The sequence below is a fragment of the Hemicordylus capensis genome, chromosome 1 (genome assembly GCF_027244095.1).
Source record: "Hemicordylus capensis ecotype Gifberg chromosome 1, rHemCap1.1.pri, whole genome shotgun sequence".
Taxonomy (NCBI): Eukaryota; Metazoa; Chordata; class Lepidosauria; order Squamata; family Cordylidae; genus Hemicordylus; species Hemicordylus capensis.
The window spans coordinates 156,199,253-156,271,341 of record NC_069657.1 but is presented as its reverse complement, the minus strand read 5'-3'; the positions used below and the strand labels follow the sequence as shown (position 1 = coordinate 156,271,341).

Genomic DNA, 72,089 nt, shown 5'->3' with positions numbered 1-72,089 from the left:
GGAGTTTTAGTTTGACTTTCAATGCAGTTGTGAAGATCATGAATTTTTCATTGTTTCTAATTCAGATGCATTACTGCATGGCTGAACTGCATGTGTGGTCAATTGTATGTTGTCCATGGGATAAATAGTGGAAAGGCAAATGCAACTCCTTTGATGTACAGTATCCTGAACTACTGAGGCAAAAGAGTCTTATTTTCTGGATTCAAAAGGCCCTGTGAGTAGTTGCACTTGAGATAAAATACAAGCATCTACCATGTTGGCAGAGGCATTAATTACCATTAATTGTGGCTGGAAGGCAGTTGCTGGCTGTGTATGTGTAGCCACACCATGCTTATTTTGGCAATTGTTTTTCTTCACTAATGGAGGAAGTGTTTAATCATTCTGTTTAATTTAAGTTACAGCTGCTCTGGGGATTTACATGCCAAGATATATCCATGTAAATATTGTCGTCCTCTTTTCAAATCTGTTTTAAATTAACATCCTAAAACTGAGAGCAAAGCAACACTTGTCATAAAGAGGAACGGAAGGAGGATTAAAATTTACTAATGGCTAGAGCTGAGCTCCTGCTATTCTGTTATTCTACAGACTTCATTCCCCACAGAGTCTGAGCCTTGTCTGACAGCACATTAAAAGCAACATAACTAACATCTGTCAGGTGTATTTCATTTTCTCCCAACTTCTCATAGCAAAATTTAAAAAGTGATCACCTTCAGTTGGATAATTGAGCTGCACTTTCAGAACTGAAAACATGCCGCTAAATTTGGAGATGGAGGTATGAAGGTGTGATAGAGTTTGAAGTTAGTTATGATTGGAGGTGAAATTAATGGAATCTCCCCACCATGAACTGTTAAGTCATCAGGGGAAATTGTTATACAGTTCACAGAAATGACCATTAAAGAATCCAAAACAGTAATGACTAAGACCTAACATATAGTAAAAAATACCACCCCAGGTATATAGGGATCTGCTTGCCATAGGGCTTTGATGGGGGGGGGGGAGACTGAGAAGTCTCTGAATATTTAATTTAAAACAGATTGAAAGATTTCTGGCTTTAAATTTCTGGCTTCTTACTATCTAAAAAGGCCTATAAGTGGCTTGTTTCATCGCAGAAAATTACAAAAACTTCTGGAACAAACAATATTATATTCATTCATTTATAAATGCACTTATGTTCAAGTTGTTTTGCAGCCCAGAAGGTCTGAGTGAGAACTGTGAAGCATGTGTTGTGCTTTTATTTTATTTTATTTTTCTTGTGTGTGAACTGCTCTCCAATAACTCACAGGGACTTGAGGGTAAATCTGGCCAACATGTGATGCAGCACCTCCATTCCAGAGGAGGGGTGTGTTAAAGGACTTTAAAAGCCTTGTGTAACCTCCTGCAATCAAACTTTGTTCAGAATTCTGAGAAAACAAACATAGGCTCACTCTGCATGGTTGAAAGTCTCCTTTGCTAATCTGCAGCGAGGGGGCCATTTTAATAATTAGCGCTGCTAGTGTGTTCTAGGCATTAAAAGTAGCACAAAATACTCAATGTATATCACTGTATATTGTGAAGTGTGCGTGTGTGTATTCAGTGAAATGTATTTCCAGGCAGCATACTTATTTTGAAATATCAGGCTTAAATCCTTGGGGCCTGGGGTGTGTGGAGGCCCTGGACTTTGAGGGGCTGGGGGCCCATTTTAAAATCTCATCTCTGGGCCCATTCCAACCTTGCTATGCCCCTGGCAGTCACTACACATGGGTTTCTGCACAACACCTGCACAGAAGAAACTTCCATGTAGAAAATGTGTCTCTTGTAAATTGACCCTGAATTTTACATCCATGACTGGTATATCTGAGAGTTAGAGTCAATAATAAAAGAACAGCACACTGCTTGTGACAGGAAAGGGCAAATTACAATGATTTCTTAGTCTGGCAGGGGCTGGTTTTGGCCCTGGCAGAACTTGGCTGTCTGCTCCTGTTGCAAATGCCTCTGTCTAGTGTGGCAAACTAATGTATCCTCCTCCCTCCTGGTGCCAAAGTAAGCACTAGTGTGGTGAATGCACATATACCCCATCATGAGCCAACAGTTATCACAAGACAAAGGCTGGCAGGAATCATTCACTGGTTTATAGGCTCCCCCCGCCCCGTCACCTTCTTCTTCCCCTATTTTGCTAGTGGCTATTTGGGCAGGTGATCCTCTAGGACAAAGTCATGTTTTTTAAAAAGCATGAGATGAGACAGAGAAAATGACACTTGGAATCCTCACATAACTCCTGACTGTTGTTCTAAGTCTTTAACAGAGATGGCTCATGTTTTCAAGTTTTGATCAACAACCATGTCTAGATGGTACAGTGCTCCTTTTAAGAGGGATTTCCAGATATTGTTGACTACAAGTCCCATCATTCCTGTTTTGACAGGGGCGCAATTTCAGTGCTTGCGCTAGGCGCTGTTTTCCCTAGATACATCTCTGGCAGTGGCTTCTCCAAGGTTACAAGCAGGATTTTCATCCAGCCCTATCCAGAGATGCCAGGGAGAAAACTTGAAACCATCTGCATGCAAACATGCAGGTGCTCTTCCCAGAGCTTTCCCACCCTCTAAGGGGAATATTTTACAGCACTCACATGTAGTCTCCCATTCAAATATAAACCAGGGTGGACCCTACTTAGCAAAGGGTACCATTCATGTTCACCACCACAAGACCAGCTCTTTGTGAGGAAAGGGAGCAAATGGGATCCAGGGACTGTCAGTAAGACCTCTCCACTCCCCTCACCCTCCTCCCATGGGCAAGGGAGGCAATTGCAATGGGACTTACTCCCAAGTAAGTGGATATAGAATTGCAGCCTTTGCCTCACCCACTTGGAAAAGGTCCTGCAAGCACCCATATTTTCAAGTGTCCAAACTGTGGTGAAAGGTTTGCAATTGATCTTGCAGCTTCCACGCCCCCCAAATCTCAACGAGATCCTTGACTTCCTGAAACTTCCAACACTGCAATCACCACTTCCCCTTCACCACTGCTCTTCCCTCCATTGGCTTCCATTGCAGCGGGACCTGGGTGGGTGCTGAAGCGCTTCAAAAAGAAAGACCAAGCAACTCTTATGTTGAGTGAACATTTGCGGCAGTGCTGTGGTTGGGTGCTGAGGCGCTCTCTAGAGCAAGGGGGAGGGAGCTAGGGACATGTTTCTTGATCTAGGCCTGGAAGAGTAATGACCTAAGAGGGAAGTGTGTGTGCAAAGGTGAAATTAACTCCTCCCCTCTCCCTTTCTCCTCTCTCCTCCCTTGTCACTGCCGACCAGAGCACATGCTCCCCATGGAAACTCATTGACATAATCTACACGCTACAATTTAAGGAACGCAAAATGCCCTTTGACTTTCAATACTACAATGGTCAACAAAAAGCCCCAGAATTTTCATGGATTTGGGGGCTATTTGTGGTAGAAAAGTGCAGAATGACACATACGTCATTTATATAGGCAGTAACATTCACCGTGAAAGTCAACATTGATGCTGGTACAATTTACCCTCTAAAAAGCCTCAAATCATTTATTTTGTATCATTTATTTTAACTAATGTTTTAATTTTTCTGTTTGTTTGCTTTGCTGTAAACCGCCCACAGATGTGAGTTTTGGGTGGTATAAAAATATGATAAATAAATAAAATAAAAAAATGTATTTATTTATCACTGCAATGCAGAAATCAGATTAGTCCTTAAATCCTAACAGAATTAGAATTCCTCCATAGATTTGTCTAAGCCCCCTATAAAGCCATCCAGGCTGGTGGCTGTCACCACATCTTTGTGGCAGAGAATTCCATAGAATAATTATGCGCTGTGTAAAAAAGTACTTCCTCTTGTCAGTCCTAAATTTCCCGACCTTCAGTTTCATGGGATGACCCCTGGTTCTAGTGTTGTGAGAGAGGGAGAAAATTTAGTTAGCTGCTTTTTCTGTGAAGACTATCTTCACAGTCTGCTTTTCTTGAACAACCTGTCATTTCTCCACCTCTTCAGTCTTCTCATCCATTGACTTCCATGGATCCCTTCTTTCCTGATTGTTCAAACCTCTTCTGTTGTCTTCAGTAGGTTTTACTCTTTATTATCCTGCATAGGGCTTCTGCAAGTCCAAGCATGACTTGGCTCAAAAATAATTAATTTGTCTTTAGGCAAACTGAGCTTTAATTCTGAATTTAAAACATTGCTATCATTCTCACCATCCCTCTTTAATTCACCTCAGTCTAATTGTCATTGAAAGTATAGATATAGACAGATGACTAGATTTTCAATGAATACAAATAAAGGTAGCTTCATTTGTAGCCAGTTTACATCAAGGAACTAAAAAGCTTATCATCTTCCTGACCTTACTCAGAAATTACAGTCACTTCTTTAAGTCCCAGTCTACTGAGAATTGCAATCCAACTGCATTTACAGCTAGTGATTAAAGCAGACTCCAGGGGATTATGGTGTATTTTATGTGATGACAGTAGTAAAATAATCATCTGGTTAGCCATAAGGCAATTTTGCTATAGTATACTACAAATATATAGAATCTCAATCCCATGGGACTCTCTACTGGTGTAGAGACATTTGGGCTGTGCCAATATGTATTAACTGGCAGAGGTGCAGACCCTCCTCCCCCTGAACAAGCATTTAAGGAGTTCTTTCTCAGATTGTACTCAACTTCCCCCGCCAAACCTAATAACCCATATGTTCAGTCCCCCAAACATATTTTCTCCCCCCAAAAAGTGTCTTTCCTCTCTGCTCCCCTAAAAAAAAATTAAGTGAAGAATTGCTCGTCAGGCTTTGTTGCACCCCTGTGGTCCAGAAATAAAATGTTCATATTTAGAATATTTCTCAACTCTTTAGTATACTTTTTATTGCTGTTTAAATTTTTAATTGTGATAATCTTAGAATACTTTGAATTTAATTGTTTAATAATTGGTTTTGTTCTGTTTTTATTGTGTTTTTTGCAGACTGCCTAGAGCCTTTGGAATCGGGTAGTATATAAATTAAATAAATAAATAAAAACTCATCAGGTGAGAGTGACTTACCCACACCCACCCCTCAGCTAAGCTAGTTACTTTTTAAAAGTCACTTGTCTTGAAGAAGCCCATAAATATGATCCGCATTTTTAGTAATACCTTTAATAGTAGGGACCAACCAAAAATGATACAAAACTAGCAAGCATAATTTTAATTTTAAGCTTAAGCAAGTTTCAAAATTTATTTGAGCTCTTCCTCAGGCTGGGTATGAAGCACTTTCAAAAACGGAGGGAAGAAGAGGTTGAACATGGTCTAATAGCCCTACAATGCTGTTGTTTTAATAGTCATAAGATGAAGTTGAAAAGGAGTTATGAACACTACTGTTGATTAGCAGAGGGATTTTAAAAATGGAGACAATGAGCCGGGTCTCACAATCAGTGAGAACCGGTTTGTAAGAGTGAGCGGGGAGAGCGGGCTAAGCCCGCTCTCCCCGCTCATGATCAGAGTGGGAGCCCTGGGCAGCTGGATTGGCTGCCCACATGATTGCCGGCTCTGTGATGGAGCCGGTGGTGGCTGGGGAGCTTGGGGGCTGCGTGGCCCCTGGAAGCTACAGTATGCCCTGCGCGAGCGGAGGCCAGCCCGATTCCGCCCCATCATGTGAATAGTCTCAATGATTTACTACCACCTGAAGATGGGACTTTACTTTTGAGGGTTAAATGCTCTCCTTGCTTAAGATTTTGTTTCATATTGGTTAGTCCTAATAAAGATATTACTACTACTAATAATAATAATAATTTGATTTCTATACCACCCTTCCAAAAATGGCTCAGGGCGGTTTGTACAGAGAAATAACAAACAAATAAGATGTCTCCCTGTCCCCAAAGGGCTCACATTCTAAAAAGAAACATAAGATAGACCCCAGCTACAGTCACTGGAAGTACTGTGCTGGGGGTGGATAGGGCCAGTTACTCTCCCCCTGCTAAATAAAGAGAATCACCACAGTAAAAGGTGCCTCTTTGCCCAGTTAGGGGTACTAGAATTATAGCTTTTGGATTTTTTCCTAATGAACCACCATAGCTATCTATGGTTGTGTTATATTCCTAAGCATGATGTGATTTATTTATTTATTCATCACAGAGGAACTGAAACTAAAATATTTTGCCAAACCTGAAGATTTGCTAAGCCTAATGCACAGGCAGAATAAAACTTCCAGAAGACCAACTGACTCCCTCCTGAGGCCTATCTTGTATCTTTCATCTAACTCAAGGCAGCGATAGCTAACTTTGGTATTCTCGTTAGATTCTTTAAGCACTAGTCTGGAGGCCAGAACAATCCAATTTCCTTCACAAATGCTCAGGGTCTATATTTGGCATCAGCTACTAGTAAAGGTAGTAACGCATATCTATTAGAAATGTGCAAAACAATTCAAACTCAAAACAATTCAAGCTTGAAATGGCCATTCCAAGTGTTTTGAGCTCAAAATGAAACACCTATATATTTAACTCTCCTAAACGTACCCGTCGCTAATTCCATGTGTGGCAGCTCTCGTAAGAGTTCACAAGCAGCTGCCCGGATAGTGATGGGGAAGGAAACAATAATGGCGGCCAGGTGGGTGGTGGGCAGTCTGGCCACCGGGAGGAAGCGTGGCAGTGGGCTGGAGGAGGAGGTGGGCTGCCAGCTGGCCACCGGGAGGAAATGTGGTGGTGGGCTGGAGGAGGCAGTGGGTGGGCTGGCCATCGGGAGGAACTGTGGTGGCGAGCTGGAGGAAGCAGCGTGCCAGCTGGCCAGCTGGCGAGAGGTGCCGGGCTGGACGGTGGGTAGGAGGAGGGAGGCCGAAGTGAGAGGGCAGGTGGCTGGCTGGCTGACTGGCCAGCAGAAAATAAGCGCCAGCTGTGGATGGGGATGGGGTGGGGAGAGAGAATGTCCGAGGCAAACTAGAGATGCAGATACTCTGTGCCTGGCCCAACTAGTCCTAAAATAAAGAGCTTGTTTTGAGCTTGAAACAAAACAACCCTGTTCTAAGCTTGAATATCTTTGAGTATTTTGAGCACATTCAGAGGGCTGATTTTCTGGGGAGACTAGTGTACTGATTGGGGTCTTGGGTAGACCAGTCCTATGGGAGCCAACATGGAGTGGAGGCCTGGCCTACCTGCCTCATGCAGCAGGTAGACTAGGCCTCCACTCCAGACTAAATGCATTGGCCCACCTCAGAGGACTGGTCTACCCACCACATGAGGCAGGTAGATCAGTCTTTTGCCCCGGACTTAGCACTTCAGCCCATCTGGGGCAATGTATTGACTGGAACAAAGGCCTGGTCTACCTGCCTCATGTGGCAGGTAGACCAGTCCTCTGAGGCCAGCCGATGCACTAAGCCTGGGTCAGAGGCCTGGTCTACCTGCTTTACATGGTGGGTAAACCAGACCTCTGAGGCAGGCCATCACACTGTTTGGAATAGAGGCCAGGTCTACTTGCTTGAGGCAGGTAGACTAGGCCTCCACTCCAAATTTAGCGCATTGGTCTGCTTTGGAGGACAGTCTACCTGCTGACCCTAATCGATAGATCAGCTTTCCCTGGAAAAACAGCCCTCCAAAATGGCACTTGAAACACTTAAAACATTTTGAGCATTTTGAGCATTTTGAGTTTCATTTCAAGGTTGAAATGAAACGCTAAATACGTTTCCTGCAGACCCCTAATATATATTCAGCTGATATGCACATTCAACATTTTTACTGTTGGAATCTTCTCATCAGCCTTCACCCTCTCTGCTCGAGTCCTTCCAGACTGTTCTTGCTTCCCACCCCACAAACTATTATTTTTATAACCCATCCTTGGGTAATTTTATAAAAATTACATTGCTTGCAGTTCCACTTTAGAGTTGCCATGCCCCTTGAAATTCCGGGTTTCACCTGGCTTTTAAGCATCTCACCCAGATTGCTTAGCCCACCTAGATTCGCCCGGATTTCAGCTTTCATTTTTTAAAAAAGCTAAGCTCTAGCCCTTGTAGAAGCAGAGTTATGGAGCAAAATGTGCAGTCACTATTCTGTTCAAAAATTATTTTCAAGCCAATTTTCCTAATATGCAAATTAGGCACCCAGTTTTGGAAAGTCAGAATAGGCAACCATATTCCACCTATATGCCATTGACAAGTTATATTGCAGGACTTTTTGTCCTCTGTCCAGCCAGATATTTACACCTGTCCATTTGATATTTCCATTTGAAATATCTCATCACTATATAAGCAAGTTCAACATGTCCACGGTTAAACTACTTATCTTATCCCTCAAGCCTTCATTTCCTCTCTTTCCATGTCTGCCGATAACATCACCATTTATCAGTCATGCAGCCTTGGATTTATCTTCAGTTTCTCCCTTTCATTGGTTCTCCACATTCAATTGCCAAGTTGCTTTTCCTTGTGAACACTGGGGGAAAAAACATTCCTCTGTGTTCCTTTTGGGAGAAGGAATAGAGTTCTTGGTTCTTGTTCTGGTCATCTTCCTTGACTGCCACAAATACAAATAATATCCTGACTACTGCAAATACAAATATGGCCTTGAGGACTGCAAATATTAAAAAAGCACCCCCCTCACAAAACTATAAGCAATAAAAACCAGCAAGATGTCTCAAAATAGTAAATAAAACCCTGAAAAATGCAGATCGCCAAATGAAGTAGTGGTCAGTCCAAGTTAAAAAAAGAAATCTGTTTAACCAAGGTCTTCCAGAGAGAAGCTTTAGCCTTGTGCCTAAAGATGTAGGCTGGGGACCATGTGCCTAAGGATGGGGGGGGCATTTAAAGAGTTGACACTACAGAAAAGCCCTTAATGGCTTCAAATCTCCTTCTCCATCCAGCAAAAACTCCTTATCCTTAGTTTTAAATCTTTCCATGATTGTACTTCATTCCTTTTAACTTTCTCATTATGTTGCTACCTGTGACCTCCACTGTTGTATCTCACCACCCTCAGCCACCTGAAGTTGTTTGCTCTCTGTCAAAACTCTACCCATATTCCTTTGCTGCCCCCTATCCATGCAACTCCTCCTCCCTAACATTTCTGGGGTGCCACTTCTCTCCCTTCTTTCCAACCCCTCTTTAAAATCTACCTTTTTTTTTTTTTTGGAGACATTAGATTTTACAACCAGGTTTCGCAACTGTGATTTGTAATTCCTCCTAGTTTTGTCTTTTCTTCCCTGACCTCTGTTCTTCCCCCCATTATCAATCTGATATCAAAAATGCCATAAACCAAAGGTTACTAGGTGATATCCATAAAGAGCTAACAGTGCTTGGCAGATTAGACATTAGAGATGTGCATGAATGGCTCATGCACAGGCTCCCTTAGGAACTGTTAAGGAGCTCCTTACCTGCTCCTCCCGGCCCCGCAACTTTTCCAGAGACGATGCCTGGTTCCCTATTGGTTGTGCAGGGATGCGGTGCTGTTCCCTGAAACCTCTGTATGCTGGCCATTTGCGCGATCATTGTGCACATGTGCCGGCTTTTTGCATGATTAGCAACACCATGCTGTCCAGACAAATGGCAAACACAAGCCATGTGTGTGCCAATGCCATGTGGAGGCTGCAGGGAACAGTGCTACAGCCCCATGTGGCCTGTTGGGGACTGGGCACCACATCCGGAGAAGTGGTGGGGTGGGAAGGAGCAGGTAAGGAGCTCCTTACTAGTTCCTTAAGGGAACCACTTCCCACCCCATTGAGTTGGCTCAAATGCTGGCACCCGAGCTGGTTCGGCATTTCCCAGAGGAGGCACCAAACTGGCTTGTGCACAAACCTATTAGACATAACACACATGTATCTCTGAAAGCCTGAACAGCTCCAAAATTTGCCAAGCACCAGAGGGGTATCTAGGGAAAATAGCGCCTAGGGCAAGCACTGAAATTGCGCCCCCTGTCCAAGCATCTGACACCCATCTTTCAGATAACTGTACCATAATATCAGCTGAAAAATACAGGTCAGGCTCATTAATCTTTTAATATTTCAAAAACTATTTAGCAGTGGACTTAGCCAGACCAAAAAATGCTAGAAAAATACAAATTTCAGCTGGGGCTCATGAAATACCCAAATACTATGTGGAGGTGTACTTGGAAAACTAAACAGAAGTGTCTGTCTAATTCTCTGCTATGCATTGTAGCATCACCATTACATAAGTTTTAAAAATCAATGGAGAATTTGACTTTTCCCAGATACTCTGTAAATAATTAAAGGATATGCAGAGTAAACTGTGTCACTGCTTGGAATATATTCTAGTATTTCAGAAAGACAGTTACAATGAGAGAAAGAGAACAAGAAACTCCCACTGGGCCTTAATATTAAGGATTTCACACTGATTCAAAGACAAACTCACCATTAATAGCCATATTAGCAAGACATCACATTTAACTCACTTATCACAAGAAGCAAAGTAAGAGCAAATGAATACAATCCTAAGCGTCAGCTCAGTATTCACAAGCCCTGATTCTCTGTACATAGTGCCAATCTGAATATGTGTACAGTGTCTTATATTTACTTTTTATTTTATTTTTACCTGTAGTCCCTTTGGGGGGGGCTTCCTAAAGGCTGTGGGGGGTGGTTGCAAAGGTTCCCCCTCCCACCACTGGCCTCTAGGGCCTTGCAGGTACCATTTGAGCATGTGCGGTGGCCATTTTAAAAAATAATCTCTCTCTTTTTAAAAAAATGGCCACTGAAAATAAAATGGCCACCGCGCATGCTCAAATGACATCTGCAATGCCTGGCATGACCTAGGGCCTCACAGAGGCCATTTGAGCATGCACAGTGGCCATTTTGTTTTTGGCAGCCATTTTTATTTTATTTTTTAATTTTACAAAATGGCACCCCCCTTAAAGTGGCGCCCGGGGCATGTGCCCTGCCTGCCCTACCCTAGATATGCCCCTGCCGAGCACTACTGGTGTGTGTGTGTGTGTGTGTGAGTGTGTGTGTGTGTGTGTGAGAGAGAGAGAGAGAGAGAGAGAGAGAGAGAGAGAGAGTGCAAGTGTGTCAAGGTTGGAGAACATCAAGCAAGTTAGATAACTGAACTGACAAGTTGTTAGCCTGAGAGGCAGATAAGTTGGTAAGCCAATAAATGGGGTTCTGACAGGCAGATAGACAGGGAAGTCTCAGGAGTGGGGTGGGGCAATTACAGACAACATGCTGAATTAGAAGTTTTTCCCCCTGGCACAATTGTAAGTACAAAACCATTCACATCATGCATCTTGATCATAGTTTTCCTACAGTCATTTCTTTCATTCTTGAAAGTTCGTTCTTCATGCAAAAGACAAAATGCTCAAACTGAGAAGCAAAAGATAGAGGCAGACATCTGACAGAGGCAGACATCCTCAGTAAATTACTCAAAAGTCTTGCAATTAAGTAGTCCTTTAGAATAACTCCTCAGTAGTCAGTGAGTAAGTTAGTCTGGATGTCAATCAAAGGTTTTACCAGGCTGTGGGACCCCAATAGCCATCAATGACACCAACTCCTTGCTGATCACAGAGCTATAGACCACCCTCTGAAGTGGTTGACACCAAAGCATGGCAGAAGTCAGGTCAGCAGCTCCCTCTTCTATTGGAGAGATCAAGGTGCCTAGGTAGACACCAATCCCTGCTATGAGACCCTGGAGTCTAATGGAGTCTTTAATTCATGATCTTGCAACTTATGGGTTGTGTATGCTCTTGGTGGTGTTTGGGTATATAAGTGAATGCTTGTCACATGGGAAGGTGTGGGCATATGTGTGTTTCTGTGGTGCATGCTCAGAACTCTGGGGTGTGCTTTCTAAGCCCTGCTTTTGGCTTGCTTTGCTGCAATGCAGATTTGTTCCTAGTAACTTGCGGGATGGCAATTTCTCCTTTTGCTAAAAATCTCCTCTTAAATGTGTCTAAGCAGGAAGCACCTTGTCTGATGTTACTGACATGTTAATGGGATAGCATCTCAGATGCCTGGGATTAGAGTGAATGCTCTATGTGCTTCAAATTAATCAGCAGGAGACAAGGGAAACGGCACTGATAACAAACTGTCCCTCTGTTCCCAAGGCTATGTCATTAAAGCAGTGGAAGGAGCTGCCAGGGATAAGAAACTGAAACCTGGATCCTGGAAAATGTAAGCTCCACTGCTTGCAGGCTTTTTGCAGCTCATGGTGATCTGTGGGATTAGTTTAGTCTAAGTCAGTCATCAGTCTCGCTGAAATGGAACAAAATTTGGCTCAATCACTATAAAGAAGCTGCCAGAGATCCTTAGTGGATAACAGTCTGACCCACTTGACCTGCTGTGTATAGAGTCTGGGTGTAGCTGGGACAGGATAAAAACAGAAGAGCAGCTGGTCACAATCTCACTCTGTTACTTTTGTTTAACAAACTGTTATCACACATGGAAAGTCAGGAGTGAAAGTGAAGATGGAGCTAAAAAAAGTACAAAATACATCTCCTAAGGGGCAAACTATATGTGAAATTCAAGTTTCATGGTTGAAAATGCCCACTTATTTCCTTTTTGGAAAAATAGCCATGTCAGCAATTTGGATTGTGATTGTGATTTGGGTTTTTTTTTTAAAAAAATCCTTTCCCCTGTGCCATGGCTCTGATCCAAACTGCCCTCCTTGCCAACTGCTATTGGCTGCAGATAGGGAAGCACAAGAAACAAGTTTTCCCTCCCTGAGTTAGGAAATCAGTGAAACAACAAAGGATTAAAAATAACCTTCCTCACCCATTTCCCTCCACTTGCTCTTTGAAAAAGTCATCAGGAGGTCCAGTTACATAAGTCCCATGTCAGATCTAGTTGGCCTTAAGCTGTTTGCTTGTGCTAGGTTCTTGTCACCCACCCCAAATGGTTTCTTCAAAGAGATAAAGATTATTCGTTTCCTCTCTAGAAAATACTGCTCAGTTGTGATGTGTGAACTTTGCCCCCCACACACCAGTTTGCCTCAAAGCTCCTCTGAGTTTTGCAAGCACTTCTGTTAAAAAATCCTGCAAAAATCCAGATAGTTTTAGTGGAACCCTCCCCCACCCTACCTGTCAGGAAGAAGAAGAAGAAGAAGAAGAAGAAGAAGAAGAAGAAGAAGAAGAAGAAGAAGAAGAAGAAGAAGAAGGCATATTGGCATTTCAAAGTGGGGGGGGGAACAGTAGTGGGCAAGACTCATAAATTAAGGCAGCCAAAACAAAACTATATATCCCATGATACCAACAGGAACTGATGCTTCTCAGAAGCATCATTGTTTACAGATATAGGACTGGCCACCCATAACTGTTACCAGTTTTATGACTACACACACCTTCTCCACCAATACATCTAATATCAGGTTTGCTCTGAAGTGTGGCAGGTACCACCCTTCATGACTATGCTTTGGCTTAATATGGGGAATGTAACTCAATTTTGTGCAAACCTGAAAGCAAGGTTAGGTTTTATTGGAAAACAGATGTAAAAGTGACAAGCAGTAGTAAGCATCTCAGCAGATTTTTTTTCTCTATGAACTTCCCTTAGGCGGTTAATGTTCTGATAATGGCATAGAGTTGTCCCTAATATACATTTACAGGGTAGTGTTGAGGGAGGGGATAGATTCGTAGACACTAGGAAATGGGAGGGAGTGAGAGAGAGAGAATATGGGGGTGGGGGAGATATGTCTATAGCTACCTGTCTAGCAGCTTTGCCTTGCTCTGGAGCAGAGGAGCACCTAGATCATTTTGGAGCCTGGACCTAAAGTCCTCTGAAGGCCACCCCCCTGCAAATTAAGCACCATCATGCTCCACCGGGTGACCACACCACCTCGGACAAAGTAAAGAGGATTTGGGGGGCCCCAGAGTCTGTGGAGGCCCTGGACTTCAGCCCCAAAGTCCAGGGGTAAGAGCACCTCTGCTCTGGAGCGATCAGATAGGAGATTCACTTGGCAGGGGAAACTTGGCAACTAGGATTGTGGCTTGCAAGGAACTGAGCAGCTCAAAAATAGCGATTTTTAAAAAATAGCGATTTTCAGAGATGCCAGGTTTGAGACTCTCTAGGACTCAACCACATAATGCACACTTTGTCTGGGCTTTCAGTGGGGTGGGTAGTCAGCTTAGTGAAAGGTGGACAACCTCGATCATTTGGAACAGCATGACATGGATCTGGGTGAAGCTTGGATCCATAAACTGTTCTGGTGAGTGGAAATGTTCCGGTTTATGCCCTACAACAGGGTTTCTCAACCACCAGTCCATGGACCGGTGCCGGTCCATGAGGTATTGGGTACCGGTCCATGAGGCATCACTAATAAAAATCACCCCCCAAAATAATGTTGGGTTGGTGGGGGCCACCGGGAGCTTTCCGGAGCTCATTTCCAGGCAGCCCTTGCTTCTGCATAACGTTCATTTCACTTCCTCGAAATGAACGTCATCCAGCAGCAAGGGCTGCCTGGAAATGAGCTCCGGAGAACTGTTCAAAATTGTTTATTGGGAGATGCCTGGGGTGTGGTTGGGGGTGAGGGGGGTGACCCCCTTATTAACTGCTGGTCCAGGAAATGGCGCATGAATAATGTGCCATGACTCCAAATTGTTGAGAAACATTGCTCTACAAAGTACTAACTCCAACAGGGTTTTAAAAAAACTCTAAAAACTTCAAAGTAGCCTGTGGGCATGATGATACTGGGTTTGTCCCTTCCTCTATGGACAAGGAAATGCTTAGACAAAAGGTGTTGATGATGGCCAGGCTTTGTGCTCTCTTAGACATTTCGCTTAAAACAAAAGTCTGAACAAGTTTCCTCTGAGGGGAGGCCATAGTAGGGAAGAAGGTGGACACTGATTTTCAGCATGACTCACTTGATTGACTCTAAAAGTCTTCTCTGTGGTGTTCACTCACTGAGAGAGAGAAACTGCATTCCAGTCTCAGTACTTTGATGCCTGGTCTATTCTGGCATCTTCTATGCATGCTCAGGGCAGTGGCTATTAGAGTGGCATTTTGTAGTTCCCTGTGATTGCACTAATGACCTGAGGCACTGTGGAAAAACTTCCTAGAATGACCTATTGCCTTTCATTGAATCAGAAATGCACTTGGGTGGAGGCTTCCACATCAGTAGAAACAGTGATACAGCCAAGATTCAATCTGAGGTGCAATAGACTGCAATGGGAACAGGTGGACATGGCAGCATCATTTCAAGCTCAGGAGTCCAGCAAGCTGGCCTGTCTGTCTGTAAGCCCTCCACATCACCACTTCATGAAACACAAGCCCTATTCACATATTATTTTCAATGTATGTACAATTTGTTGTGTACAGTACATGCATGTGCAGATCTGACCATTATGCTGAACACACATATAGCAGTCCACTTCCTATCTGTACCTTCATTTGAGGGGGTCTGCATCCAGGTTCACTTTTAAAATGAAGAAATGTACAGTCATTCAGACAAAAATATGTACCTATGAACATAACATAATATTCTAATAAAACTACAGATTTACCTCCTCAGCGGGACCTAGCCCCATGTTTCTGTTCAAATGGGAGATCTAGATCTACAGAAAGGAGTGACGGGTGAACCAGAAACTAGAAGTCTAACCTCTGGCAGCTCAAGTGCCTCTGTTTTTCCAGAGTAAAGAAGCCAGAACTGAGGGTGAAGTCTGTAAACTGAAGTACAACACAACACGAAAAGCACTTTGTCCCACAACCCTAACATGAACCCCTACTGTTGTTGGCTCTTTTGCATGTGAAGTCACAGCAATGATTTCTTTGGGGCATAGAAGAAAGGGCACCAAGCAATAGCGACTACTGCACACTGCACCTTCGTGAATATGCAATTTCAGGCTTAGGCCTCTGGGATTTAGGATTTGAGGGATGCTCACAAGAAGTCCTAAAATAAAGTATCTGCTTTCATAGTACTTAGTACTTTAATGCTATGCAAAGCTTCCTTGATATATTCTGCTCTCACCAGCATACTAATGCTAGTCAGCCCACTGTATTCAAGAAATCTACATTCAGTAGAAAAAACATGGAGGATTCAGGAGAAACCTACTTGCCTCCTTCTCAAAGCTGAGCATTACAGGAAAATTGAGCATTATAGATGACTGGGATCTTGCTATGAACATCCATGCTTTTCTAATCTCTGTGATTGTTGCAATGTGCTCTCAGTGGGGGTGCCTAAAATGATCCTCCTAGCTTGGTAAAGAGGCATCTTTTTAAGTGGTGGATCCCTTAACATATTTAGTAGGCAGAAAGCAACAGTCCCTTCTCACCCATCAGAGAGTCTCTCCTATTGCCGTTGGTCATGTCTCTCATGTGTTTCTTTCCAGACTGGGACGGATAATCACATTCTCATTCCTTTTGCTGTGTAAAGCATTTTGTGAACTTTTTGTTGAATAAATAAACAAATATCTGATCTCAGTCATCAATGCATTGGTCACATACATATTGGATTACTGTAACATGCTCTACACCAGTCTGTCTGCCTTTGAAGACTATTATTATTATTTCTTGTTTGCACAGTCAAACAGGTGTTATTGACTGGTTTGTTTTATCCAGACATCCAGTCCTTCCCAAGGACCTGGGACGCCAGAATTTTGTTATCAATATTGTTGTTAGGGGTATCGCTGCAAAATGTAGGCTGTTCCCAGTAAAGTTGTTTTTTTGTAATTGGCTGATGGTGATTTCTGTGGCCCCTATGGTGTTGAGGTGCTGTTCAAGTTGTTTTGGAATTGCACCTAGGGCACCAAATACCACTGGGATTATTTTGGTCTTCTTCTGCCACAGCCTTTCAATTTTGATTTGTAAATCTTTGTATTTTGTTATTTTTTCTGTTTCTTTTTCTTCTATTCTGCTGTCACATGTCAATTATTTTGACTTCTTTTTCTTTCTTCAAGACTACAGTTATATCTGGTGTATTGTGTGGCAGATGTTTGTCTGTTTGTAGTCGAAGGTCCCATAATATTTTTACATCTTCATTTTCTACAACTTTTTCAATGTTGTGGTCCCACCAATTTTTGGCTGCAGGTAGCTTGTATTTTTTGCAGATGTTCCAGTGTATCATTGCTGCTACCTTGTCATGCCTTTGTTTGTAGTCAGTCTGTGCGATCTTTTTACAACAGCTGATTAGGTGGTCCACGGTTTCATCTGCTTCTTTACAGAGGTGGCACTTGCTATTTGTTGTTGATTTTTCAACTTCTGCTCTTATTGCATTTGTTCTTAGTGCCTGTTCTTGTGCAGCCAGTATCAAACCCTCTGTTTCTTTCTTCAAGTTGCTATTCTTAAGCCACTGACAGGTCTTGGCGATGTTTGATTTTCCGGTTATATTGTGCAAATATTGACCATGTAGTGGCTTGTTTTCCCCTTTTTCTGCTGGGTTCTTGACTTGCTCTTTCTTGTAGGCCTGCTTTGTTTCATTGGTGTTTAATAATTTCTCATTGTTAACCATTTAGAACATAGGAACATAGGAAACTGCCATATACTGAGTCAGACCATTGGTCTATCTAGCTCAGTATTGTCTTCACAGACTGGCAGCCGCTTCTCCAAGGTTGCAGGCAGGAATCTCTCTCAGCCCTATCTTGGAGAAGCCAAGGAGGGAACTTGGAACCTTCTGCTCTTCCCAGAGCAGTTTCATCCCCTGAGGGAAATATCTTGCAGTGCTCACACATCAAGTCTCCCATTCATATGCAACCAGGGCAGACCCTGCTTAGCTATGGGGACAAGTCATGCTTGCTACCACAAGACCAGCTCTCCTCTCGAGAGATGCACATTTGAAGTGCATCTTCTTCACTGTCCTTGATATATTCTTCAAGGCCTCTTTTCTCCTCCTCTACTGTTTGATGGACTTGCAGCATTCCTCTTCCACCTGAGCTGCAAGGGAGGTAGAGCCTATCTACATAGCTGTGGGGGTGCAGAGCATGATTGATGGTCATTATTCTTGGTCTTACAATCTAGCATCTCTATCTCTGCCTGGGTCTAGTCTATTATTCCTGCAGTTTATCTAAATAGGTGTTGCATTACTTCATCTGCTGTTATTCCAGTTAATAATTTGAACATGGTTGGCAGGCAGGTTATCGGTCTATAATTACATGGAACTGCACCTTTTGCTGGGTCTTTCATTATGAGGTGAGTTTTCCCATTTGTTAGCCATTGTTCAATATTACCTCCTTGCAAAATGTGATTGAACTGTTTTGATAGTTGTTTATGAAGGCCTGTTAGATATTTAAGCCAGAAGCCATGCCGTTGGTCATCGCCTGGTACAGTCCAATTTTTAATCTTCTTTGCTCTTTCACTTATCAATTCTGGTGTTATTATTTTATTTTATTGTTAAATTTATAAACCGCCTTTCATTAAAACAATCCCAAGGCAGTTTACAGCAAATTTTAAAAACAAGATTATAAAAATTATGCAGTTAAAGTATTAAGCTAAAAATATAAGAAAAATCTGATTAAACAATTTAAAACACAATTATAAAAACAATACAAAAGACAAAGTACAAAGAGCAGCAGCAGAGACAATTATATGAAAACTTGGGTAAAAAGTCACAATTTGACATGCTTTCTAAAAGCTGTGATGGAGACTGAGGAGCGAATAACCACTGAGAGAGCATTCCAGAATCTGGGGGCAGCAACAGAGAAGGCCCTGTCCCGCATGCACGACAACCAAGCCTCCCTCATAGTTGGCACCTGGAGCAGAGCCCCCACAGATGACCTAGTCAAGCGGGCAGCAACCCTTGGGAGCAGGTGGTCCCTCAGGTTTCCAAGGCCCAAACTGTTGAGGTCTTTAAAGGTCAAAACCGGCACCTTGAATTGGACCCAGAAACAAATTGGCTGCCAGTGCAGCTCTTTCAAAATGGGTGTGATGTGATCCAAGTGGGCAGCTACAGATAAAATACTAGCTTCCGCATTTTGCACTAGCCGTACTTGCCAAATATTCTTCAAGGGCAGCCCCACAAATAGTGTGTTACCGTAATCCAGCCGTGACGTGACTAAGGCAAGGGTAATTGTGGCCATTTCTGCCTTCTTGAGAAAGGGACGCAGCTGGCCCACTAGCTCAAGCCATGCAAAGCCACCCCTGCCACCACTTCCACCTGAGCTTCCAAAAGCAGAGCTGGGTTCAGCAATACCCCCAAGCTGTGTACTTGCTCTTTCAAGTGGGGTGCAACTCAATCCAGAACCGGTAGAATCTCCTAAACCCAACTGGCTTGCCTACTGGCCAGCATTACCTTCTTTTTGTCCGGATTCAACCTCAGATTAGATGATGATGTGCCCTGCCTGTAAAATATATTTCGATGTGTGTGTTTTCCCCCTGGGTATTTTTATGATATTTCTCTTGCTTTCCAAATCCCATTGGGCATTGCCTTTATAGTCAGAAGAGGAGAGTAATGTTTTCCTTACTAGCATCTTGTCATGATGCCAACTGATTTCACCTTTTTCTCTGTGTAAAATATTTGTCAATGAAACAGATGAACAGAAAAAGAAATCAGGCACCAATATTATAAATGGATACGTCTTCACCACCCAGAAACCTGAAAAGATGCAGTCTCTTACAAACATGTCCTCATAACAAATATGTGTTGTCTGGATGCAGTTTGGATGCTACCATTGTTAGCTAGGGAAGATACTCCTTTTCTGATTCCGAAGGAAATGGTCCCAAAATGGCATATGACAGAACCTTGATAGTTTAATACAATGAGGTATTTTTCACATGACATTGGCTGGAAGGGAGGGAGGGCTGGGGTGGGGGGAGGCAGAAGCTCTCTTGCCTTTCCCCACAGGTGATCATCTGTGCCCTGCCGCACTGCATGACTACATGAGTGGTGGCACAGCAAAGGTTGTAGCCAGGAGCTGGAGGATTTCCCCCTCCCATGTCCCAGACTGTGCTGTGCCATGAGCGTGGCTGTTGCTAACATTATAGAGCCCCTGGTGGCGCAGTGGTAAAACTGCCACCCTGTAACCAGAAGGTTACAAGTTCGATCCTGACCAGGGGCTCAAGGTTGACTCAGCCTTCCATCCTTCCGAGGTTGGTAAAATGAGTACCCAGAATGTTGGGGGCAATATGCTAAATCATTGTAAACCGCTTAGAGAGCTCCGGCTATAGAGTGGTATATAAATGTAAGTGCTATTGCTATATTGCTATAGCAGCAGCTGCGCTCGGCACAGCTTGCTGTTGGAAACGGTGCCAGGCCTGGGGGAAGCCTCTTAACCCGGTGGTGATCACCCGGAAAATCCCTTGATGAAGTTAAGCAAACTTCAGGTTTGCTTATCCTTGGCAGGTTCACTTATCATCAGCTAAAACCAGTGCTAGGCCCAGAGGCAGTGCCAGGATTGAGCTCAATCCCAGTGCTTCACATGTGCTGCCTAGCCCAGGCTGGGTTGCCTTAGCCTGCGTGTGTGCAGCCTCAATGAGTCCTACGTTTCAGACTAACCTGCTGAATTTCCATGGGCACTTTCCATCATGGATTCCAATGAATATGTAAGGAATAATTCCAGGGGATGCCGATTGAGATTAGTTGTGATAAGGGTTGTCATATTAAGATGTGGATGCCATTGTGTTTAGTTTATTTGCATATTTCCGCTTGTCTGCAAGGTTCACTCTTCTCAGAAGACTTCAACAAACAAGAACCAAAAGAACATTTAACAGGCATGTGGCTTTTACACAGTGAGGCTATTCACATGAGCATGTAAAACCAGGCTAAGGGAGCCTAGCCAGGTTTTGCACTCTCGTGTGAACCACCAGAATGGCGCCTATTCCAGGTGGCTACACAGTGGCAAACCCATCTAACTAATGCAGGAGGTTAAGGGAGCGAGCACTCCCCTAACCCTGTTGTGTTTTTTTTTACCATGTGTCAGCTGTGGCTGCTTGCAGCCACAGCTGGCACACTCGGGGGGAGGAGAATCCCAGTAATGCACCATGCACTCACACAGTACATTGCTGGGACCCCTGGGGGCAGGACAATGCACAGTGGCACATCCCAGCACCCTGACCCTTGGAGCTGCTGGGCGAGCCAAAGCCGAGCCACCACTCATCTGGGCAGGTGATCTACCTACCCAGGAATGGACAGGAGATCGTCTGTAGGGAGGGTAAGCAAAACCCACTCTCCCCACAGACCTCCACAGAGCTCTTCTCATTGGTCATGAGAAGAGCTCCAGTGTATGGTTGAAACACGGTGAGCCGGGTCTCACGATGAGTGAGACCCAGTTCGTGCAGCATAGCGGGCAGAGTGGGCTAAGCCTGCTCTCCCTGCAGACAATCAGGGAGGGAGCTCTGGGCAGCTGGATCGGCCACCCACACAGAGCCAGCGGGGGCTGGGGGGAGTGAGGGCCAATTGGTTCCCGGAAGCTTCAGCATACCCTGCGCGAGTGCACAGGGCATGCTGGTGAGACGCCTGGAGACGGGAGGCGGCTTTTCGCCTCCCTTCCGGGGGTCTCCTCATGAGTAGCCACACCGTGGAGCCGCACCACGGAGCCATGCCACAGCTACTCACGATATTGAAAACCGGGTTTGCGGAGCACTCGCTCCACAAACCCGGTTTTAGGGGAGGGGTACTTAGGTGGGTTAACTGCCTGGGAGCCACCGGGCTTGCCTGCAAGCTCGGTGGGTCCCATAGTCAGGCAAAATCAGGCTAGGCTCCCCTAGCCTGATTTTGCCTGATCATGGGAATAGCTCCCCTATCTGCCATTTTGCCTCAAAGTATGGTTCCAGAACCAGTTATCTAAATGTATAAGCTGAATTACCAGTTGTGATTGTGTTCATAGACACATTCTCTATGCTCATTCTCTATATTGACAGTATCTGAAGCAAAACTGTCCTCCATGCTCCTAAAGATTGAGGAACATTTGAAAATGTAAGCACCATGACATCTGCTGGGCACACCTAAAAACATATTTACCCATCTGATTTTGCTAGAGACAAGTCTCTGAAGAAATTTGGAGGGAAAATGTTTTCGGTTAAGGTAGATGTCTGCTCCACCGGAGCTGGCGGGGTGGTGGGGGCAGAGTCAGCATATACCCAATCCATCGTACTAATGCATTCAAACCTTAGATTTCTGTGAATTACCAAGTTTGCATTATAGGCTTCAGCAACACTTTTGGTGTAATTTCACATACATAGGCACATACAAAAGAATAAGTGAAGGCACAAACCAAAATCTGTCCATTAGATGTTGTTATGTGGAAGTTGAAGCAATGTTACTTTAAATCTCTCTCTCTCTCTCTCTCTCTCTCTCTCTCTCAGATACAATTCCTTGGCTCTCCAGGGAGGGCTGGAAAAGACTTCTGCCTGAAATATTGGAGAGCCACTGCCAACAATGCAGACAATGCTGAGCTAGATGGATTTGGTATATGGCAGCTTTCTATTTTCCTATGGGCACCAGTGGGTGTTGTTATTAGAGCTCTGCACTTTATAGACATTTCGATATTCTATGGATATGCAAAAACTGCTTAGAAGCAATCATAAGAAAGAGCCAAGGATAATCTAATCCAGCATCCTGCTTCCCACAGTGACCAATCACAAGCAGGGCATGATATGCAACAGCCCTTGCTCATGGCTGCTCCCCAAGCCACTAACTTGGGGAGATATATCTCTAAACACAGAGGCTCCATCCAGCCATTGTGACTATTATCAATGGATAGACCTATCCTCTGTGTATTTGACTAACAATGAAGTTTCCAAAATCATTCCTGCAGAACTCATTACAGCAATAACTTTGTCATCACCGTTTTCTGGGTTGTACTCATTTGAGATGGCTGAGATCTGTTCCAGCATGATAATCATGACAGCCTAATTCATACTGACAGTATCAACAATCAGTGGGCACAGTCTACCATCTATTCTGATGTTGGTACGGTGAAACTGAAGTACATAAAATTATATATCTTGACATAAATCACGTAGGTCAGTCAGTAGCTAACCTAGAGAAATGATGGTATCCAATCAAATTATTGTTGCAATAGCAATCAAAGTTACGTGCGTTGGAATATTTCATTTGAAAAGGCAGTTGTAAAACAATGATTGAGGTGTTATTCTGTAAAAAATTGAGTTCAGATTACGTTTAATGTCGGCAGAGCTATTTTGCTATAAGAAGTTCTAAAACTCGTCAACAATTTTCTCAATTCTAATCAACAATGAAAGATAGTACAAACATTTTGAAGTTAAAAAATGGTGCAGGACAATATTGCTACCAGGAAAATATTGTGCAGATCGATTTTTTTTTTAAAATGAAGCAATATTGTTATTGGGAAATGTACTGTGCATGTACACAAAAAGCACTGGAAGATAATGGAAGTGAGAAAGAAAATCTGTTCAAGTCTGTCAAAAAGACTGTTGGATTGCCTGTATTCCCTGTGTTGTGACAACATAATTTCCATTGTTTTATATGGGCGGGGGTGGAAGTCAAGGCAGGATATTTTGTTTGTTTCCTTGAAAACTGTGCAACATGTCACTGGCAGACATCCAGACTAATGAAACTTGTTTGCAGTTAATACTGTGTCAGAAGCCAGGGATTCTCTCTGTCGTTCATTTTCTTGGTTAGGTAATTTTCACCAGGCACCAGTATCAAGGTTTCAAACAAAACTTTATTCATCCATTTCTAGCAATAAGCTCCTTCTGGGTGTGGCCAGCCCCTTTCTGGCAAATTCCTTCATCTTATATACTGAGCCATAAACACATTCCACACCTGTGCATTGCATACAAGCCAAAGCACTATTTTAACACTAAAGGTTCCGATTTTGCTCCCAAGTGTGATGTTTCTCACCCACACTTCTGAAAAGATCTGGCCCCCTACCCACAGAGACATTCTTTCAAGTAGTGTCAGATATCCTCAAGGCGAGGGGGAAGGGATGTACCAGACACGGGAATTGCCATCTATCCTAGCTAGCTAAGTGCTATTCAAACTAATCATGCTTTTTCCCTTTTTGCTGCTCAAGCAAATTGCAAATACATTCCAACACCTGCATGTACCTTGGGGGAGAGGCAATTTGTCAATTTCCCTTTTTCTCTGAATCTGTCTGACTCCCAAAAATGTGTCCCTGAGGGTTCTGCAAATCTGCGATCTTCTCTGTTGTGCATGTGCAGCATTGCTCTATACAGCCCTATACAGTTTGGGCCCTGATTCTTGAAGGAGTGCTCACTGCCAGGTGATTTTGCCTTTCCATTGGGTTCTTCTGGAGAGGCTCTACTCCATCTGATATCATTGACCGAGGCTAGACTGGTGTGCACACGAGACAGGGCCTTTTCAGTGGCAGCCCCCCAGTTGGCTTTTACTTGTTTTCTGTGTAAGAAGGTGGGTTCATAGGGACATTCCTAAGTCTGGAAATCCCTACCACAGGGAGGTTGTGATACCCCCTTCCTGCAGGCATTACACAAGCCTTAAAAACCTAGCTGTTTTTCCAGAGCCTTGATAGATTACTGAAAGGGGCCTCTGTAAATGTTGTTTTAATGCTTTATTTGGTATTTTATTGCTCATTGTTTCTGGTTTGTTGTGATTTGAATTGTTCTGATTATGGCTTTACACTTTTTATGTAAGCTGCCTTGCAGCTCTTGCAAAAAGTGAGTCATAAATAATGTTGTTGTTTTTAAAAAAATGATAAGGTTTTAAAACAACACTACTGTTCCCAGTAAAAAAACAATTAGGAATAGCCCTATGAACCCACCTTCTCAGACAGCAAACAAGAAGAAGCAAATTGTATTTGCAATGGATCTGTGGCCTCCCTTTTCTCAAATACCAGATAAGGAAACACAATCTAGAGAAGAAGCTGAAAATGTGATCTTGGATGCATTTTGATCAACTGCTTTTATGTATACTTTGCTTTCTTGTCCAACACAGGGGTTAATTCCCTTTCTAAGAATTAATTTCATATTATACAACACCCCCTTCATGCTGAAATATCTCTACATACTAACTGAGCAAAGAGGTACCTTTTTAAAGTGGTGATTCTCTTTATTTAGAGCGGGGAGAGCAACTGACCCTCTCCAACCCCAGCACAGCATCCCTCCACTGTCTGTTGTTGGTGGCTATATTATTTATTTCTGTCTATCTGTCTATCTAAACTGCTTTGGGAACTTTTGTTGAAAAGTGGTATATAAATATTAACAACAGTGGTACTACTATTACTTGAAGACTTTGCAGAGTAATTGCTAAAGGCTCAAAGTAGGAGGTCCTAGAAAAAGAAAATGATATGGCAGCAATGATTAACAGAGCTGCAGCAAAAATTAGAGATGGGTTTGAATCAGAAATGGGTTGATTTAAGAGTGCTTGTGTAAAGACACATACACAGAAGCCTGTAGGGAAGTTGGAGGCATCCCCTCCAGTGCTGCCTACCTGTTTGGGCTGAATGCCATGCTCAGCCTGAACTCCATGCTGGCCATGCCCTTTACATCAGAAACACACTGGCGAGGGAGTGTGGCCAGCATTGGGGCATGGACATTGCCTCCACACCCCAGCCGCAAGTAAGAAACAAAACACAAGTAGCTGGGGTAAAACAACCACAACTTTATTGATAATCAAATTAGCGAACTGAGAGTCGTGTCTACTCCCCCCTCCCCCCATCAGTGCGGGCCTAACAATGGCCGGTTTCAGACTTGAGAGTCCTTTCCGGAGCCTGGAATGGGTGACACACCCTGACTCAAGGATAGGAGCAGTGTAGCCTGCTTCATCTCCATCATTGTCAACCCCAAAGGGTCAGGGCACTTCTACAGCTTCACCCCCGCCCCACCCAATAAGCTGCACAGCCTTCAAGGTTTGTGAAACCCTGAAGGAGGTATGGTGAATCAAGATCTCTGAGCCATGTGGCCTCTGAGGAATGATTGACCAGTCAACCCCTTACTAACTACCCAAGGGTGCTCATTTAACCCAAACCCTTCTATACCTCCACCAAACCCACACTGTGTCTTCCACAAAGGGAGGTCAGCCTAGCTTGGCCTTCCTATCCCACCACCTTCCAATGCTTCAACAAGACCATGCCATAGATTGGCCAAATAGATGTCACACCCTGCTTCAGATAAGTGAATGCCATCAGCACGATAAAGGCTAGACAATGATGCATGATCCTCGGCTGAGAAATGAACATACCCCCTGTTGCGACCAGGTGCCTGCCCATAGAGGTGTTCACTTTCTTCCTGGCCCTTTCCACCCTTTGTAAATTGTGTACCCTGCTCCACACTCTTCTCTGAAACCAATCCACCCAGCCACCCTGGGATCCAAGAGTGAATTGTAGCAAAATCAGCCATGGCTTGTTGAAGCAAGGAAACCCCATTTAGCTTACCCAAGTCATTTTCACCCAAATGAATATTCAAACTCTCGGGGGCTGAGGGTTTGCTAACAGCTAAATATTCCCATAAAGAACTGGCTCCACAATATACCCTGTCTGCCCAAACAATGGACATTGGCAAGCTTGGTTGTGTGCCCATCTGTGAGGAAGATGCAAGATGGTTGGGTGCCCATCTGTGAGGAGCTGGCTTTTTTGAAGACCTGGAACACAATGGAGAGGTCGCATATTAGCACACATGCAGGAGCCGCTGCTCCGCCAGCACATGCCAGAAGAACAAGAAAAATTGAACACCTGGCAACAGGCCAGGTTCAATATAACAACCTATTGCACATAATACCGAAACACGTCGGACTTCCATTGTCTGCAGTGGAACTGCAAACACCCTACCTGGGAGGCCCAGCCAGTATGGGGAAGGATTTCCGCTGGTCTGAAGGTCCCCAAAAAGGAACCTGTTACTGCTGCCTGAAAGAGAGCTACTTCCCAGGTGGAGCTACATGGGGCTTGCAGCTACAAGAGGATGGCCTCCAAGAGCTCAAGGATTATAGGTCTCCTGAGATCACTGGCCTTTGGTGCCTCCCTGGCCCAGCCCTCCAGCATGTTTCAGACCCTGACATCCCTGGAATTGTCCTGCAGGCCCATGCCTTGGCTCTCAAAGGACAGGGCGGCCAGCTATCCAGCTAAGGTGGAAAATGCCCAACCTGAAGAATGTAGGCATACCAAAAACTGCATTAGATGGTCCAGGGGAATGGACCAGGTGTCAGAAAGGCCAGCCAGCTGTCTAAAGGAACAGAAGGAAGCCACCTTACTTGCATAACTAGCCTTGGTGCTGGGGGCCAAGGATGCATCAATAGCCCACCAAGGGTGATGCCAAGCCTTCATAGGGCCTCCGGCATCATTTCTGGCTGAAGATTGGCCTCTGGGGCTGAACCTCGCTACCTGAAAACAAGACTGGGCATCTGCTATATTATTCTGAAGCCCTGGGACATGACGTGCCACAAAAAGAATATTAAACTGCATACAGTGAAGGACAAATGGGCACAAAAGCCCCATGACCCTGCCAGAAAGGGAGGTTTGTGAATTCACTACTGCCTGATTGTCACACCAGAAGCAGACTGTGGAGCCACAAAACTCCTCAGTGCACAAGTGAACAGCCATGATTCTTTTGAATCATGAGGAGAGGAGAGCTGGTCTTGTTGTAGCAAGCATGACTTGTCCCCATAGCTAAGCAGGGTCTGCCCTGGTTGCATATGAATGGGAGACTTGATGTGTGAGCACTGCAAGATATTCCCCTCAGAGGATGAAGCTGCTCTGGGAAGAGCAGAAGGTTTCAAGTTCCCTCCCTGGCTTCTCCAAGATAGGGCTGAGAGAGATTCAGATTCAGAGACACAAGTTTTGGGTGCTATCAAAATATGATAGATAGATAGATAAATAAATAAATAATTCCAGCCTGCAACCTTGGAGAAGCCGCTACCAGTCTGTGAAGACAATACTGAGCTAGATAGACCAATGGTCTGACTCAGTATATGGCAGTTTCCTATGTTCCTATGATAATAGGGAACAATTCCAGAAAGGTGAGGACCCTCGTGATCCCTTCTTCTGTCCAGCGCAAGGGCCAATGGGCAGCACACCACCTTCCCCTGAAATAGACCTCCTGCTGCATCTGAGTGCACCTGGAGTGCCCAGCTGTTCCTCTTGCCAGAAATAAAGCCCATTAAAGTCTTTCAAAAAGGATGTCCACACTGTCAGGTCAGCATGCATGCCCTCAGTGACCTGCATCCTATGATGAGGAAGTGAGACTCCAGTGACAGCATCACAGAGGCACCTCAGAAAGTCTCTCCCAGGGGCTACTGCTCTGCATGGAAAATGTAGGTGGTTAATAACTACCTGAAGTTCCCTAAGTGTGGTCTTTCTAACAGTGACCAGGGCCTCAATGAGCTCTCTAAGTGTCTGAAGCTTACCCTTGTGAAGGCTGTTATATCCAGCCACAGTGTCTAGCTCTATGCCCAAGCAAAAGGAAACACTCTATGTCACACTTTGAAAGTAGGGCCCTGGGGCACCCCCTAATTATCCCCACTGCCTCATCAAAAGATGTATAGCACACCGAGCAAAGATGCTCAGTGATCCCATCATTCACAGATGACCCCTTGGGGTAGGACAGATGATGAATCAGGTGAAACCCACGTGGAGCCTTCTTGGGCACTACCCCCAGTGGTGACACTCACAAGTGAGGAAGGTGGGTGAGTCAGAGGGGCCCAACACCCTACCAGCTGTCACCTCCTTAGCTATCTTTTTGCGCATGACCTCCTTCATCCCAGCCACAGACTGCAAGTTGGGAGCGGAAAAAGGTTCATGGCGTGAAGATGATGGGATCCAAAAACCATCCCTGAAACTCCACAACAAGTAACTAGCTGCTTGGAGATCAGGATGACTTGCAAGCAGCACAACCAGAATGTCAGCCCTCATTGGGCTGGGACCCTTTTCCTGGAGATGAAGACAGGGGATTGCCCTTCTTTTGTTTGGGCTGGTGACCTCAGAACCCAGAACTCCAGCCTTTGGCCCAATTACATGGAGAGCTGGTTGGTTGCTTGGTGCCGCAGAAGCCACATGCATGGAGGAATCGGCAGGGAGACCTGGAACCGTGCCCCCCATTCTGGAATTCCCAGAACACAAGGTGGGGTTGAAACCACTGCTGGCCAGTGCCAGAAGCACTGGAAGAACCAGGTGCCTTCGATAGAAGGTAGCTGCTGTCAGTGCTGTTGCCATCAACTGGCTGGAACAGGGACATGATGAGCAGCCAAGGCTTGTTTAAGGGGGTGTCCCATGGAAGGGCGGGGTCTAGAGCAGCCCTCATTCTAAAATTCTTAACATAGTGGGCCCAAGAGGTGCCCGCAACATCCATGACTGTGCAATGGATAATGTCCATGTATTTGACTAGTGCGGGGCCCCTCGCTGGCTAGCATGGAGAACCACCCCGAAAGCCAGTTGCTAAACCCCGAAAGCCAGTTGTTCTATGTTCTCTCCACAGGCTTGCGTTTGGAAACTTCCAGCTCCTTACCTTCCTTCGGCTTTGGCTCAGGTTCCCGGAACAACAAACTAAAGATATCTACATATTCCCCTTTCAATATTTTTTCTTTAGTGGCTGGCAACAGATTATCCCGAGTGGGAGACCCAAAGCCCCGTAGGACGAGTGCTGTGGAGATGCCACCATGGCCATAAGATATCCGCCCTCTGTCCCATCAGGTGTTACTGAGCTGCCCTACGGAACTACCCCCTTCCAAACTTGCTCAGCTGCCCCCTTTATGGACAAAGGTGCCCCCTGAAGGCCCTGGAAGGCCCCAGCTGTCCAAGGATGCCCTGAAGCAGGCTATAAGGGCCACAGCCCCAACCCCCAAAGGGTACATGGGCCAAGGGCTCTATCCCTCCTTGGCGAGTTCACTTTCTTTCTCACCTGCTGGAGCCAGCACCACAGGTTCAGCCAGGGAAGGTCTTGGTAGCACCGGTGCAGCGGGTGCAGGATTCAGAGTTTCATCAGGTGACGGTGCCACAGGTGGTTGCTGATCAGGAATCTGCTCAGCCAGAACTGGTGTAGGCTCTTCCTTGTCTTTCTCCAACAATGCTAACCTGTCAGAGAGAGACCTTAATAACTCAGCTTTTGCAGCCCCCCTAGTTGTCTTCCTGCCCTTCGGAGGGACCCCAAATGGGCCTGTGCCCTTCTGCGGTGGAGCCTTCTTCACCGTCTCGAGGGCTTCAATTCTCTGAATCAGCATGTGAATTTGACTCATGTCGTCGTCATCATCATCATCAACAACATCGGAAGATGACTGTGGAGCAGGCCTTCTGGGGTTTTTAATGGGGCGACCCCCTCCTTGCCGGCGGCATTCTTAGGAGGCATAGCCACAGTCCCAAAGCAACACAGAAACATAAATACACCCCCAGAACCCAAGTAAGATGACTCAGGTAAGTGCTAGGCAAGGCCGGGTGAAGCAGCCCTAATCACCTCCCCACACACACACTGTGCTAACTCCCAAAAGGCCCGATGGGCAGAGGGTAAAAAAGGGTTAAAAAAATTGTGGAGACAAAGCCCAGTGAGTGTTAATCAAGTGGCCTAAGGCCCAGCCGCTGCAAGTCTCCTTCGTCCGGAAATAAACCAAAATGCTAGGCTTGCCGTTGCAGGCCACAAGAATAGGCCACACCAGGCCGCCCCCTCAAGCATACCCAGCAAGGTCCACTCCCAATGTGTGGCAACAGCCGCTCTGATCCCTGCCGCCCCCACCCAACAGGCGTTGACGAGGCCCACCCGCACTACATGAAGAGCCAAGTGGCAAGAGCCGTAATGCCATTGGCCAATTCTGGCCCGCAACCGCTGCCACGCTGCACGTCGTTGCTCCACAATTCACACGCTGATTCTGCTCTACCGCCCGTACTCATTCTTCCACCCATGCTTTGGCCTCAACACGAGACTGGGAAGGAGATGCTAAGTGAAGCTCCTTCCCTGAATCAAGGAAGAACAAACTGAGGGGAGGAGGTAAGGCTGTGTGCAAACGGCCAACAAGCCTCACCAGCCTAACAGCCCTGCCCAATCAGGGCATGGCTTGCGGCAGTCTGGTGAGGGGGTGGGATAAAGACCCATCCCCCAGCATGAAGCTGCTGGATGGGGCATACTACCTGTCACCCTCTTCCTAGCTAATAGGGATGTGGACACGCAGAGGCCCCTACCGGGCCGCAGCCAGCCTGGACAATTATTTGGGAGGCAGGTGGAGCAGGAGGAGGAGCCCCCACCGCTGCCTCCCAAGCCTCTGCTGCAGCAGCCGAACCCCGCTGTCCCCGCTGCTGGCAGGGCTTAATTTTAAAGGTAAAGGAAATTTGCCCTCCCCACTGTTTTAAGGTTAAATGGAATCCTAGCCAGATCCCCCTTAACAAGTATACTCCCCAAGCCAGCCTATGAGCCGTTTCCACAAACTGGGAGGAGGTCTGTTTTGACTTCAGGCCGCTGAACCAGGCTGGTTCGATGTCAAGCCTGGCTAGCTGTGAGCTGGCTTACACATCCCTACCAGCTAATGAGCACTTTGCCAGTTGGGTGCTTCCTTTCTTTCTCTTGTTCAAAGGCATGCACAGAGCCCTGGGAACATTTTCCCCACAGACCTCTCTGATTGATGCCACATTAATTTAGACACAATGAAAAGAAAAGTGCTGTCCTAAGATGGAAACAATCCCAACAGGCCCACACAATGTGGAAAATGATGCAGAATCATGCAGGAGTTGAGCACAGAACTGAGCAGTTAGTGTTATTCCAAGGAGTTAGGACACTAAATGCACACTAAATGGTACAGTCATTAAAAGGAGATTTAAAACATTCATTCATTTTAATGAATTTAAAGGTATAGTTTCTCTGTGCACATGCCAAGGGCCTTTCTGCTGAAAGGAACAAAAATGATTTTTTTTAAAGGATACAAATTTTCAGTGCCTCTGAGCAAATTGCTAAGTTCCAAGCAGAGAATGGGGGAAATAATCTCTAGAGCATGCACAGACACCAGTATGGAATAGTGGGTAAATGTGATAGACCAGAACCAGGGTAAGGTAAAATGTGCCGCTGAGTCGATGTTGACTCCTGGTGCCCACAGAGCCCTGTGGTTTTCTTTGACAGAATACAAGAAGGATTTACCATTGCCTCCTCCCACACAGTATGAGATGATGCCTTTCAGCATCTTCCTATATTGCTGCTGCCCAATATAGTACTAGCAGGGATTCGAACCAGCAACCTTCTGCATGTTAGACAAGCATTTCCCTGCTGAACCACTTAGAACCAGGGGAAGCTAGTTTAAATGACCACTCAGCCAACCACTACCTCACAGGCTGGCCTACCTCACATGACTGCTGTGAGGATAATGGAAGGGAGCAGAGAACAATGTCTTGCCACCCTAAGCTCCTTGGAGAAAGGGTTGGAATAAACTGATGATGATGATAAAACAACAACAATAATTACAGAGTGTTCATGTTTTGTCCATCTGTCATTTATGAAGATGTTGCCAATTGAGTGCATTGTTGAGATGCACTATTTGTATATATGCTGCAATTAAGATTCAGTAATCCAAAAATCTTAGGTTTAAAATGAAAGTTAAGCTGCTTTACATTTTCACTCGCGCCCTAAAAAGAATTGAAATTGCAAGATAAGGTACCCATCTTAACCTCTGTGCCATATAAAATCTCTCATATTAGGGCCGACTTAGATTCTGTCTCCACAATTACTTCAGAGTCAGATGTGGAGATGTCCAGTGACTCCTCTTGTGTGGTTAAGTTGGATCAGTTTCAGTTTGTGACTCCTGAGGATGTGGACAAGCTGTTTGGAACAGTATGACCTACCACCTGTTCTCTTGACCCTTGTCTGACATGGCTTCTACTATCTGTCAGCGGTGGGGGGGGGGTGTTGTTGTAGAAGGCCTAGCAGCAGGGGCGTAGCTATAATTGTGCGAAAGGGTTCAAAGAACACGGGCCCCCAGCTCTTGAGGGCCCTCTAGCTCCACTCCTCTCTATTTTCTTTATGATCTCCCTCACTCTGGGGGGGCCGCCAGAGAGAGGGATGAACACGGGCCCCCTCTCTCCTAGCTACGCCCCTGCCTAGCAGAGATTATAAATGCATCTCTGAAGGAAGGCAGGATGCCTCCTCGTCTTAAGGAGGCAATTATTAGACCGCTTCTGAAGAAGCCTACCTTGGATCCCTCAGAGTTGAGCAACAACAGGGCTGTTTCCAACCTTCTGTGGCTGGGCAAGTTAATTGAGAGGGTGGTGGCCTCCCAGCTCAAGACAGTCTTGGAGGAAACTGATTATCTAGATGCATTTAAAACTGGCTTTCGGGAGGGCTATGTGGTGGAGACTGCCTTGGTCAGCCTGATGGATGATCTCCAAATGGGAATTGACAGAGGGTGTGACTCTGTTGGTCCTTTTGGACCACTCGATGGCTTTCGATACTATCAACCATAGTATCCTTCTGGAGCATCTGAGAGGGTTGGGAGTGGGAGGCACTGCTTTGTGGTGGTTATGCTACTACCTCTCGGACAGATTCCTGATGGTGTCCCTTGGAGACTGTTGTTCTTCAAAATCTGAACTTTTGTATGGTGTTCCTCATGACTCCGTATTATCTCTGATGTTGTTTAACATCTACATGGAACTGCTGGGAGAGATCATCAGGAGATTTGGTGCAAGGTGTTATCAGTATGCTGATGACACCCAAATCTACTTCTCCATGTCAACATCATTGGGAGGGGGCATAACCTCCCTAAATGCCTGTCTGGAGGAGGTAATGGGCTGGATGAGGGATAACAAACTGAGACTGAATCCAGAAAAGACGGAGGTACTCACTGTGTGGGGTCGAAACTCTGGAGACGAGATTGATCTGCCTGTTCTGGATGGGGTCACACTTCCCCAGAAGGAACAGGTATGCAGTTTGGGGGTGCTTCTGAATCTGAGCCTCTCCCTGGTCTCTCAGGTTGAGGCAGTGGCCAGATGTGCCTTCTATCAGCTTCGGCTGATACGCCAGCTATGTCTGTTTCTTGAGATAAATGACCTCAGAACAGTGGTACATATGCTGGTAACCTCCAGACTGGATTACTGTAACACACTCTATGTGGGGCTGCCTCTGTGTGTAGTCCGAAAACTACAGCTGGTTCAGAATGCACCAGCCAGGCTGGTCTCTGGGTCATCTAGGAGAGACCATATTACTCCTGTATTGAAAGACCTACACTGGCTGCCGATAAGTTTCCGGGTAAAATACAAGGTGTCGTTTATAACCTATAAAGCCCTAAACAGCTTGGGCCCTGGGTATTTAAGAGAATGTCTTCTTCGTTATGAACCCACCACCCATTGGGATGATCAGGAGAGGTCCGTGTGCAGTTGCCACTGGCTCGTTTGGCTACTTGGTGAACAGGCCTTCTCTACTGCTGCCCCAGAGCTTTGGAACGTGCTCTCTCCTGAAATAAGAGCCTCCCCATCTTTGTCAACTTTTAAAAAGTCTTTAAATATGCACCTATCCACTCAGGCTTTTAATTAAATATTGTTTTAACAGTTTTAGCATTGTTTTAAAATGTTGTTTTAAAAATTTAAATTGTAATATTTTAACGTTTACTATGTCATTTATTTTGTTTTAACTACTCTTTCAAGTTTTTTTGTTGTCATTTATTTTAACTAATGTTTTAGCTTTTTGTTTGTTTGTTGTAAACCACCCAGAGACTGAGTTTTGGGCAGTATAGAAGTGTGTTAAATAAATACATACACACATACAAGCTGTAAATACTGTGTACAGTCTGGTATATGAAGATGGCTTTAGAAATGAGGCTCCATGTACTCACACTTTGTCTTGATCAGAGATGCACCAGGCAGAAATTCATCAGGGGCATCTCTAGCAAGTGATTATGGAAACTGCACCTGTTAAATGCCTGCCTTGATGCATCCCTCCCCATCCCAATATCCAAATGAAAGACCAATTCAAAGTGTGGGTGCATGGAGCCTCATTTCTAAAGCCATCATCATAAACCAGACTGTACAAAGTATTTAAAGCTTAGTTAGGATGGGAATCTTAACTTGCAATTTCCATTCTTTTCAAGGGCATGAATGAACATGTAACGCAGCTTAACTCTAATTTTAAACTAAAGGTTTTTGGATTACTGAATTTTCAGTTTTAAAAAGGTAAATATGGTTAGACACTCTGGGAAAGAGCTTACCCAAACCACAAGGCAAAACGCCCTGATGTTGAACACCAAAAACATTTTTAAACATCAGCTAAGATAAAGTCACGCTTCCCACGAACACCGCCTGAAGAAACACAATTAAATGAAATTAGTGGATTCAGTAATAGTGACAGGGTGATCCCACCACATGATTATTCAGCAGTGAATAAGGAAACAACAAGAAGCAGGTAATTTGTTTTCACTTTAAATCTGTACTTCATTTTTTCTTTTCCCTTAAGAACACACACACACACACACACACACACACACACACACACACACAGAGAGAGAGAGACAAAATGATAATTAAAAATTAACAAATGCTTTAACAACTGTGTCCAAAACTACAGATTCTCTTCCCAGAATTTCCCCATAAACCTCACAGTTCACCTGCTTGATTTAATTTCCTTTAGGGTAGTGCTATCAACAAAATAGTGTAAAATTTGTACACAAGTGACATATAGCCGTTCACATACAGACACACAGACAGGCGCACATATGCACAAAGAGGCACAGACACAGACACACAGGAACAGACACACTCACAGATGCACAGGCACACAGACACAGGCATACAAACACAAACATACATACAGGCTCATGCACAGACAGATGGACACACACACACACACACCATGACACATGCACACACAGACACTGTTATCAGAACTGCCCCAGAGAGCTGGCTAGATGCTCTGAATGTGCTTTTGGCTTAATGTGGGGAATTAGCAGCATGGAGGCTGCAGGAAACAGCACTGCAGGCCAATTGGGGACTGGGCACTGCACCCGGAAAAGCAGTGGGGCAGGGGGGAGCATGTAAGGAGCTCCTTACCGGCTCCTTAACTGAGCTGTTCCCTGCCCTGCCAGCCCATTCACAAGCCGCTCGTGCTCATCTCTAGTTCTAAACCAGAGCCTGGCTTAAGGCTTACTGTAGAAATGGCTTGAAGGCAGGCATAGAGAGAAGAGAAAGGGGGCGAGGAGATTCAAAGAAGCAGAAGGTTAGCTTTACCTATCCTTGGTCCGTTGGTGCATTTGGTGCACTTGTAGATGGGTACATGGGCAAATCTCTTCACGGAAAAAGGCAGAATAGCGGAAAGAAGAAAGGGCAAGAAGCGTAGAGCTACCACTCAGATGCTTGAGAACCAGTATGGTGAAGGTCCAAGTAAACTCCTATGCAGATCCCATGGCTATCTGGCTTGACCAGGAGTACTTATACCCCAAAACATGACTGGAGGCCATTCTTAAGTCATGCTACCTCCATGGAGGGGCTGAAACTTAGGTAAAACAATGAAGTTCATGGTTGCATGAACTGATCAGTCTTGAGTGTAACTTGCCAAACAAAAGGTGAGAATGGCTTGTGGAAGTGTGTGTGTAGCTATGAATAACTGGTGGACTTAAGGTTTATCTGGAAATGGAGATGCTACTCCAGGTGCAAAGATTTTTTAAAAAGATTTTAATGAACTGCCTCTGCTCTGGTCATTTGCCGACTAATTGAGCTGTTAATGGTGGGCTGGGAAATGTGAATGTCACTTCTTATCTGAGTTGAGGCAGAGAATGCTTTCCAGCTCTCTCTCTTGTGAAATGGGAGTATTCTCTTCCCTTAAGGAGTATCTTTTGAATTAGGTCTATTTGTTGGATGTTTGCTTTCTCTTGAGATAATGAGGGAGAGGTTGGGGATGACCTTTTGCAGTCTTAGCAATGATGACCTCGGGTACATCGCTCCATGCTTTACTCATGCCAGGCAACCAGCTGCAAGCTTTTGCCAAATATGGACAGGTGAAAAATGCATGCTCTAATGAATGGAACTATCCAAAATGGAGACTGTATCCACAGTTTCAACTGCATAGGGGTGTGTGCTCTGTGTTCCCCAAAATTAGGCTTTATAGCAGGGATTTTCAATGTGTGGGTCCCCAAATGTAACTGAACTTCAACTCCCATAATTCCCAACCAAAGGCTACTAGAGCTGGGGATTATGGGAGTTGAAGTCCAATAACATCTGGGGACCCACACGTATAGAAACCCTGCTTTATAGCAACAGCAGACACACATGCACACACATACATGCACACCTCACCTGTTCTGGCATGCTTTACATCCCAGTGCTCAAACAGGTGGCACTCCCTGCTGGCTGCTCCACCCCCAAGGCCCAGATGACCTCTGCACATGTGCAGAGTCCACACATGCACGGAGGCCATCAGAGTCCTGAGGCGGGGACCAGGGCAGCTGGCAGGGAATGCCGGTTTGGTGAGGCTGGGGTAAGGCACGTGCCCGGATGCATGAGGGGTGTGTGCTCAAAGAGAATGGCAGGCAGGAGTGTTCCCTGCCAGCTGCCACACCCCTAGGGCTCAGATGGCCTCTGCACATGTGCAGAGTTCGCACATGCAGGGAGGCTATTTAAGCCCAGGGCAGCTGGCAAGGAACACTGGCTTGCTGAGCTAGGCGCCAGGATGTGTGATGGGTGGGAGCAGAATGCAGCTGCAGGCAGGAGCAGGCAGGAGTGATAGCAGCAGGGTCAGGGCAGGGTTGGGGCAGCGAGTCAGCTGCCATGTTTATTGTGGGCAGCACACTGGGTAATGTAACCTTAAAATTGCTACTGCACAGAAGCTGTTAGCATTTTACTGCCTCTTAAACCCTAACTTTTAATCAACTGTAAAATAATCAATTGGGTCCCAGGAGGATAAACAAAAGGCACTTTTCTAGCATGTAGTCTGAAGGCTGAAACTATGTAAATGGACCACAAAATCATTTAAATAGTACTTCCTCAGTCCAAAAAAAGAGGTCACCAAGCCTTTAAACCCCTGTTCAAAAGAGAGAGAAATTAAACTGCTCTATCTAAGCCATTTTCCAATGGATCTTCACCAAATTTACAGGGGAGGTGTCTCTTGTCACCTAGTGAATGTGTAATGAAGGCCCAACAGATCGGACAAAGGGTTTTGAATTTTTAAGCAAGAGAATGTTCAGGGGCTTACAACGATGGGATGCTGAAAACACTCTCTAGTTTAACTATACGGGCACAATTATGCCAGTATAATAATAACTATCTCTCCTTCTCCCTTTCCCTCTATCTCTATATGTGTGTTTACACACACACTCACACACATGCTACAACTAATATGTATATATATAATGTGTGTGTGTGTGTACAAAGAAAGCACTAAAACTAAAATAAATTCTCCTCAGTGAAAGGCCTTCTGCATGTGCACAGAGGCACTGTATCTTTAAATCCCTGTTTGAATAACATCTCTGAGGGTTTTAAATGGAAGACTGTTTCTTAGCCTTTTCCAGCATGCATTTTGGTGGTAGGGATGGTGAGAGCCTTGTGTTCATTAGGGAAGCAGCAAACTCACTAGTAAAACTTTCCAAAGATAGAAATACTGCCCTAGTAATAGATAGCTTGATCCTGTCATTGGTGTGGGGTGACTTTGGGGCTGTCACTTTGTACTTTGTTTTTTTTAAAGAAATTTTTGCTCCAACAGATCCAATTTGGATGGATTTGCCATTGAAACTAAAGGTTGTTAAAGAAGATTGGAAACCATTCTTGTTGTATCTAAAGAACTACTTTCCTACTATGGACTTTACAGCAGGGTTTGAAATTTAGCAAAAAACTGCAGGTTGGGTAGATTAGCTATGTTTGTAAGGGTTTAAATTTATGCTTTGAATTATTATTATAGCAAGGGTAAATTTTATAGCTGATGATTCACGAAGAGATGTGTGCGGGAAGTCCACCCTTTTGTGTGTATTTGTAATGAATGACAATATTACTATTGTTAAAATTAATAAAAATTGAATTTGGAAAAAAAAGAAAGAAACTAAAGGGTGTTGAAGCTTTCTTTGCCTTTAAGCCCCCAGTGGAGTACTTTCAATCTTGGTGCACTAGAAAGGGTTATATGTAGGGCCTTGGTTGCATGAGTGTCTCTGCTGTGGCTCTGCACTCTGCCACCAGGTCTGTAATGGCTGGTGGCCCTTATGACAAACTGCATATTGCCAGATTCACCTATCCACCTCTGACTAAGAAAGAGGAAGAGTTGTCTCTCTGCAATGAACCTGGGTAGCTTTTCCCCTTACCTTACTTCCACACAATCACTTCCACCCAGGTTTTCCTCTGACCTTGCTTCCACACAACCGAAGACTGGGAGCACACACAGCTCCCAAAACAGGGTAGAACACAGTTGTGGATTGCATGGATGACCCCATTATGTATGTTACATCGAAGCATACACTAACCTTTTCTCCCTATACCTCATTGGTGTTAATAATACTTATGGCAATGGTAATTCCTAAAATTCCTAGAAGCACTTCTGTAGATTTTGAGGCTGTTCTCAGGAGTAGGCAAGCCCAGGCTTAGGCAGCCGAGCCTGGACTTAACTGCCCGTGAGAACTGCCAGGATCTGCAGAGTTTTGTTCCCAGTGCCCACCCTCCCACCCTCCCAGTAGGTCATGTGAATGGACACTTCCTTCTGTTTTTCTTCAACACACATACACACACACCATAGAAAATATAATCAAATGAAATCTGCACAACATGGAACATATACACAAATTAACCTGTACTACTTGCACTATAAGTCACCTAATGGCATAGCAGCAAAATGACTTGACTAGCAAGCCAGAATCCCTGTTGATATGTTTCCCAGACTATCAGGCAGCAGCGATTTAGGGAGATGCTGAAAGGCATCATCTCATACTGCGTGGGAGGAGGCAATGGTAAACCCCTTCTGTATTCAACCAGGGACAAGCACAGGGCTCTGTGGTCACCAGGAGTCGGCACCAATTTGAAGGCACACTTTACCTTTACTTGCACAATAAATTGCATCCACACAGTAGTATCCTAGATATTTTAATATTTATAATGCTTATAAATTTAAATCAGTTTATATTCACTAATACAAGTTACATTTACACCATCCTATGCACATTTACTTACAAGAACATAAGAAAAGGCCTGCTGTATCAGGCCCATGGCCCATCTAGTCCAGCATCCTTCTTCACATGGCCCACCAGATGCCTCTGGGAAGCCCACAGACAAGAGCTGAGGGCATGCCCTATAAGTAAGCCCCTCTTGCATTACCTTACTCCTGGTAATGCACAGGATCCAAAGCCCCTCCCTGTTTATTTCTCAGTGGGGGTTAAATACCTGAGAAAAATCAACTAGAGGAGGAGGGAATACATTGGGAGTAAGATTTGTGGTGGAGAATCAGCATGCAAGGTGCTGCACAATTTGTATTTGATTGCATATAAAAAGCCCTGGTATCAAAATATTTAAAATGTGGCTTCCTCCACAGTAAAAATATTATGAATATGACAATTTTAAAACACTTTTTAAAAAATCATACAAAAGCTTCTGCCACACATACCAGAATTTTGCATGATTGAATACTGCCTGGTTGCTACTCCAAACCACTCCCACATTCTAGCACAGCTGGTAGACAAAGGGATGGGGAGCCTATGAGCCTGTTCTCACAACCAGCCATTTCTGGGTAGGAGACGGTAGACCAGGTCACAGATGTTCACCTAGAGCTTTAGGAATCCCTCCTACCTAACTTCTGGTGAAGTGGGTAGCCCAACTTTTAAACCCAGGTCTAAACTGAGGTAGGACAGGAATAGCTGTTGTCCTACCTCAGAATTCAGTCATCTGAGCAATCACACTGGGTTTTTGAACTCCTGGGAGCTGGTGGCCATGTTTACCAAAAGTTTCTGAGGAAAGTGGAGCTGGGCAGAGTGAGGGCCGTCTCTCCACTTCTTGCACAATGCATTTTGTGCTTGTGGAGGCCCCAACTCCTGATTACAGCTATGGAGAATGCCACTGCAGTATTTATGAGGGCGCATGAGCTGCAGGGCCAAAAGGAAGCTCTAGACATCCAGGAACATGAAGGTAGGATCCCACCTTCCCTCCAGCCTACTCCCATTTGGTCTTGAGAACAGACACAGAATTTAATTAAGTGGCTAGGAGCTGCTCTGATTGCATTTAGGGTGCGGCTGGTCTGCTGGGATGTGGCTACTGTCTTGGGGACCCCTCTTTAATCCCTGTGGAGATTTAACCTTATTCAAAATAGAGGTGTGTGTTTTCCCAGGTTCTTTGAACCAGCCTGGGGCTGCACAACCTACTACTCTGATCCAAGATGAAGGTGGACTCTTCAGGGATTAGGCTTTGATCCCTGTAACAGTCTTGCTCTGAGTGTCAGCTAAATTCCAAAATGGTGAGGAGACTGCTTGGCTACAATTGGGCCTGACTTTGATAAATGAACTAATCTGCCTTTTGCCACAAACGTCAAGCATCCTAAATTGTAAAGACTAGTGAGTGAATTCACAGAAGGCCAGAAGGCGAAACCCACTGAACCCAAATTCTGCTCCTGCTTGTGTATGCCCCCTCACGGTAACTAGTGTGCCCCCTTCTGCTAGATTCATAGCCAGCCTCTTATTCTCTCCCCCCCCCGCCTCGCTTCTTAACAATAAATCTCCAACCTCTCATTCTTAATGAATCCATCAACAGAAGGTCTGGTTTTCAGCCAGCATATATAAGCCTTGCTGTACTGACAGCAATGGTCCAGATGGTGACACAGTCTTGATGCAGTTTATAAATCAGAATGCTCTGTGGGCTTTATTCAAGCAGGGCTCAGGGACGCTTCTGGTGTAGCAAGAGCAGAGAAATAATATGAGAGCCTGATGAGTTTTTAAGATATTTGAACACAGGGAGATTTAAGGACAGTGATGCTTTAGAAAAATGCTGTGAAGATCTGAGCTCTATTCAGACCTTATGTTGTGCATGGGTTCCTGTGTCTGAATGCATGTTTTTGTGTGAATGACTGTACATGTGCTACTTTAACATTAATCTGGGCACATGGGTATCTGTACCCTCAAATGCCAGATACAGGTAGGAAGTGTATTTCTGTATGTGCATTGAACATAGTGTGTGAATAAATGTACGTGTAGGCAGATCCACATGTGTGTATATTGTACATATAGTATGCATGTTGAACACAATGTGTAAATAAGGTCCTAGACACTCTGCTTCAAATCTTCTTAGGTCCACAGTGAATTAATACATGGAATAATAATATATTTAAAAGACCCTAAAAAGACCCACACTCCTTTTTAAAGTATCTGTTCTAATCTGAGGATTCTTGTGTATCCCTAAAATGTCTCATCTTTGTATTATACTTTAACTAGATGTAAGTTCTGGAAAACCATGAAATGTTTCCCAGCTGGCCATTCATTTAAGGATGACTTAGTTTGCTGAGAGAAGATCCTACAAACTGCTTGCAATGGTGATTTTAAAACACACCAAACAAAAAACAACAACCCCCAAAACCCACCACAAATTGATGAAGCCACAGAAGTAATACCAGCATCGTGATTATCTAAAATGATCTCTGAATCCACTGTGGTGCGTTACAGTTTATGAAATACTTGAGCACTATTATTGTAAGAAATAAAGTACGAGAAATTCATTTCAAGCCATTCTTGCATAATTTATGTGATGGATTGGATGAAGCCTTACCAGGGTTTTTCCGGCTTTGCACTCTTTCTTTATTCAAGCTTAAAAGGTTTTATTGCAAAGGAAGTGAGGGAAAAGGGACGAAAGGAAACCCACGAAAATAAAGCAAGCTCACAACTTCATGAATCTAAAACGCACATGATTTGTAAGGGCCGCTAATTGGCAAATGTTAGCAGTGCACTGGGATTGTTACACAATCGTGCTCATATTTTACATATCCCACTAATTAGATGCAATGCCAGCTAGCAAATATTGGCCCTGATCCAGAGTCTTATGAGCACCACAGAGGACTCTTGCCAGCTGCTGCACTTGAAATTCTCATTGAGTTCTCAAGTTTGGAGAAAAGAAGCCCCACACAGACTGAGTTACCCCTGAGAATGGTTTCATCCAGGTCAGAGGTTCTCAAACTGTGGACCACAAGTGGCCTGCAAGCTCCATCCAGGTGGCCCCCAGAAAGGTCATAGAAAAGTTATAGAACAGTTGAGAATATATGTGATTTGCCCTGGACTTGATTTTTTAAAAAATTATATATGTTAGGTTCTTTGATTTGTAGAACAAAAAAGATCTATTAAGTGGTCTGCAAGACCGCATGCAATTTTCTAGTCATCTGTAAGGGGGGAAAGTGAGAATCTTTGACCTAATGAATCCAAGTTATCATCAAAGCTCTCAGATGTTACATTAACAGTTGTACAAACTGATGATAGCTCCTCAGTAATGTTCTACTGAGGTCTTGAGAGGTTCCGTAAATCTGCACCCCGCCACAAGTTATTATAATCCATTTTCTGAAGTTGCAAAGATGACCACAACTAATGGTGACTCTCTCTCCAGATATGGGACAAGACAATACTATCTCTAGATAGTATTGTCATGCCCGCCTGTTCCCTACTGCAACCCAGTGCAACCACCCCCACCATCGAATCTTGGCTGTACTTTATACAGTGCTTTATACAGTCTGTACTTCCGAGTGCCCTAGCATGAGTGTATCCTATCCATGGTCAGCTTTCCCGGTACCTCAGTGTCTAATTTGGTTAAATGCAGGTTTGCACTTAATTGAGTTAAATTCCCCACATTAAGCCAGGGCATAGTGATAAAGAGTGTTAACTGCCACATTTCAGAGCAAACCTAATAATAGATTTATTGGTGGAGAACGTGTGTGTAGCCATAAAACTGGAAATGTTTATGAGTGGGCAGTCCCAAATCTGTTGATAGTGGATGGCTGGGGGACCTAGCAGCTGAACCTATTATTTTTCCTGTTTCACAGTTGGAGAAGCAGGAGACACTGCAGTTGTCAGGAAATTGGTTGTGTCTAGGGGAAGTGTATCCTTGTATTGTTCAAATCTTGACGTGATCATTTTTCATTTTAAAAAGTAAGCCTTTTCCTTCCTCATTACACACACATATTTAAAACATGTCTTGCCTCTAAACATCCAGAGGGCTCATTTCTCTTTGCTTGTACATTTCTGTTGAACTCACTCTCATTCCCCTCTGCTCACTCTCTCTGTGCTGCTTTCTGCAGGCATTGTCTGTAATCCCATGCTCAGTTAGGCTTCTTAAATCCAACAGGATTTAAGCAAACTAACCCTGCACAGGATGGCAGCTATTTGTTTTTGTCTTACTCTGTGTGCATTTCCTTTTCTAAACTGAAAGCATCCTTGCATCCTTGCTCTAGGATATTTTCACAATCAACTTCAAAATCAGAGTAATTATCAACGGCAAACTGTTGATGATGTCACTGCTGCTCACATTATCACTTCACCAGAGTCCTTTTCAGATGTCATAGGGACTTTAAAATGTTTGGTGGGGGAGCACAGTGAATGGCAGTACAGCAAGAATCTATGTGCAACCAGTGCAACATGTTGGAGATCCCCTGTACATGCAGCTGTCTGCACAGAGGATTTTATCCACAAGATCCAGGGGTCCCAGACTAGTATGCTGTTAGACTCCCAGAAAATTGTCAATACTGTGGAATGGCAGCTTAATTAATGCACACCTTACAATTCATATATGCAATAGTAGTGAGGAAGAAGTCAAAAATCTGCTATTTAGTTCCATGTCATTTTAGTAACATATGGAAGCTCAGATCACATGGGATCATGTTGTTACAATGGTCAGACCAGGCTCCTGTACAGTTGAAGGGAGAGGAAGCTAAGGCAGTCTGTATAAAAGAGCAGGTATCCCAGTAGAATCATGCCAGCAAGCAAGTCTAACCTGGGCATCTTTATAGGAGTTAGACATTTATGACCTATTCTGGCCTATTGGTGCAAGAAGGCTTCCTGGGCTGGTGTGGCTCATCTGTTACATCCTGAGTTCCCGTTTGGGTGTGCTGAGGCTGAAGCCCTGCCTGACATCACTCAAGTTACTAATTCAAATTTCACTGTGGACTTAAGTCCTAGTAACTGTTCACACCAGTATCAGCGGACAGATGGTGTCTGCACTGCTATGACTAATAATGAAGAGATCCAGGATATAATAGGTCTTCAGATTCCATATATTACCAAGGTAATCTGGAACCAGATTACAAGATAAGTTTTCTCTCTCTGAAATAACATAACTATGGTAGCATATGAAGTGAGCCAATGTCAAAGACCACCATGAATAGGTGCAAGTGCATGGAACAAAAATAAGAAATTCATTTTCACAATGTTTACTTCCAATTGTGTCACTGGAGCACTGTGAATTGTGTCCGTTCTTCGTCTTTTAGGGAAGTGGACTCTCATTCACCTTTATGGTTAGTGATGGATCACTCTAGCTGGGCCTATCTGCACCTACATTAAAGTATAACACTGCTGGTCTTCCTCAAGCCCTCCTCCAAACCAGCACTTGAGGTGGCATGGTGAGTTGCTGCCCCCACAGCCTCCCACCTCCCACTCCCCTGGTGGTGTGCAGTGCGCTCCATTGTTCCCTCAGTTCTTCTTTCTACCTCCCCAGCAGCATGCAGAGTGTACAGCTCTTTCTCCCCAACTCTCCCCCCACCCACTGGCTCTAACTGGTGATTTCTCTCCCCCCCTACCAACTTTGCACTGGTGTAGATAATGTGCTGCTCTCTTTCCCCCCCGATCCTTCCTCACCCTGATAAGTCTCTTCACCTACTCCCAGATCAATCCTTTCTCCTTCCTGTGTAGAAGATCTATGTAGATCTTCTCCTTCCCCTTTACATTATCTTACGATGCACTACCACTACTGCTCCTCCTGCCAGTGCCCCTGCCCTCTCTTCCTAGAATTGTGGTAGAGGAGAGCAGAATGCTGGGCTGCAGCATTGCTCTAGCCCAGGACTCTCCTCTCCTCCACACATCCTCCTGCTCCCCTCTCTTTGCCTCTGGGTTTGGAAAATGCTGGAGACCTGAACAGAAATATGAGGAAGAAAGCCAATGGCAAGAATGATGCTAATAGCGTAAGGATGAGGGATGGCAAAGCTGGGGGTGGGGAAGGCTTTACAGAAAATGTGAAAGCGAAAGTGGGTCAGCAGAAGGCTGGGCTTCCCAGTGCCCCATTGCATATTCAATTTACTCAGTTTGCGACAGAAACCCTCTCTATGACCCCTCTGATACCAGGTTGCATATTCCATTGAAGGCATGGACCGTAGTGGGCACCCAGAACTTATATCTGCAAAGCGTCATCACAATAGCAATCAATCACAGAAGCAAAATCAACCAGCACAAGGGCTTCGGACAATTAGAAGATATTGTACCTATTTGACCATTGATGGGAAGATGAACCTACATCACAGCCTTGTTAATCCATGAAAAAGGGAAGTGTGAACTTCCAAAGTGTGTGGAAGAAATAGCACATTATTTGTCACCATAGGCGTAACTATGGGGGGGTAGGGGGGGCGCCAAAAAGTGCCCCCGCCGATTTGCCAAAAATTTTTTTTTATTTTTTTTTGGAATTTTTTTTTTCTTTTGCAGAGCAGTCCCCCTCCCCCGGCACCCCCCCCATTGGCATTGCTCATCCAGCACTGGGCGCCGCGGCGTCTTCGTAGTCCAAGTCTCTGACTCTCACTCCCCGGTGCGACCCGCCGCCCCGCCACCAGTCGCGCATGCGTCGAGAGGAGGACACGCACCAGAGCAAACTTCCTGAACAACTCCCTCTTCTGAACAACTTCCTGAACGCCTGAACCAGTTCCCCTTTTTGCTCATTCAAGTCCTTCCTCCCCTATAATCTAACCACGTTTTAACTGAAAAGGTTCAGGGAGGGGGAGATGGGGGGATGTGGAACCTTGGGTTCCACATCCCCCCCTCTCTCCCTTCCTGGACTTTTTCACTATGTAATGCAAGCTAATTAATTATATGTCATCATCAAAATGGATTAGCTGTTTCAGCCCATCAGGAAAGTCTAAACCTCCACCGATTTAATTAACCAGACTGAAAATCAGATGAACAGAGAATATTTTAATGAAAGGTGGTATATACATTTAACAATAAGTAAAACTATCATTAGGGGCAATTAGCGATTACTTAAACATTGGTGCTGCCAAGCAATTTGTAAATAAAACTAGAAGCCCTTTGAAAATAAGCTGGAATTAATTGTAGGTTGGGCAGGGGGTGAAAGTATATACTTCTAAACATTTATTGTTAAATTTATATACCACCTTTCATTAAAAACAACCCCAAAGTGGTTTGGTTTTAGTCATGGATTTTAATTTTAATTGCTCTTTTTGTCAATGTGATGAAGATTAGTTAAATCTGAGTGGTCTTAGGCAACCAATGTTGCATCTGAAATGCAACTTCATTTTTTATTGTCATAAATACTCTCCAACCAATTTAAATAGCAAAGGTGTATATTATCGCTTTATTCAATTGCAGGGAATCTCAAAAAAGCAGGATTTGCAACTAAGGCAGTGCATATCTTCTCTAAAATGGCCCTTTTATAGTTTTTCTAACTTTGAAATCTTAACATAAAACAAAGCATAAATGCATAAATGCTTCCCCCTCCATTTGAAACCTTTTCTGGTGTAAATAGCGCACGGTTTTGGGAAAGGGGAGTCTTTCTTTAACAGCAGGAGAATAAGGAGTCTTTAGCACTATCACCCTAGTCCCTTGAATTACTTTGGAGTCCTTGGTTTTCGTTTTGTTAAAATACAGTCACTCACAAGGGAAAGTCAGGAACAGAACCAGAGCGTGAGGGAGGGGCATCATAATCATAATAATCATCATTGCATCATAATTCTGATGTTTGAGATGCAAGCCAACTTCACAGGGTTGTTGTGAGGAAAAACCTAAGTATAATGTAGTATGTATCATCATTGCATCATAATTCTGATGTTTGAGATACAAGCCAACTTCACAGGGTTGTTGTGAGGAAAAACCTAAGTATGTAGTGCATTTTGAAATTTTTGGTAATTTTTGTAATTTTTTAAATTTTTAAAATAAAAGTTTTCTGAAACATGTGTGTCAGTCAGATGTATGTTGGGGGGGTGGCGGGGGGGACGCGGCGGGGGGGCGCAATTTCAGTGCTTGCCCCGGGTGCCGTTTTCCCTAGCTACGCCTCTGTTTGTCACCTCCCATTTTCTCTAATTTTCCAGAGGTATGAAAGGTGGATAGCAATGGATTTTGAAAAATGGGTGAAAAAAACTTTAATTTGTAAAGTCATTCTTCACTGTTTTTATGATGAGCTCATTAAACATAGCCAGCCCAGGTGGGAGTAAAGTTTATCTAGGAATTCTTTACTTACCAGGAGAGAGGATGCCAGGTTTAACATCTGCTCCATTCAATATTTTGGCAGCCATTTAGCACATGTATATCGGGAGCTGTCAGGACTGCAGAGAAGAAGTTGGCAGTGCTGCATGTTAGTTTTTCACTTGTTCCCCCCACTGTAATTTTCCAATAAATAAAAAATATCAGCCCAATCCACTGTCTATATTTAGATTTGTCATCCCTGAAGACGTCTTATCCCCTTCAAAGAACATTGCTAATCTGCATATTTTATCTCATTCAAATACATACAAACTACTCAAGCTTAGTATAAATATAGGCATAATAGAGAATGAATACACATTCAATGACCAAGCAAAGAAATAAGGTGTCCAAAGCCCTGTGAGAATCTCCAAGGGATTTTTCTTTCTCAGGTACTTTCACATTTCTATAACCAAACAATACTTTATGTGAAATGTGAAGTATCTGAGAAAGAAATTCAGTATTAAAAATAAAGCATGGATTTAAAGAGTATATATTGGCCTGGAAGGTGCAGAGTGGGAGAGAGGAGTTCAAAGAATTGGTTTTGCTTTATAAACAATCTCCTTCTAGATTCTGTTATTTTTTTTCTATCTGAAAATCATAACCTACCTCAAGTTGTTCTATCAGAAACCAGAAACAAAAGCTTATCCAGTACTAACAGTGCAACAAATCTAGAGATGTGCAAAAAACTGATGGAGAAATTCTCTTTCCAGTTCTGTTTTCGAAGTTTCAACCCTCTGTGGAAAATCTGTGAAGCAATTCAGATTTCAGCCAGTTTAATGCACTGTCATTGCTGCAATTGCATCCATTGCTTACGGTCACAGAAAGCCCCAGGTGTTTTCTACAAGTTGTTTTGCTCTCAGGAGCAATCCATTATTGGGTTTCTAAAGGCTCCATAAACACTTTAGCATTCTCACAATCATGAATATATATTTTGCTTTAGGTCATACCTGATATTATGGTGAGAAAACAGGAGATGGTTTGGTACAAACATACCCCAAGAATGCTGTTGGTTGGATGAAAAGGTTATTTGTAACTCACTATTTTTGGACTCTTAACTATTAAACTCATTTTTTTTACAGTAGGCAAAAATGGTCTTAACCAATCCAGCTCCTAGCTCAACAAGACCAAGATAAATCCCATTGTTTTCCTCGCCTGCTTTTTAACTGGTCCTTCTAACATATCCACCCCACTCTCAATCCCAATCTCAATCTCATTTGCCACCTTTGGACGTAATGCAGAGTTGTAGGTCCAATGGTCCAGTGGTTTATGCCCCCCTCCTCACACTCTCCCACCCACATTCGGACAAAATGGAGAGCTCCTTCTCTGTAGTCTCACTGACTGCAGAGAGGAGGGGGAACTGGCTGTTTTGGGGGCTTCTTTCTTTCATGAAGGACAGCCCATGCAGACAGAAGTAGCTAGAGTGAGGGAGGAGCTTCCTCCCTCAATTCTGGTTGGGAAACAGACAGACTGTGGTGCCAGTGCTTGGACATAACGCTGGTACTGTGGAACTGGGGGTCCAGGTGGCAGACCTCACTACAAACTGAAGGTACAATTCTTTGTCTGGGGAGGGAAACCACAGGTCCTCCCCCCCCCCAAAAAAAAACTGCAGTTGCCCGAATTTGGACATGCACACAGATCTCTGGTTTCATGTTATGTTCAAATGTAGCCTCTCTCTCTCTCTTTTCTTTACTTGCATCATCATCATCATCTCTCTCTCTCTCTTTTCTTTACTTGCATCAAAGAGCTCATCTTTGTTTCATGCTAGTGCTAGTGTCTCTCATCAAGATGAGCAAACCTATGGATGAAAGGTGGGATATTTAAAGCATCATGTATTTGGCTTTGCACTGAGGCAGAAATGGAACTGACTAAACATATACAGTAAAAAAACTCTCGGTTGAAATCAGTGGTTTTTGTATTTGTACCTTGTTGTATTTATGTCCTTCACCTTTCGCTTTTTGCACTTAAGAAACAGGACCTTGCATTATGGCCAATTATACATGTACTGAAGGGAGCTATTTTTAAAGAATGCCTGAGTTCAGCACCAGCTGCAGCAAGACTGAGCCGAAGCTATGTGTAAAATTCAGAAATGAGAAGAATCTGCACTGGCATAAAATACAGAGTCCTTCAGATCTTCTTATTGCTTGTTTGATGCAGTTGGTAGAAATTTTCAGTTCAATCAGCCACAGAACCTTCAAAGGCAAGGAGGATGGGGCGGAGTGGGAAAGGCCTTGGTCTATCAAAAGCAAGCTTTTAAATAATAAGCAAGTGTCAAGCCAAGGGTTCATCCAGCATATTGAATGTGGCTGAAAAACTAGGTACAATCTACATTGCTCCAAAATGATTTTTACATGCAACACAAAACCGATTTCTATTATATAGAAGATATTTTTCATTGTCACGTATAATTCTGTAGTTGCTCTTATGAATCCAGTGATAGGCTATAACTTCTAGAATTCTGGGACAGTTCCATGGGTTCACTTGAAAAACTGAGAATAATAAAACGACGAAGACTGTAATCTAAAATATACTAACTAGGACAGCATTGTAAGGCTCAGGGGCCAGTTATATCCCCCTTCAACACTGAGTGCAGCCCTCTGTCTAATTGCTTCAGCCCAAGTAGAATACTCTGCATAGTCCCTCTGGCCTCATGCAGAGATGACCATTCTCACCATGCAATGTTGCACTTTGCCCAGGGCCAGGGAGCTCCTTTAAAGGAAATGGAATTCTCGTGAATCTCTCCACCATTTTGGAAAGTGTGCAGAAATAGCTGAGAAGTGTAGCCCTTCCTTATGCTTTCCTCCTAGAGTTCTTAAGAGAGGGCACTATCTCTCTTAAACGGCCCTCCGAGCACTGAGAAAAGTGCAGTAATGTGTGGAAGTCAGCACAGTGGGAAATGGCTCTCACCCTGAAGATTTGTTTTTGCCAAAGTGTACCCCACTTGAAAAAATAGTGAAGATCACTGAGCTAGTCAATAAACTCTTCTCAGCACAGTGGGACTTCCTTCTGAGTACAAATGTAGTATTTTAGGGATGTGCACAAAACCGGCTTTACCAGTTTGGTTTGGGGTCCTTTTTAACTGGACCCAGTCTGGTTTGACTGCTGAACCAGTTTGAACTGGTTCTGAGCCTTACTGGTAAAGGGAAATCCAATAAAGGGATCCCCCTTTACCAATAAAAGGAGCAGGAGGGCTTATTTAAGGGTAGAGTGGGCGGGGGGAGTCAGTTATTACTTACAAATTCCATTCGTGGTGGCCGGGGGGGGATGGCAGTGGTCCCGCCCCACCCCCGCCAGCCTCCCCCAGAGGAGCTATGGCCAGTTGCAGCCTGGTTCATGCTTTCTCCAACCTGGTTCAGGCCTCTGTGCATGTGTGGAGGCCATTTTAGTTGCCTCTGCGCATCTGGAGAGGCCATATGAGTAGTACTGTATAGTGCTGCAAAAGTGCAAAAAAGTGTACATCTTGAGGATGGTTTCTTTCTTTTTTAACAGTGTGGAATTTTAAGTAAACCTACTGTAGAATTAAGACAAACAAGAAACTTCTTCAGAATGTGGTGATTGTTCCATACTAATACTTGGCAGACAGATCAGAAACAAATGCAATGTTCACATTCCAGCATTTGGAATTCACCTGAAATATATTGTATTGGGAGTGACTTGCAGGAACTCATTAATTAAGATTTCATTATGTTCAGTTAATGTTTAGACTGTGGAGAATCATTATCAGTAGCTATCAGTCTAGGTGGTTGTGAATGGAACTCATGGGTCTGTTTATTCTGATTACTGGAAGCTAAAATAAGGAATCAATTATTCCATAGCTGTCTTTTGGCTTCCTCTCAAGCCCAAGGTTTTGGACCCTAGTGGAGACATGTCTCCTTACTTTACTGATAACGGTTTGGTAGGCAGTTTGAATGTTCTCTTACCAGAAACATTATTATAGGGATATTACTGGCATTTTCCATACACTCTGAATTTCTTTCTTTCACTCCCATGGCAGTGAGAATGGACTTGTAAACAGAGACCAACATCCAGATTAATGCAGTGTTGGCACTGCTAATGTTGCACTGGTGCTATGAGGGGGGATTTAAGTCAATCTCTCCGTCATTCTGAAACCCACATTTGATTCTCATGACCATTCCTACCCAGGTATGGCAGTGCTAGCCTGGGTAGGACTGGTCATGAGAACTGCTGGAATTGCTCCTGATCCTGGCACTCCTCCAATGAGTAGCCTGGATTTGAAAGCTCAGCTAAGGTGAGGTAGGAGGACATGCATGTGCCCCTTACCCCACTGACCAGCAGGGATGAGCAAACCGGTTTGAATTCAAACCAGTTTGAATTCAAACCGGTTCAGTTTGATGGTTTGAATTCAAACCGAACCAGGTATTGGGTGCAACCTGCTGGTTCGAAATCAAACTGAACCGAGCCTGGTTCGATTTGAACCAATACGAACTAGTTTGAACTGCTTCAAACCTCCAAAACTGGCTTGGGTGGTAGCACCCATGGGTGCCAATTACCACCCAAACCCGAAAACAATTGGACACTCCTACAATTTTAAAATGATTTTTTTGGAAATTTTTATTATTATTGCCCATTATTCCCTATGTGGAGTACCCAGGGGTGCAAAAGGGGGGTGGGTGGTAGGCAACCAGGGGTGCCTACCACCCACCAAACCCCAAGGCAATTGGGTGCTCCGACTATTAATTGTGCATTTCTTTAAAAAAAATCCCCTTATTGAATAATGGGGATTTGGGGCTGCCCTGGAACCCCCCCCCCTTTGGGGGGTGGCAGGGTACCCCAAAGTGGATCTGGGGGCACAGCAGGGATAGCCTCAAGCCATCCCAAGCACCCCAAGTCCTTGGGATTTTTCATTCTTAAGATGTGGATTTTTAAAGGTATTTATATTTTCCTTCCATTTTGCAGGTTACTGCTGCAGCCTGTAGACTTTGCAAAAATACTTTCACTGATCTAATTGCTGACCTCAGGTCAGTCATTAACAACAACACAAAAACAACAACAAATATTTATGTACCGCTTTTCAACAAAAAGTTCAAAAGCGGTTTACATCAAGAAAGAAAGAAAGAAAGAAAGAAAGAAAGAAAGAAAGAAAGAAAGAAAGAAAGAAAGAAAGAAAGAAAGAAAGAAAGAAAAGCAATTAAGGTTATCAGTGCACAGTGTATTCCCTTGCAGATAACTTTCTGGATTGCTCATTGCCTGATGATTGTGTGGGTGCATGGCGTGGTAGAGCCCAGGAGCAGCAGGAGTCATGTGGGGGAAAGTAGGTAGGTTCCTGCCTCCACCTCCCAGCTCTCCTGAGCCCCAGCCCCAGCAGTCATGTGAACAACCATACTGTATGTCACTGATCAACTGCAGACATGTCCCTGTGGGCTGTGCAACCTTCAAGCACATATTTTCATGATATATCATGGGCTTCTGAGGGAAGGGGAAATCAAACAAATAATCAGTGCAGCAATCAGTCACTGGCACTGCATTAATCTGGATGCTGACCCATCTGTATAAGACTAAACGTATATGTCCCCGTATGTTGCAAATACCTGGAAGTAAAACAAGTATGGCAAATACCACTTTTATTGCAATATAGGAAATAAACTCCATCATTCATGACAATTCAATTTAAGAAGACAAATAAGTTAGATGCTCCTATGCTATTAAGCTCAAAGGAAAACATGGTTTGTCATAGTTTGTCATAGCTTGTATTTGTGATTTTGTGAAGTAATTAAAGTCATGTTATGACTAGAAATTTTGATTATTTGACCTGCAAACAATTAGTTCCTGTCATATCAGGTTATGGAAGAAACTGTGCTCTGTCAGAAAGGATTTCATCACCCATCTAGATATTAAGAGCTAAGTGAGAATGAAGATATAACTTAACAGAAACAGAAAGAAATATAACAAAGAAAGAGATTGTCTAATTATTGGGTAGATCTTGAATACCACAGGGTCAGCCACTGGAGAAATCTTGTGACAAGTAAACAGCTATATTCATCTAGTTCCTAGAGTCTGGTTTGCACCAGAAACAAAGAAATAAATTACATTGTAGCTACAGGTGGCTAAGACACAAGTTTCATGTTTATTGGCTAATATATGTTTTCTCCCATCCCATCCCATATTTATATTCCAAACATTTGGCTAAAAACATGAGCTGAAATTTGTGGTGATTTGATCAACTGAAAAGTACAGGTGGCCTGCAGACTCTGTATCCATGGTTTTGTGTATCTGAGAACAGGTCTTAGAGACCCAGTTTCATTTTCTGTGGGTAGAAAAATAGGTGAAATTTGCCTATCCGTAGGGGTTTTTTAAATATATATGTTAGAAAATATCACATTGAGACTCAGCACCAAATTATAAGTTTCAAAAAGAAAAATCACAATTGTGATGGCATTATTAACATTAGAAAATTATTTAAAATTTGTACTTCTTTGTATATTCTTTTTATAATACTCTCTAAAGAAAGCAAAATCTGCTAGCATAGGGTCTCTTATTTCTGCTTCCATTGCCTTTTGCTTTTTGGTCCCCTTCCCTTTATTTGTTGGGAACCTAACCACCCAATTCCCATTGACTCAAGATTTTATTATTCATGGTTTCCATATTCGTGCTGATAGGTGAGAACAGAACCCCCATAAATAATGAGGGCCACCTGTACTTTACTTTGATAGTGAGTTTATTGGTCACCTAAGATGTCTGTGTCAATGGCTAAAGAAATATCAGCTAAAAGAGTTAGATGTTATGGAAGTCACTTGGCACAAGTGAGTTTTTGAGACTAAGGGCACATTCGGAAGAAACATGAAACCTTGGCAGATGAACCTGTGGTTAATCTGCAAAGATGGGAACAATCCCATATATGATTGTTCAACAACAGTTCGGCAAACTCCAGCTTCTGGGCAGAAGTCCACCAAGGCTGCATCCCAGGAAGCACTGCCCTCTGCACATTGCCAGACTGTGGGCAAAGCATCAGGACATCAATAAAGTGGCAACCATTGCCATGATCTTTGAAGGGGTGTGCCCACACCTTTTTGGAATGGATTGCCTACCCTTGGCAGGAAAAAGACATGTTAATCTTTTCCTCATACCACTTGCACCGCTGCCCTTGCAAGCACCCTGCAGCCATACAGTCTCACACAATTCAAGCACAATTAATACTGATACAGGAGAACCTCATTACTCGTGCGGGTTCCATTTCTCGCCTACTGTAATGGAACCACAAGCATTGATTCAGCAGTTTTATTCTTCATTTTAGCTGAGACATTTCTGATTGTATTATATTGATAGCACCTATAATCATCTTGGGTTTTACTGAGGTAAGTAAAATCACAGATGGGTCAGTTCCTTTCACAGGTATATTATAGCCTGAATGAAGAATATTTATGAACCATTCAAAACAAAAGGGAAGCCAGATGTCAACACAATGGATATTGAGGGGATAGGAACATAGGAAGCTGCCATATACCGAGTCAGCCATTGGTCCATCTAGCTCAGTATTGCCTTCACAGACTAATAGCAGCTTCTCCAAGGTTTCAGGCAGGAATCTTTCTCAGCCCTATCTTGGAGATGTCAGGGAGGGAACTTAGAGCCTTCTGCACTCAAGTATGCAGGTGCTCTTCCCAGAGCAGCTCCATCACCAAAGGGGAATATCTTACAGTGCTCATGCATGTAGTCTCCTATTCATATGCAACCAAGGTGTACCCTGCTTAGCAAAGGGGGAAAGTCAAGTTTGCTACCACAAGACCAGCTCTCCTCCCATAAGGACACCAGAACAATCAATAATTTCCCTTCCATTTCTTCCTATTCCAGCACAACAGGTAGAACATTGTAATGTATTCCATATAATTTGGACTGGGAGGGAGGAAGGTCTAAATGCTTTCTAGCTCTACTATTCCAAAATGAGTGGGGTTTTTTTTTGTTTTTTAAAATGACCTACATACAAAAACTTTGTACTGTAACTTGAATAGTACTATTTGCCTGCAAAATTGATAATGCTATGAATATCTGAATCTGCTTAAATAAAAGCATGGTAACACAATCTTTGTGCAGTAGCAAGGCGTATCAACATGCACAGGTTCTGAAGATAGTCTGGAAAACTAAAATGTAGACCAATGAGAGTCACCATGGTAGAGGTGTATAAAATTATGCATGGAGTAGAAAGAGTGGACAGAGAGAAATTTTTCACTCTCTCTCACAACACCAGAACCAAGGGTCATTCCATGAAATTGAAAGTCAGGAAATTCAGGATCCACAAAAGGAAGAATTTTTTCCATATAGTGCATAATTAAGCTATGGAATTCTCTGCCACAGGATGTGGTGATGGCCACTAGCTTGGATGGTTTTAAAAGGGGCTTAAACAAAGTCATGGAGGACTGGTCCTTCAATGGCTACTGTGTCTCAGAGGCAATATGCCACTAACACCAGTTGCATGGAGAATTAGCAGCAGAACGGGCAAGCCCTCACCCCCCCTACCTGTGGGCTTCTCAAAGGCATCTGGTGGGCCACTGTGTGAAACAGGATGCTGGACTAGATAGGCCTTGGGCTTGATCCAGCAGGGCTGTGCTTATGCCTCAATTGGGAAATTGGATTTTAGAAATTCAAATGATACCATTCAAACAGAAAAGTTACCCACTCCCAGATTACGAATCCAGAGGACAGATTTTGTCTTCTTCTTCTACTACTACTACTGTAATATGTATATACTGCTCATCAACCAAAGTTCTCAAAGCGGTTTACATAGAAAAATAAATAATACATCAAGAAGATGGTCCCCTGTCCCCAAAGGGCTCACAATCTAAAAAGAAACATAAGGCAGATACCAGCAACAGCCACTGGAGGGATGCTGTCCTGGGGTTGAATAGGGCCAGTTGCTCTCCCCCTGCTAAATATAAGAGAATCACCACTTTGAAAGCTGCCTCTTTGCTTAGTTAGCAGGGGTGGTTCTGATTTAGTATAACTGCTAGTGCTAAGTCCACATGTCCAAATTAAGCAGGATATAAATGGATATTTAAGAGAATGTCTTCTTCACCATGAACCCCACTGCCTGTTAAGATCATCTAGAGAGGGTCACCTGCGGCTGCCGCCAACTCATTTGGCACCTACATGGGAACGGGCCTTCTCCGTTCCTGTCCCTGGACTTTGGAATGAGCTCCCTGTTGAAATAAGAGTGTCCGCATCTCTGGCAACTTTTTAAAAGGCACCGAAGACACATTTATTCACCCAGGCTTTTAAGCAGATCTATGGTTTTAAATTTTAATGTTGGTTTAAAATGATTTTAATTGTTTAATTGATTTAGTTTGGATTTTAATTGTTAATTGATTTTAATTGTTTTTATTTTGTTGTAAACTGCCCTGAGCCATTTTTGGAAGTGCGGTATATAAACAAACAAACAAACATATAAAAATAAATAAATATAAATATAAATGTGGGACATGTACTGTACTTAGAGAATCTAAAGGGTACTTTTCTATTCGGTGAAGAATGCACAGGCCTACATGTTCCACAGTCTAATGCAGGCAATAGCAATCCACCCATGATGCTGCAGGCTGGTAATGGATCCATCTGCACTGCTACAGGCTTCTGTTGAGGTGCCATCTGTATTGGGCATTTGTGCAAGTTAATTGTGCAACTACATCAAGTAGTCCATCCAGGTTTATTTTTTACTTTATTTATTTATTTAACATATTTTTATACCACCCAAAACTCATGTCTCTGGGTGAATTACAAAATAAAATAAAATAGAAAAGTTAAAACATTTATTAAAACAAATAAATGACAACACAAATTAAAACATTGGTTAAAATAAATGACAGCAAAAAGTTAAAACATTACAACCATTTAAAATTTTAAAACAATATTTTTTTAAAATGTTAAAACTATTTAAACAGTATTTAATTAAAAGCCTGGGTGAACCGATGTGTCTAAATATTTTTTAAATCCAATCCAATCTTTATTACGGTCATAGACCAGAGTAAAAGGTTTTCTAAAAAATTTCGGCAGGGAGTGCGTTCCAAAGCTTTGGGGCAGCAGTGGAGAAGGCCCATCACTGAGTAGACATCAGACGAGCTGGTGGTAATTGCAGACAAACCTCTCCTGATGTTCTCAATGGGCGGTGGGGTTCATGACGAAGAAGATGTTCTCTTAAATACCCAGGATCCAAGCTGTTTCGGGCTTTATAGGTTATAACCAGTACCTTGCATTTTGCCTAGAAACTTATTGGCAGCCAGTGTAGCTCTTTCAATAGGGGAGTAATATGGTCTCTCCGAGATGACCCAGAGACTAACCTGGCTGCCACATTCTGAACCAGCTGTAGTTTCCGGACTACACACAGAGGCAGCCCCACATAGAGCATGTTACAGTAATCCAGTCTGGAGGTTACCAGCATATGTACCACTGTCCTGAGGTCATTTATCTCAAGAAATGGATATAGTTGGCGTATCAGCTGAAGCTGATAGAAGGCACCTCTGGCCACTGCCTCAACCTGTGACACCAGGGAGAGGCTTGAATCCAGAAGCACCCCCAGACTGTGTACCTGTTCCTTCCAGGGAAGTGTGACCCCATCCAGAACAGGGAGATCAAACTCATCTCCAGAGTTTTGACCCCACACAATGACATCCTCCATCTTATCTGGATTCAGTCTCAGTTTGTTATCCCTCATCCAGCCCATTACTGCCTTCAGGCAGGCAGGCATTAAGGGAGTGTATGCCTTTTCCTGATGATGTTGACATGGAGAAGTAGATTTGGGTGTCATCAGCATACTGATTGTACCCTGCACCAAATCTCCTGATGATCTCTCCCAGTGGTTTCATGCAGATGTTAAACAACACCAGAGACACTACGGAGCCCTGAGGGACATCATACCAAAGTTCAGATTTTGAAGAACAGCATTCTCCAAGGGAGACTTTTTTTTATTATTTATTTATTTATTTATTTATTTATTTATTTATTTATATACCACCCAAAAACTTACATCTCTGGACGGTTTACAGACTATCTGGAACCTGCCCGAAAGGTAGAAGTGGAACCACTGCAAAGCAGTGCCCCCCCCACTCCCAACCCCCCCAGACACTCCAGAAGGAAACTATGGTCAAAAGTATCGATAGTCGATAGTTGTGCTTGTTTTCCACAAGCACTAGTTAGATCATGTTGCAACATGTTTCCAATCTAACTAAACTTCTGGAGTAAGGATGGCCTAATTGAAATATTTGCCCTCTCACACAAATGCCCACTGGTACCCCACCAGAATCCCACAGCAGTGTGGGTGAGTTCATCACCAGTCCACAATAGTGTGGATACATTGCCACTGCCTGCATTAGGCTGTGAAACATGTGGGCAACTGGGTCTAGGGATTCATACAGTGGAGAGACCATGAATGAGGTATCCATTAATGGCAACTCCAGACTTATGCTCAAGATAATTGCCAGAAACTGGAATTTAACACTTCAGGATTGATCACTCCCAATATGTCTAGTGATTTTCATTGCAATACCTGGTAGTCAACACTATCAGAAACTGGACAGTGGCCATAGCGTGGTGTTTGTCCAGAAAATATCATTGCTTCCTTTGTATTTGTGCAGCAAAGAGCTGCTGAATAGGAGCCCAGCATCTCCCTTCTAGCCTAGATGGATACTTAAACCCAGCAACCAGGGTTGGAACTCCTTCCTGGTCCAAGATAGCTTTATCACAATATTTCTTCTTTTTATAACCTGTATCAAGCACTGCCCCCTGACCACACCTTAAGTAGTCCATACCCATAGACCAGGGCTGCTCAACTTCAGCCTTCCAGCTGTTTTTGGACTACAATTCCCATAATTCCCAGGCACAATGACCCATAGCCGGGGATTATGGGAGTTGTAGGCCAACATCTGTACAAGGGCCAAAGTAGAGCAGCCCACTATGGCCAGACCATGACCACTATGAACAGTTATGTAGCTCAGCTGACTGCCATCCATATGATAATACCACACTTCCCTCTTCTAGCATTTAGGTTTTTTTCTGTGATTTGCTACCTCATCAGTAACAATGTCATTCCAAATTCCAGGCCAGAAGCATCTGCTCTGCTGAGCTTCACCACTCACACCAAAGAGAATGAAAAACAATACTAGGGAATAAGATTGCATTATTCTCAGGGAGGAAAGAACATACACAAGAATAATGAATACAAAGCTAGTGTTTTCAGACTAGACAAATGTGAATTGTACTAGCTGCTGAAAGGAATGGCTTTGAAAGCAAGGCAGTAAATTTTGGAGATTTGCTTTGGCTGGTTTTACTCCCCCTGCCCCCTACTCTTCATGCTAAGCACAATCTCTTCTATGTGACATGGATATTAATTACCTTCCAAGAGGAAAGCATACATATAAAGAAAAGGATGCTAGAAATAATAATCTAAAATTAAGACAATTGAATAGACCATTGAATCATAAAGTTGGAAAGGTCTTGTAGGCCATCAAGTCAATCCCTTTGCTCAGTGCAGGGTATCCAGAGCTAGAGCACAGCACTGTCCGGCCTCTGCATGCATAATTCCAGGAAAGAGTCCAACTCTTTGTCCCAAAGTGATTCTGTGGTTGAAATGCTTCTACCACCAAGAAGTTTCCCCTGATGTTCAACCAAAATGTACCCTTCTGTAACAAGCCCAATATATCTAGTCCTTCACTCTGGGACAGCAAAAATCAAGTCTTAGAAATCTTCTATGTGACAGCTGGGACATCCATCATGTCCCCCTTCTGTCTTCTCTTCCTCAGCCTAAGCATACCCAGCTTCTTTGATGTTTCCTCAAAGGATTGTTTTGCAGATCCCTGGCCAGATTTGTTGCCCTCCTCTGAATGCATTCAAATTTGTCTATATCCTTACAATGCAGCACCCAGAACCAGCCATTGTCCTCCAGATGAGGTGTGGTTAGTGCAGAATAAAATGGAATGATTGTCTTGTGACTTGGAAACTATGATTCAATTAATGCAGTCTAAAATCACATTAGCATTTGTTGTAGCTACATCACAGGATTGTCTCAAGTTCATCTTGTGATCAACAGCAATCCTGAGATCTTTTTCACATGCATAATTACCAAACCGGGTATTCCTCCATCCTGTACCAATGTAATTGATTGTTTTTCCTTAAGATCAGATCTTTGCATTGGTTTTCACTGAATTTCATTGTGTATGTTTAAGCCCAGCTTTCCATTATATCAATGACATTTGAATTGTATGTGGCTGGCCAGATGGTGACCCTAGCTTACCTCAAAGGAGGAAGAGAGGATGAAAGCATGGAGAGGTCATATGGGAGGCTGGACAGGAGGCTGGGCAAGGTAGAGTGTGTTCCCATGACAGCCAGAGGTGGAGCGGGAGGCTGGATTTCAGCAGGTGGCCCAACGGGCCAGGCAGCGGCCACTGATGATGGCAGTGGCAGTTGGGAGAAGCCAGGATTGGGAGGTGACATGGGGAAAGGAAGGGAGAAAGCTGAACTGGTGGATCTAATAAAAGCTATGGGGGTGGAAACAGGAAGGGAGGTGCTGGAGTGTTTGGCTTGTGAAACTGCCTTAAAAGGAGCCAGCCCATGATGAGGGCAGAGCAAAGAGTGGGCTGTAGTCTCCCAGCAAGGAGCCAGCCCCTGGCAGAAAGTGCCAAAGAAGGAGTTCAATAACCCCATCCCCTTTACTCTGAGGCTTGGCTGAGTGCTGCAGCTGTTCCCCATTCAGGGGTCTAGGATATGTCTGGTTGGACAGTATTTCTGTCTTCTGAGGTGTTAGCTATCCCTCCCAGTTTTGTATAATCTGAAAATCTGATGAGGAGTCCCTCCCCCCACTTCATTTAACTCATTGTTAAAAATGTTCAACTACTGATGAGAAGTGTCTGAGTATGGTTTTCTAACCAGTTCTGAATCCACCTGACAATATTATCATGTAATCCATATCTGACCAGTTTGGCAACCAAATATGGGGAACTTTGCCAAATGTTTTTCTTATATCAAGATAAATTATGTCCACAGCATTCCCATAATCCATTAAGAGCTGTGAGGTGCACCACACACTGAACAGGTAATATCACTCCCCATACGAACCATGTCCAAAGGGATACTACAGATGCTGATTATAACTTTGTAGCAAATAGATTCTTGTCTTCACCAATTGCACAAAGCTGTCCTTTTCTCTTATCTTCCTATGCACAATGCAATTAATCTGACAGGACGTATTCTTGATGGATCCATCCTGACCTCTACAAGTCAATGCATTGTGAAAAAGATACCTATAAACTGGGTACTTTATTGTCTGTTCTAGTATCTTTTCTGGCATTAAAGTCAAATTGATCAGTCTATAGTTTTCCTGATTCTGTTTTCCTCTATTTTTGAAGATCAGGACATTAGCCCATTTCCATTCTTTTGTGACACCTCACATATTATCAGGGTTTTTCAAGATGATAAACAGAGATTCTGCAAGTACATCAGCAAGTTATTTTTGTCCCCTAGGATGCAATTATTTTAGTCCCCTAGGATCAAGGGAAGTTGTTAGAGATGGCCTAGTTGACATCATAAATGCCTCGCTGAGGGAGGCCAGGATGCCTCCATGTTTGAAGGAGGCAATTGTGAGACCTTTGCTTAAGAAGCCTGCCCTGGAGCCCTCAGTAACGGATAACTATAGGCCAGCCTCCAACCTCTCTTGGGTGGGCAAGGTAATTGAGATGGTGGAGGTTTATCAACTCCAGGCAGTTTTGGATGGTACTGATGATCGAGATCCATTTCACACTGGCTTTAGAGCAGGCTGTAGGGTGGAGACAACCTTGGTCAGCCTGATGGATGATCTCTACAAAGGAATGGACAACGGGAGTGTTAGTCTGTTGGTTCTTCTGGACCTTTCTGTGGCTTTTGATACTATCGGCAATGGTATCCTTCTGGATTGCTTGGGGGATTTGGGAATAGGTGGCCCTGCTTTGCAGTGGTTCCATTCCTATATGACAGGTAGATTCCAGATGGTGTCCCTTAGAAACAAGAGAGATTGTATGGTGTCCCTCAGGTCTCCATCCTACCTCCGATGCTTTTTAACATCTACGTGAAACCGCTGGGTGAGATCATCGTGAGATCTGGAGCAGGGTGTTATCAATATTCTGATGACACCCAAATCTATTTCTCAATTACATTATCATCAGGAAATGACATAGCCCCCCTAAATGCCTGCCTATAGGCAGTAATGGACTGGATGAGGGATAATAAATTGAAGCTTAATGCATGCAAAATGGAGGTTCTCGTGGTGAGGAGTCATCCTTCAAGGGATGTGATAGATCTTCCTGTTCTGGGTGGGGTAGCACTCCCCCTGAAGGAACAGGTTTGTAGCTTTGGAGTGCTTCTGGACTGAGGCCTCACTCTGGCTTCTCAGGCTGAGGCTATGGCCAGAGTGCTTTGTATCAACTTTGGCTGATATGACAGCTCTGTCAATTCCTTGAAGATAATGATCTCAGAACTGTGGTGCATTCTCTGGTAACCTCTAGGCTTGACTACTGCAATGCACTCTACGTGAGGCTGCCTTTTTATGTAGTTCAGAAACTTCAGTTGGTTCAAAATGCAGTGGCTAGATTGGTCTCTAGGGTGTCTCGGAGAGACCATTAAATTAATATGTAATTAATATAAATTAATATGTAATTTAAAACATATGCCTGTTTTAAAGCAATTGCATTGGCTTCCAGTAGGTTTCTGGGCAAAATGTGAGTGCTGGTAATTACCTTAAAATTTCTGAGAGTGCTGGTAATTACCTTAAAATTCCTAAATGGCTTAGTACCAGGTTACCTGGGAGAGTGCCTCCTTCTGCATGATCCCCAGCACACATTAAGATCTTCAAGAGAATCTCCATATACTGCCAGCTCATCTGGCGGTGTCTCAGGAGCGGGTCTTCTCTGTAGTCGCTCCTAGGCTGTGAAACATGCTCCCTATAGAAACTCATGGTTTAACATCTTTACCAGCCTTCAAAAAAACCCTTAAGACATATTTTATTAAAATAATCTTTGAATGTCTTAAATTTTTAATTGCTATTTAAATGTTTTAATTGCTGTAATTTCTGGATGTTCTACATTTTTAATTCCTGTTTTAATAGCTGGTTTTGTTTGTTTTTTGTTTTTGTGAACCGCCTGGAGCCTTTGGAGTCAGGTGGTGTATATAAACAAACAAACAAACAAACAAACCCAGTGGTTAAAACTTAATCATACTCAGGGAGATAGGTATTTCCTGACCTTATCAAACTTGAATTGCAGTCCTGACACCTCATTAATTCATGCTGCTTTTGTGAAGTTGCATGCAGGTTCCCTTCTGAGAGAAAATGGGGACAAAAGAGGAATTGAGAAGTTCCACCTTCTTTTTGTCATCTGTTCACATTTAATAATTTTTCCCCCCTGAGCATCAGTCTATCATTTTCTTCTTCTAACTTTGAACAGATCTTATATTTATGGGTTATCTACTGTATGTGTGATGGAGTTATGGGTTATATATGTTTATCACGGAGCTATGATTTCTCCCATTCCCAGCAAGCTGGGCTAGCAGCTGACACCTCCTCTTCTGCTGCCACAGGAAGACCTTCTTGGCTGACATGGGAGGACCTCCCCACTAATTCTACCTCAGCTTGGACAAAAAAAGAAAACCCAAAATACCAGTGAACAAACAGAGAGAGCCTGGCATGGTGGGCAGGCACCAGAACACATGAGCCTACAAAAACAAAAATTCCAGGCACACAGCAGCTGGAAAGGTGCTTGAGCCTCAAAAGAAAAGAAAAAAGTCAGCACAGCACCCCACTTGTTAAAGCCACAGGGATTGGCTACAAGCAAGAAGAAGAAAAATCCACAGAAGAAAAAATTCAAAGTAGCACCCAGTTAAAGCCACTGCTGGTACAATTAAAAGAAAATAGGAAAAGAAAAGAAAAACAGTTGTTGGCACTGCAAATTAAAAGGGAAGAAGAGAGAGAGAGAGAAGGCAACAGGCACTCTCTCTCTCTCACTCCACTCACTGACACGTCCCCCAGGCCACTTGTTCTTCAGATGCAGCCTCTGTTCCAATGATCCATTCATTTGATGTATCCTCTACAAAAGACAGACACACTAAGGTATCTCTGTCTTACAGAATCCCCTTAAATACATTTCAAAACTCTCTCCTTTGATCTCCCTCCCCCCCACAGCCAATGGAGGGAGGCCCAGTAAGTTGCCCATGATAATCCTTGATTTGGATGATAACAAGCCAACCAAGATGCAAGGGGATTTCAAGCCAATTGGAAGTGAGCACCAGAAAACCAATCAGCAAAGGAAAAACAGGCCTCCAAAATGGTGCTTGAAGCACTCAAAACGTTTTGATCGAAATAGGGTTGCTCTGTTTCAAGCTCAAAACAGGTCCTTTATTTTAAGGCCATTCTGTTGTGAGCTCAAAACATTTGAAACTGCTGTTTTGAGCTTGAAACATTTTGAGCTCAAAACGTTTTGCATATCTCTAAAAATTTCTTATATTTCCAAAAGTAAAAGGACTAGAGACATACTTTTTTCAAAAAATGAAAGTTGGAAAAATTCAGAGAGAGACCTAAAATTCTAATGAGTGGGCCAGACAGTTCCCTCTAGCAAAGTCTTGATTGAATTTGAAGAATTCTTCTTCAGTGGATATTATTAGACAAAAGAGCCTCAGATTCATTTCTGTCTCACAGTTTTCTTTGTAGTTGTTTCTGCCCACATCAGCTAAAAAGCATTTGGTTCCTCAGAGACCTTACAATTACCAAAGCCATCTCCCTTTCCTTCCAGTTTTTTATTTTAAAAATGGCAAGGCCCAACCTATGTGTGTCCAAGAGCAAACTTCCAGAAGGCATTCAGTGCAAAAGGCCATGACACAGGCTTCAGCACTGCTCTGCTGAATACTATATTACGTGAATTCGGCATGTATACATGAGAAGATAAAGCCTAATCTTGGCTTTTGTTGCTTCTTTCTGGTTTGGGGTGCTTATGTTAATCCTCCTTAAACTAAAGTGGTCAGAGATTTGAGAGATTTTTGAAACACAAAATAGATTCTAACCTTGAGATGGATTAGGGTTGCTGCATGACATGGAACTGTCATGCAGGACTAACGTTATGAAAGCAAGTACTGCAGAGGCCAGTGTTAGTTGCAGAACTGACACAAGAGATTTATTTGGGGAAGCAAAATACGTGGCTAGGTTTGGTTTAAAGGAAGTAAATTTCCTTTGATGACTATACAGCTTCAGTTCTTTGCAAGGTTATTATATATGTCTGTTGAGGTTCCCAAAGGCTTTGTTTTGTCATCCAGTAAACACAACAGTTTTCAGGAGGTGGTTATTTAGTTGGGGAAAAGAAATAACTTGATTTTGTGTGAACTAAGGTTTAATCTGCTGTATAATCCCATACTTAGGCATATTGTTCTATCTGACAGCCATCAGTGTATTGCATAGATTATTAAACATTTTCAAAAGTAAAAGATGCTGATCTAATATAACTGAAGTCCAGCAGCAGGCCTGTACTAAGAATCTAAGTTAAAGTGTAACCAAATTCTATGAACACTGGCATTTTGATTGGAAATTTGTGGCCCCATCAAGGCAGAACTGAGAGAGCCACAAACATGGTATCAAAATTTACATCACTTTTATTGAATTTACTGCACATTTATTCAGAAAGTGCTCTGTTGTTTTTGGCACCATAGCAACAAGCATTTCTTTTTTTATATTCTCACACTATCTTTATGTCATGGCATTTTAACCCACTCATGTCAAGCTACCTCAAACAATCCCCAAAAAATTCCACAATAACTTTTAACATTATTAGGTTAAAAAAACCTAATTGAATCACACCTGTCCAACCTCAACTGAACCACACATGCACAGGAGCAGCTAGTGATTTATGTAGCTATAAGACTTTTCATGTAGATTAAGACTTTATGGCAGCGGTTCCCAACCTGGGTTCCTCTAGATGTTGTTGAACTACAACTCCCAGAATCCCCAGCCACATTAATTGTAGCTGAGGATGATGGGAGTTGTAGTTCAGCAACATCTAGAGGAACCTAGGTTGGGAACCATTGCTTTATGGAGGAAGGTTGTTTGTAACTGAAATATTGATTGCATAGTGGTTGACATACTGCACAGCCTCCTGAACGTGTTTAACAAACCATGGGTGCTGCTGTGGCTTCCTAATGGCAGTTGTGAAATCGCACACTTGCACAAGCACTGAAATTGTGTAAGGGAGTTGTGCAATCACATGACCATAGGAAATAATGATTGTGTGATCGTGCAGCTCCCTCAAACAACTTCAGCATGTGTGAAAGTACACACTTTTGCAACTGTCATTAGGAAGACACAGCTGCACCCATGGTTTGCTACATGTGCCTGGAAGGCTGCACAATATGCCAGCCAATAAAAGTCAAGGGCCTTGTAGCAAGTGATTAATATTACTGAAGGAATGACATTGCAAATTGGTACTAGCCAAATCACTTATTTAAGCTCGGTAAAAAATATAGAAAGTGAATTCCTTCTTGTGGAGATATCCACGTTTCTTACCACTTTATTGCATTCCTTAGACTTGAGGCCTTTCAGAAGCTATAAAGGTTCAGAGAACTCCTGGATTTTGTTGCTATCATTTTATGGTCAACCCATAAATCTTGATTGACGATTGCTGGAAAGGTGGTGGTGGTGGGGAGTTTCCTGCCCCATCTCAGCCTTCAGTGCTGATCTGCTGCCATCACTTCGGTGCACAAGACTACAGACACAGCAGGCCTTTTATCACCTTGGCAACTGCACTTGAGTTGCACATTCAGGATGGGTCGCTGAGAGGGGAACCATGCTTTCTATTTTTTCTGGGGAAAGATTCAGTTGAATGAGGATTGAGCCATTAAATGTCAATGCCTCACAGACACAATTGTGCTCATATGTGCCCACTATCAGTTTCTTTTTTCTGTGACAGAAAAATAAAGGATTGACTACAAAAATATGCATTCATGTAAATACAATGGTGAAATCTCCCACAGCTTGCCCAGTTTTCTCTCCACTCAAGCTGTCATCCCTTTCCCTGCAGTATGCAAATCAACCCATTCATTCCTCTCCCCACCCTGGCAGTTCCCTCCACACTAGGGTGGGTGGTGCCCAGGAGGCCTGCCAATCACCCCAGCATGCCCCTCCCCTTGCATTGGCAGCCTCCTTCTCAGTCAAGGGAAGAGAGTAGAATTTCTTCCTCCACACCTCCTTTTCTATCCCTTCCTTTGGACTTTGAAATGAGAGATGGGAGAGTGGAGAAGGTGGAGTGTTGCATTCTGTTTAGCAGTCTTTTATGTTTTGTTAATTAGAAGTTTAAATTTTAAGTACTAGCTTTTTTTTAAAAAAGCCATCTATTAGAGATGTGTCATATTCTATCCAGTATCTTTTGTTGTTCAGGAGTGTATCCCAGTGGGGAAACTGTAGAGAGTGGGGAGGTGGGGTGGGTTGTGGAGTTGGAAAGGAAAGGAGAAGGGGAAAATGGAATTGTTTCTGAATAAAGCTTAGTTAAACAAATATAGGATTGAATTGGGTTTGAGAGAGAAGCAGCTATAAGACCAGAGGTGGTGAGCAATCTGCTACCTTTACCAATCTTCCACCAGAGGCAGCCTCATTCAGCCTCATGAACCGGTAAAATACACTCACATGCGTGTGCGTGTGCACACACTTTTGTTTTGTACAGTCCTAGACAAGCACAAAAATCAGAAGAGTTGTGAAGCACTCAGTAGACAATATGCATGGTAGGCTATGTTCAGCTTGTGTGGGCCCTCCTTAGTGCCAGCCATGCATACTGAGATTTGGATCATTTTTCTAGAAAATTGCATTTATCTGTGTATTTATATTAGTATTGATAGCCTGGTTTTCTGTAATAAAAACACTTAAAGCAGCTTATGATACCGGAAAATATAGACAACAATGCAAATATATCACTAAATATTGCACTAAAGAAAACCAGTGAGCAAGATAACCACACAGAATCAAAGGGTCCATTTGAATATAATAAATATGACAAAACTGAAGTGCACTTTGAATACGCATTTCTATGCCAATAATGCCAGCCTAGGTACTGAAATAGTGATGTGAACATTAACAATTCTGAAGTGGTTTGAATACTTTTATCACTTTCTAAACCAAAAAGTTTGAAAGTACCAATGCCATGTTTATGACACTTTCTTCCACTGATTAGTTATATACAGCACTGTAACTCTAGTGGGTACTTTGAGGCAATTGCCCATAGAAAGTATTACTATAGCTAGCTGGAAAAAAGGTTCAATAATAGTACAACAAGGTTGTCATAAACTTGCTTACTGCAAATGATATGCATTAATGGTTAACTGAAAAGCTTATTAAAATGCCTGTTGTTGGCAAGCAGGAGAGAACTATTTTCCCCAGTCTCTGTCCTTGTTCTCACAGCTTGGAGAAAAGGTAGGTGTTATTTGGATTGGGAGAATCGTGGGAGTGTGTCTGTGACAAATCTTCATCCCTTCCTTACTGCTGGAGCTTGAGAAAATCAGCCAGGCTATGTACCTTGTGCAAGAGACAGTTTGAGATGCATTTTACAGCAGGAAAAGAAAATCTAACTGCCATAGAAAAGAGAGAATTCACATGTAACCCTTGTCAAGTCTGAACCCACAAGATACTGGCTGACATTCTGTGCAACAGTACACCAGCCTGGTAATGTTGCATTTACACTACTTGCATAAGTAGTGGTAATTGCACAAATCCAAAAAGTGTGCAAATTATATTACACAAGAGTAGGATCATTATTTCCAAAGAGGTTACTCTGTTGTGATACAATTTGTACAAATAAAACTACTTATACAAATTGTGGAAATGCAACATTACTAAGCTTATGTATTTATTATTATTATTTTGTTTCTCAAATTTGGAGATCACCCCAAACTTCTGTCTTTGCGTGGTTTACAACAACATAAAACAAATTAAAAATGAAAACCCTAAAACAATTTAAAATCTTTGTACTGTTCAAAATATGTCAGACAGTGCTAGAATTATAATTATTATGATTATCATGGTTATGATCATTTAGAATATGTATATAGGGCCATCCCTAGGAGGTGTGTGGGGCCCTAGGAGTGTGTGGGGCAGAGGGTGAGTAGCACTTCCTGTGACCCACACTCCTCCTTCACCACCACTCTTTAATCCCCCTGCTGAATATCCAGCATGTGCAACACTCCCTCTTTGTTCAAGCAACAAGAGTGGCAACCAAACTTCCCATGGCTGCATGAGGTGGATACTAAATGAGAAGCGTGCTTGCACTCTAATACCTAATCAGGGCGCACACGCACCTCTCAATTAGTATCCTTCTCACGCGGCCCTGGGAAGTTCTCCTCTCTTCTCATTCCAGCAAGGCGAGAGGCAACATGAGCTGAATACTAAATGAGAAGTGCTGATGCCTAATCAGGGTGCATGGGTGCCTCTCATTTAGTATCCAGCTTGCGCATCACTGGGAAGTTCAGCTCTCTCCTTTTAGGGATGTACACGAACCAAGATTTGTGCACAGGTTTGGAGCCAAACCGCTTTGGACAAGGTCTGAATCAGTTTGGCGGGGGGGGAGGGGGGAGTGGCAAGCAGGATCATTAAAAAGGAGGAGAGCAGGTCCTTACCTGCTTTCCTGCTCTTTGTTGCAGCATGCACCTTCCTACTGCAATGGCACTTCCCCAAGGACCCGCACATGGCACCAGCAGGCACATGGCATCTGTACATGCAGAGGTGCAATTTGCATTGTCAGCAACACCATGTTTACTATGCAAATGGCACCCACGCATGTGCGGACACCATGTGCATCCTGGCACCGTGCACAGATTCTTGGGGAGAGCGTTGTTGTAGCAGGAAGTTGCATGCGGTGGCAGAGAGCAGGTAAGGACCTGCTCTCCTCCTTTTTAAAAATCCTGCTCACCACTGCCCCGCCCCTGGTGGTGCCAAACTTGTACATGAACCTCAGTTTATGCACATCCTTACTTTTTGTTACAGCAAGGAGAGAGTTGAACTTCCCAGTGCTGCATGAGCTGAATACTAAGTGAGAGGTACTGATGCCTAATCAGGGCACACATGCACTTCTCATTTAGTATACTGATCCCATGGCACAAGGAAGTTCACTCAAACTAGGAGGGAGGTGATGGAGCTCCTTAGCACTACATATGCTGGATACTGACTGTGGGGCAGTCAGGAGCAGCTGCTGACTGGTAGTGTGGGGATGATTGGTCCTGGCTGTGGGGCCTGGGGGGAAATGGGGCTTGGACCAATCACCTTGGTCACCCCACCCAAAGGATAGGCCTGTATGTATACCACTTTTCAACAAAAAATAGTTTACAAAGTAGTTTGCATACCAAAAGGTATGGGAGGAAAAAACGGAGTGAAAGATCTTTCATAGTATTCACACAGAACAACTCCAGGCAGACACTGAACTCTTAACAAAGCATTTTCATTGAGTAACAAACACACTAAGGCTGCATTCACACATAACGCAAAACCGCAGTTGAATAGGCCTGCAGTTCTGCAGACATTACGTCAGAATGTGGGACAATGGAAGCCAGAGCAGCAATGAAACCAAGTGTTCAGAATTGGATCTTGAATAGAATTGGTATCTGAACCCTCGGGTTGTGGTGAGTTTCGTTGCCACAACCTGAGGTTTCAGGTAGCCTTCAGTACATCCAAATTCAGAACTGCAGGGTGCTTCCCCTGGAAGCAGAGTTGAGGGAGAAGCTGCTCCTTCAACTCTGACATGATTGGCTGTGTGGGCTGTCCTTCAGTAAAGAAGGAAGCCCACACAGCCACCTCTCCCACCTCTCTGCAGTCTCACTGTCTGCAGAGAGTGCTCTTCTGTACATCCATTTTTGGACTGGGGGAGAGGGGACGAAGAACCATGGGTCCATTGGATCTGCAGTTCCGCATTACATGCAAATGCATTCTAATTAAAGATAGCAGATGCAATAGTTTGGCAGCTTCAACATACTTCAGTACAGAGTGAAACCCAACTGCAGTGTGAAACCTAAACAATTCAAACATATCTAACATTTAGAAGATAGTTCCTGGTTCCCAAAGAGTTAACAAGGCAAAAGATAAAAGATGCCTGGTGGAA

General features: G+C 43.5%; 1 long non-coding RNA gene across 1 annotated transcript; it reads right to left on the bottom strand.

Annotated features, from left to right (window-relative positions):
* Positions 1 to 25,423: 25,423 nt before the first annotated feature.
* LOC128340144 (uncharacterized) lies at positions 25,424 to 49,043 on the bottom strand. The gene is made up of 4 exons (XR_008313491.1): positions 48,966 to 49,043; positions 48,014 to 48,098; positions 29,577 to 29,749; positions 25,424 to 26,328 (listed from the first exon to the last, which is right to left on the bottom strand). It is a non-coding gene; the product is annotated as an uncharacterized LOC128340144 (long non-coding RNA).
* Between the last annotated feature and the right edge of the window lie 23,046 nt (positions 49,044 to 72,089).